The following is a 71,879-nucleotide window of genomic DNA, read 5'->3' as shown; positions in this document are numbered from 1 at the left end:
TCTCCTGTGGAAGGACAGATCAGCAGTGGCCTGCTGCAGGGGCTCTGGGTACAGCAGACCTGGGTATGGCATAAGCCCTCTTGGAGGAGGTCACCATTAACCCCAGGATAGAACCACCAGAACTTACACAGGACCGAGGAAACAGACTCTTGGAGGGCATAAACAAACCTTGTGTGCACCAGGACCCAGGAGAAAGGAGCAATGATCCCGCAAGAAACTATCCCAGACATACCCATGAGTGTCCAGAAGTCTCCAGTGGAGGCATGGGTCGGCAACGGCCTGCTTCAGGGTCAGAGGCACTGGGTGTTGCAGTTGTGCCTGGGACCTTTTGAAGGAGGTTGCCATTATCTTCATTACCTCCACCATAGTTTGGCTTCAGGTCAAGCAACAGGGAGGGAACACAGCCGTGCCCATCAACAGAAAATTGCATTAAAGATTTACTGAGCATGGCCCCGCCCATCAGAACAAGACCCAGTTTCCCCTTCAGTCAGTCTCTCCCATCAGGAAGCTTTCATAAGCCTCTTATCCTTATCCATAGGAGGGCAGACAATATGAAAACCACAATCTCAGAAAACTATCCAAACTGATCACATGGACTACAGCCTTGTCTAGCTCAATGAAACTATCAGCCATGCCATGTGGGGCCACCCAAGACAGACAGGTCATGGTGGAGAGTTCTGACAAAACGTGGTCCAGTGGAGAAGGGAATGGTAAACCATTTCAGTATTCTTGCCTTGAGAACCCCATGAACCGTGTGAAAAGGCAAAAAGGTGTGACACTGAAAGATGAACTCCTCAGGTCGGTAGGTGCCCAATATGCTACTGGAGATCAGTGGAGAAATAACTCCAGAAAGAATGAAGAGACAGAGCCAAAGCAAAAACAACACCCAGTTGTGGATGTGACTGGTGATCGAAAGAAAGTCTGATGCTATAAAGAGCAATATTGCGTAGGAACCTGGAATGTTAGGTCCATGAATCAAGGCAAATTGGAAGTGGTCAAACAGGAGATGGCAAGAGTGAACATCGACATTTTAGGAATCAGTGAACTAAAATGGACTGGAATGGGTGAATTTAACTCAGATGACCATTATATCTACCACTGTGGGCAAGAATCCCTTAGAATAAATGGAGTAGCCATCATAATCAACAAAAGAGTCCAAAATGCAGTACTTGGATGCAATGTAAAAAATGACAGAATGATCTCTGTTCACTTCCAAGGCAAACCATTCATTATCACAGTAATCCAAGTCTACATGTGCTGACCAGTAATGTTGAAGAACCTGAAGTTGAACTGTTTTACAAAGACCTACAAGACCTTCTAGAACTAACACCCCAAAAAGATGTCCTTTTCATTATAGGGGACTGGAATACAAAAGTGGGAAGTCAAGAGCTACATGGAGTAACAGGCAAATTTGGCTCTGGAGTATAAAATGAAGCAGATCAAAGGATAACAAAGTTTTGCCAAGAGAATGCACTGGACGTAGCAAACACCCTCTTCCAACAACACAAAAGAAGACTCTACATATGGACATCACCAGATGGTAAATACTGAAATCAGATTGATTCTCTTCTTTGCAGCCAAAAATGGAGATGCTCTAAAACAGTCAGCAAAAACAAGACTGGAAGATGACTGTGGCACACATCATGAACTCCTTATTGCCAAATTCAGACTTAAATTGAAGAAAGTAGGGAAAACCACTAGACCATTCAGGTATGACCTAAATCAAATCCCTTATGATTATACAGTGGAAGTGACAAATAGATTCAAGGGATTAGATCTGGTAGACAGACTACCTGAAGAACTATGGACAGAGGTTCATGACATTGTACAGGAGGCAGTGATCAAGACCATCCCCAAGAAAAAGAAATGCAAAAAGGCAAAATGGTTGTCTGAGGAGGCCTTACAAATAGCTGTGAAAAGAAGAGAAGCTAAAGGCAAAGGAGAAAAGGAGAGATATACCTATTTGAATGCAGAGTTGCAAAGAATAGCAAGGAGAAATAAGAAAGCCTTCCTCAGTGATCAATGCAAAGAAATAGAGGAAAATAATAGAATGAGAAAGACTAGAGATCTCTTCAAGAAAATTAGAGATACCAAGGGAACATTTCATGCAAAGATGGGCACAATAAAGGACAGAAATGGTATGGACCTAACAGAACCAGAAGATATTAAGAAGAGGTGGCAAGAATACACAGAAGAACTATACAAAAAAAGATCTTCATGACCCAGATAACCACGATCATTCACCTAGAGCCAGACATCCTGGGATGCGAAGTCAAGTGGGCCTTAGGAAGCATCACTACGAATAAAGCTAGTGGAGGTGATGGAATTCCAGTTGAGCTATTTCAAATCCTAAAAGACGATACTGTGAAAGTGCTACACGCAATATGCCAGCAAATTTGGAAAACTCAGCAGTGGCCACAATACTGGAAAAGGTCAGTTTTCATTCCAATCCCAAGGAAAAGCAATGCCAAAGAATATTCAAACTACTGCACAACTGCACTCATTTCACACGCTAGCAAAGTAATGCCCCAAATTCTCCAATCCAGGCTTCAATAGTACATGAATCATGAATTTCCAGATGTTCAAGCTGGATTTAGAAAAGGCAGAGGAACCAGAAGTCAAATTGCCAGCATCTGCTGTATCATCGAAAAAGCAAGAGAGTTACAGAAAAACATCTATTTCTGCTTTAGCGACTATGCCAAAGCCTTTGACTGTATGGATCACAACAAACTGTGGAAAATTCTTCAAGAGATGGGAATATCAGACCACCTGACCTGCTTCCTGAGAAATCTGTATGCAGGCCAAGAAGCAACAGTTAGAACTGGACATGGACCAACAGACTGGTTCCAAATAGGGAAAGGAGTACATCAAGCCTGTATGTTGTCACCCTTCTTATTTAACTTATATGCAGAGTACGTCATGTGAGATGCCAGGCTGGATGAAGCAAAAGCTGGAATCAAGATTGCCAGGAGAAATATCAATAACCTCAGAGATGCAGATGTCACCACCCTTATGACAGAAAGCAAAGAACAGCTAAAGAGCCTCTTGGTGAAAGTGAAAGAGGAGAGTGAAAAAGTTGGCTTAAAACTCAACATTCAGAAAATTAAGATCACAGCATCCAGTCCTATCACTTCATGGCAAATAGATGGGGAAACAATGGAAACAGTGAGAGACTTTCCTTTTTTGGGCTTGAAAATGACTGCAGACGGTGACTGCAGCCATGAAATTAAAAGATGCTTGCTCCTTGGAAGAAAAGCTATGACCAACCTAGACAGCATGCTAAAAAGCAGAGACATTACTTTAACCACAAAGGTCTGTGTAGTCAAAGCTATGGTTTTTCCAGTAGTCATGTATGGATGTGAGAGTTGGACTATAAAGAAAGCTGAGTACTGAAGAATTGATGCTTTTGAACTGTGGTGTTGAAGAAGAAGACTCTTGAGAGTACCTTAGACAGCAAGGAGATCCACCCAGTCAATCCTAAAGGAAATCAGTCCTGAATATTCATTGGAAGAACTGATGCTGAAGCTGAAACTCCAATACTTTGGCCACCTGATGTGAAGAACTGACTCACTGGAAAAGACCCTGATGCTGGGAAAGATTGAAGGTGGGAGGAGAAGGGGACAACAGAGGATGAGATTGTTGGATGGCATTACTGATACAATGGACATGAGTTTGGGTAGGCTCCAGGAGTTGGTGATGGACAGAGAAACCTGGCATGTTGTAGTCCTTGGGGTCACAAAGAGTCGGACACGACTGAGCGACTGAACTGAACTGAGCTCGTGTCAAGGGGATATCATCAAAAGATTTAAAGCAGGGATATGACATGATCAAATTTTATGTGGGACAAGAAATGAGGCAGAGGCTAGAAGCTGAGATGGCAATCTAGATAAGAAAGGATCAGAGCCTGGGTTAAGGTGGGGATAGACTCAAGGCTAGTGAGAAATTAGAACCAGCAATACCCAGGTCAATTACAAATAGAAAGTGAAATAGAAGAAGGAATCAAAGAAAATATCAAAATTTCTGGCTCTGGCTTCTTGCCAGTGCCATTCATGGTATTGAGAATATAAGAGGAGTGCTAGCTCAGTGGAATGGGGGCTGGGGAAAAAACTGAGCTCAGTTGTGGACACGTTGACTGGAAAGGCTCTATGGATCAATCAGATGGAGATAGTTCAAAGGCAAGGGGACGAGCAGTTTAATGATGTGAGGTGAGCAGTGGACTAGTATTCAAGATTATCCAGAGAGAAAGAAGTTCTCAAAATGAGAGTATGCATTTGCCTATGTCTGTGAAAGAGAATTGGAAGCAGGCTGCACAGTAGGTGCCTTTTTTTTGTAAATTCTATTTTGGCCATGTTGAGTCTGAGTTGCAGCAGGAGGGAACTTTTGTTGCAATGCACCTCTCTAACTGTGGCACACAGGCTTCAGAGCACTCGAGTTCGGTTCCCCACCCCCCACCATGTGGGATCTTAGTTTCCTGACCAGGGACGAAACCTGGGACCCTTGCATTGGAGGGCAGATTCTTAACCACTGAACTACCAGGGAAGTCTCAAGTAGGTATCTATTTTAATATTAATTCTATGCATACTCATTCACATTTTTTGCTTTAATTTTTAAAATTTTTATTAATTAATTAATTTATTTTTGTACCATGCCAGCATGTGAGAACCCTCCCAGGGATCAAACCTGTGCCCTTGCAGTAGAAGCACAGATTGTTAAGCACTGGACCACCAGGGAAGTCCCAACCTTCTTGTTGTCTTTTTTTAATAAATAAATCTATAGAGTTCAGTGCTCTGGAGGTTTTAGTCTGCTAAATTAAGAACATAATTGCTTTCTTCGGGGACATGGCAAACATCAAGAGCTAAATTGAGAATGGGGATGTCTATTAGTATTTCAACAAAAGTTGATGTCATTATTATAAACATTAGTGTCCAAGTTAATGATGGAGAAATGATGGACCTTAAAAGTGTATATCCCTGGCTCTTCATTTTTCTTTCTTTTCTATTCAGGTTGGGGAAAATATTTTCCTAGAATTTTCACTCACATAGGTATTCAGAGACCCGAGGAACTGTAGAGGATCTAGACTCTTTCTCTCTCTCTCTCTCTTTTTCGGATGCAGTGTCCTAACCACTGGACCATCAGGGAATTCCCTCCAGTCTCTTAGAACTGCCACTTGCTGATAAGTTCACATGCTGTAAAGATAAGACACAGCACTAGGGTGAAGAAATTCTCTTGACGTATCAAGACTCTGAAGAATGCATCTCATGGTCTCCTGGGTTTAAGCTGTATCTCAGAAATTAGTGGCATGCAAATTATTTGACTTGCCTGTTTGCATAAGATGTCCTTGCCACGCTTCAGGGCATACCAGGCACAATCATACCATAATTACAGGGGAGCTCTGGGGACTGGCTTCAATTAACCAAGCTGCTTCTCAGTTATCATTATATTATCCATATTTATAGCATTTGACATTTCCACAGTGCTCTTTAATCATATTGCATGTGGGTTGCCTTAATCTAAATCTTTCAGCATACTTGGGATACTGGCTGTTCCTGTTCTCTGGATCTTCCAGATGGAGAAACTAGGCAAGGACCAGTATCCAGGGATAGAACCAGAGAGCTACAGTCTCAGGTCTTCTGAGCAAGCCAGTGGTGGTTATGCATTTATTCTAAAATTCAAAGGCCTGCTGCTTATCAAAGGATAAGGTTGGGTAGGTCAGTGGGATCATAAGACACTGAACTAAAGGCAAAGACACTGTCTTTATTTATTTTTAAAATATTGACTTCTATATATTTATTTGATTGTGGCGGGTCTTTGTTGCTGCAGACTGGCTTTCTCTAGTTGGGGCAAGCAGGGGCTATGCTCTAGTTTCAGTGCACAGACTTCTTATTGCTGTGGCATTTCTTGTAGCAGAGTGTGGGCTCTAGGTGTGTAGGCTTCAGTAGTTGTAGTACATGGGCTCGGTATGTGGTTCAGAGGCTCTAGAATACAGGCTCAGTAGTTGTGGCACACGGGCTTCCTTGCTCTGTGGCATGTAGGATTTTCCCAGACCAGGGATCTAACTGGTGTCCCTTGCATTCCAAGGCAGATTCTTAACCACTGGACGACCAGGGAAGCCCAAAGACACAGTCTTTAGTCCAAAGGTCTGAGGACTGGGCTTGTCTAGAGCAATGCAATCTCTGAAGCACACTAAGAGTGTCCTAGTAACCACTGTTCTATCAAGACAAGAGTTGGAGGGTTTCTGCTGCTGCTGCTGCTGCTGCTGCTGTGTCACTTCAGTCGTGTCTGACTCTGTGCGACCCCATAGACAGCAGCCCACCAGGCTCCTCCATCCCTGGGATTCTCCAGGCAAGAACACTGGAGTGGGTTGCCATTTCCTTCTCCAATGCATGAAAGTGAAAAGTGAAAGTGAAGTCACTCAGTCGTGTCCGACTCTTAGTGACCCCATGGATTGCAGCCTACCAGGCTCCTCCGTCCATGGGATTTTCCAGGCAAGAGCACTGGAGTGGGGTGCCATTACCTTCTCCGTCTGCTACTGCTAAGCTGAGTTAACTCTAACTTCGTTGGGTCTAACGGTTCTCTTCTTGGTTGGACAGTGGAGCTTGGGCAGGGCAGAGAGGGTTGTCTGAAACAGAGATACCAAATATAGGACCCCACCTTTTTCTGCCAGCTGATTCCTCCCACAGCTTGAGCCTGGATTCTAACTGCAGAGATTCTGACAAAGTATTATATCTGTTTATGAATGGATAATATTACCACTCTGATCTGCATGCAGCAGCCCCATAGAAAACATTAACGCTACTCACAGCACACAGTTGTCACATGGAGTTTGATATGCATACTTTTGCATGTAGATCTATCATTGTCTTTGGCCAGTTTCCTCCAGATCCATCTAGAAATGACTTCCTTCTTTTATTCCACATCAGATTCACAAAGAAGACAACAACTCCTCTCAACTCGCCAACATTTCTCTCTTTCACTGTAAATCACAAATCTCACATCTAAGTTTATAGATATAGAAATCATTTGATTACAGGGATGAATTTGTTAGAAAGATTTTTTTGCACTGAATATGAAACCAAATGAATGTTAAATTGTGTGATATTTCCCCCCGACTTAATTAACATTATGCTTAGGTTTTGCTTTCTCTCACTAGATGAGTAATTTTAAAGAAGAATAACCTGTCTGAGATTCCTTCCTAAAGCTCAGTGTTTGATCAGGCACTGCAGGCTCATTTTGTAAATGCTATTACTCAGTCAAGTGGTTTTTTTTTCAGTGAATGGCTTTCCCAGAACTTTAACCAGGTCCTCACTCAACCTGGAGTCACACGTTGTCACACATTCCAAGGCCATGTTCCAAACCTCAGCATTCTTTATTTTCTTTATTTTTCATTGGAGGATAATCACTTTACAATGTTGTGCTGGTTTCTGCTGTACAACAATGTGAACCATCTATAAGTATACATATAGCCCCTCCCTCCTGAGTCTCCATCCCACCCCCAGCTTTCCTTATTAACCCACTGAATCCTTTGGAGGGAGATAACCACCAGCAAAACTTACTGACCAGCTGAAGAACTCCTTCAACCCACCTACTCATGACCTCACACTCTTCACGTAAATACATTTCCTCTCTCATTTACAACCAATCTTGTAGGTGAAATATCCTTGGTCAAGCCTGGTCCTCTCTTTGTGTTCTTGATTCTCTTCTTCACTCAACCTCCTTTTCCAGTAGTCATGTACGGATGTGAGAGCTGGACCATTAAGAAGGCTGAGCGCCGAAGATTTGATGCTTTCCAACTGTGGTGTTGAAGAAGACTCTTGAGAGTCCCTTGGACTGCAAGGAAATCAAACCAGGCAATCCTAAAGGAAATCAGTGCTGAATACTCATTGGAAGGACTGTTGCTGAAGCTGAAGCTCCAAAACTTTGGCCACCTGATGTGAAGAACTGACTCACTGGAAAAGACCCTGCTGCTGGGAAAGATTGAAGGTAGGAGAAGAAGGGGACAACAGTGGATGAGATGGTTGGATGGCATCACTGACTTGATGGACATGAGTTTGAGCAGGCTCTGGGAAATAGTGGAGGACAGGGAAGCCTAGGGTGCTGCAGTTCATGGGGTCACAAAGAGTTGGGACACAACTGAGCAACTGAACAACAAAGACCACATCACAGACCAACTTCTCTTTCTGTCCAATTTGATGTCCTTCACAGCTTTTGACTCCAAGCGCTCTCCCTGACAAACTTCCCACATGTGAACCTCAACTCACAATTGCTTCCCAGGCAACAAAACCTGCAACAAGTCCTTAGGTCCTGGCTAGCATGGAGGTAGGGCTTTATGAATGTGAATTCTCTCCCTCCAGATGCTGATTGACTTCCTGGGTTGCAACTTCAACTACCTGTCCCTATACATTCAGGATATTTTCTCTTGCTCAAAAGTCACCTTCCTGGGGACTTCCCTAGCAGCCTGGTGACTAAGACTCTGTGTTTTCACTGCTGAGGGCCTGGGTTCAATTCTTGGTTGGGAAACTAAGATTCCACAAGCAGTGTGGTAAGACCAAAAAAAAAAAAAAAAAAAAAGCCACCTCCTCCCTGAAGTCTTTCCTGATTGCCTGCTTCATGGGGGTGGAGTTTGATTGCTTCCCTGTTGCTTCACAGCATTTTCTATTTGCTCTATTAGCACTTGCCTGACTGGGCTGGCACAGAACAGGAACTGAATGGATGCTGAGTGACTAAGCGAGTCCTGCCTGCCTGTCCAGCAGGACATTCCTGTTGTCAGAAACCAGGGCCACCCACTTGGAGCCCATCCCAGATTAGAGAATGTGTATCATTTATGGTTTCCAGGTCCTGCCTCCACTTTGTTTATTATGTCTCTCTGAATCCATTTATCTAAAGACTACCAAGTTCCAGTTTTGTCAGAAGCCAAAGTGTGGAAGGAGTACAGGTAAGATGGTTCTTTGGGACACTAGTCTACCACCCTCTTGGTCTGTTGGTTTTCAAAATAAAGTTGCTACTCCTTGCCCCTACAACTCATCTCTCGATTTAGTAGCCTTTCAGGTGGCAAGCTTCATGAGCTTGCGCTCGGTAACAAAAACAGTTTTTAAAGTGATTAGATCTTGATATCCCAGCTCTTTACTGATCTACATGGCACATAGTAGAGGCTTGATATTTTGCTAAACATTTGCTCTAACCAGGAAAGTGAAAGTGAAAGTGAAAGTGTTAGTCATTCAGTAAGTAGTGTCTGACTCTTTGCAACCCCATGGACTGTAGCCTGCCAGGCTCCTCTGTCCATGGAATTCTCCAGGCAAGGTCACTGGAGTGGGTAGCCATTCCCTTCTCTAGGGGATCTTACCAACCCAGGGATCGAACCTGGATCTTCTGCATTTCAGGAAGATTCTTTACTGTCTGACCAGGAAACGGGGTTAGCAAGTGGGCACAGCAGAGACAATACATATGATGAGGGTTGCGTATTAACGTTTCAATGAGAACATTATTGACATGACTCACTGTCCATAAGGCCAAGGTCAGGGGAGTTCTCAGTGGTTAGGACTCTGCACTTCCACTGCCAGGGGCCTAGGTTCAATCCCTGGTTGGGGAACTAAGATCCCTCAAGCTGCGCAGTGCAGCCAAAAGAAAGAAAAAGAAAGAAAGGACCAAGGTCAGGACAAGCATTCTAGGCTGTCCAATCAAAGAAGGAGTGGGTAACAAGAGAATTTGCAAGAGGTTCAATGAGAAGAAAGGAGAGAAGTGACGGAATAGGAAATTGTAATAAGAAAAAGGAATTGTAACTTCCAGGGAATGACACAGTCCCATATAACAAGGTCCAGGTAGTGATAACATTTGTGTATAGTTCAGTGGAGAAGAAATGAAAACATCAGGAGGTGTGAGGCAACAGAGAAAGTCAGGCTCTTCACCTGGTGGGGCCTCACTGAGAGAAATGACTGCCTCATTTTTAGGGAAAGGAAGGTAGAGAAGGGAGGAGAAGGAGAAGGTAAGCACACTGGAAAAAACAAAAAACAAAACAAAACACTCCGAGCAGAAAAGCACATTCCTGCACTAAGCAGGTACCAACATTGTGAAAGCCCAGGCAGCCGGATACTGTAGACTCCAAGAGAGAAGGATGGTCCTTGAGGGTGGGGTGTGGGCTATTTTGTTAATCTTTGCATTTCCTGCAGAAACCACCACGTTTCTGGCACATAGTAAGTCTTGGTAGAGCTTTGCTCAACTCAATTATAGTAAAATTACTTTGTCCTCATGTGAATGAGAAATTATCCTTGGGAAGTTAATTTTTGAAGAATCTCCAAGTATCCAGAAGAACATCTTCATTTCTCTAAAATACTTTCGTTCCCTTTTTTTTTTTTTTTTTTTGGTTTGGTTGATAATAACTTACTCATTTTAAATTATAAAATAATACACACCTAGAACTTAAAGAATATACACAGAAACAACCAACCAAACCCAAACCCCCAAAATCTCATTCATCAGTGATTTTTTTTCCCTGGGTTTAAACTTTTAAAGTACATTTATTGATACATGTTGTACATATTTTGTGCTGTTTTCACTAGACATATTCTGGATATTTTCCTATGATAACAAATATGGCTCTTTCATCTCAGTTTTAAGGGCACATATTGGTCTATTGTCTGGATGTGCTATCATTTTCTTTCTTAGATTCTGATGTTTTAATTTTTTGTTTTGCCTTGTTTGCCATTACAAACTATACTGTTACAAACATCCTAGTATTTAAAATCTATGTGCAAAATGGATTATTTCCTTAGGCTAAATTTCAACTTGAATTACTTGATTACAAGTTTGACATATTTTAAGTCTCCTGACATATATTGTGAAGTTTCTTTCCAGAAGGTTGTCCCAATTAATATTTCCACCAGAAAGTTGTATCTGAGAGTGCTTACTTTTCTAAATCATGTCCAACAGAGCCCTAGTGGTTTTTATTCCATTTTTTCAAAAAATTTGGGTCAGTGCAAGAAAGTTAAAAATAAATTTTTAAAATTTGCTTTTAAAACTGAGCCTAAACTTTTTCTCACATACCTATTGGTTATTTGTACTCCTTTTTGTAAAATGCTTGTTTAAATATTTTATCTATTTTCCCCATTGGGGTGTTTTGTCTTTTTCTTTTTAAATGAATTGATGGCAAATAATTTGGCCTAGATTGTTTTTCAAAATCCTAAAAACTAAAAAAAAAATATACATTTTTTATTATGGAAAAGTTCTAATATATACAAAAGTAGAGACAATTGCATATGAAACCCCCATGTACTCATCAACTCAAGCCCCAGATTCAATAATTATCAAGTCCTTATTAGTCAATCTTGTTTCCTTTTTTTTTTTGGCAGCAAGTCAACATCATCTCATTTCATATATAAATTAATTTCAGTATATAGAAGATTGAAAATTACATGGTCAGATCACTAACTTTTTCCTATGTGGTTTCTGCCTTTGGTATTTTGCTCAAAGATATATAAATCTTCATCTATATTTTCCAATTGTCTTTTGGTTTCCTTTTTAAAAAATCTTTTATTTTTTTATCTATCAGAATTGAACTTTATCTTTTTTTAAATATTTAGCTAATTGCTAAATAAGTTAGTATAATCCTACCAATTTAAAACATCAAATTTATTACACATGAAATATCCACAGACAGCGAGATCTGTCTGGTCTTATGCCAGTATTACTGTTTTTTGGAGTATGTCCTTAACATTCATTATTGTAAATTCCCTGGAATAACACTATAGATCAATCACTCATGGACAGTTTTCATGTGCAGCTATCTGAAATTAAAAAAAAAAAAAAAAACCTTAAAATTGAAGCCATATTGTTCGTTATCACCATAAAACTAAATTTGCAAGCTCAGCATATAAAAGGCTGTCCCTTCTCACTTCCTATTTTTAAAAAAGTCACTTCTATAACTTATAACGTTTGCACATGAAACAAGCATTTAGAGATTATTAGAAATGGAATTCCAGTAACCAGTTAAGTCTGTTTAGAGTTCCTATTATGTGCTAGGACATAAGGTTTTATGCAATTGTGCAGGGGAAACAAGTTCTTATCTTCAAGCAGCTCATCAAGTCCAAATTCTGAGATAGATTTTGGGGACTCTGGCCCTCCCATTAAGAACCTGTGAATAGGAGAAGACTAGTAAGAAATGCAGGTCTGAGGACATAATCATCCATGCGAAGAATGGAACTGTGAAAGCACCTATCTGTGGGTGGTTGGTGTTTGATTTCTCTCAATCCTTATTTCTCTGGTGCTTTCTCAGCATTTCATGGGTCTCTGAGCTCTCCCCAGCTGGGGCTTCAGTGGCCTCATTTACAACACTCTTGATAAGAGCCCTTAGCCTGAGAGGTTCTGGGAAAAAGATATTTCACCTCCAAAAGCGTTCAGTTGAATGGCAGGCCCTTACCCTAATGAGCACTGGCTCAGATTTCCCAGAATGGCCTCAAATGTTATCTATACTATCTTCAAAATTATCGGCTTGATTTTCTTCACTTTTCCAAAGGATTTGTTTAATAGATATCTCCTCAAAAATCTACCCCATCTCTAGTCATACTTTAAAAATTTTTTTAAATGAAGGAAAAAGCAGCCATAACTATTTCACTGTTATCAACAAAATATTCTTTGACTTTATTGAGAAAGCAGTTAAGAACAATGTTTGGATCTTTCTTTTCTGTTTCCTGAATCAGATTCCTAATTATTGCATTAGGCTACAGGTAACAAAATACTCAACTATTAACAGTTACATAAAGTGACTTATTGTTCTCATAGAACAAGAAGCCCAGGGACTTCCCTGGTGGTCCAGTGGTTAAGACTTCAGCCTTCCAAAGCAGGAGGCGCAGGTTTAGCCCCTGGTTGGGGAACTAAGATCCCATATGCCTTGTGGCCAAAAACCCAAAATACAAAAGAGAAGCAATATTGTAACAAATTCAATAAAGACTTAAAGTAAAAAGCCCAGGTGAAGGCAAAGCTGGGCAGTTGTTCAGCAATGTCATGAGGGGCCTAGAGTTTTCTCTTTCTTCTCTACCATCTTCAACTATGAAATTCACTCTCATTGTGGCAAGGTGGCTCTCATAGCTCTAGTAATAATAATGCCTGCAACCCAAGCGGGAATTAAGGGACAGGAAAAGAGAAACATGCCAGATAAGTTTGGTTCTGTTAAGTCTTTCTAGAAGCTCCGAAAAACACTTCACTTAGAGACTATAGGCCAGAACTGTGTCCTGTGGCCATCTTCACAGCTGGGGAGGCCAGGTGACTATGTGTCTTAACTGGGAGCATTGTTGCCCAGAACTAACCCGATCTCTGTTACCAATAGTAAGAAAGATGGGGAGAATGCCACAATTCCTTAGCCAGCAGACATGTGTAGTCTATTCCTAGGGGGATGCTGGCATGGACTTGGGCTTCTTTTTGTCTTTCTCAAAGCCTGTACTCTGACAATACTGTCTGAAAGAGGAGGAATAACCTTGGTCTCTTGATGCATTCACTAAATGACTCACTCATTATTTAATTGATCAATTTAATTAAAATTTACTGAGCATCTTCTTTAAACGAGGCATAGAGGAAACAGTGACCAAAACAGACATCATCCTAGCCTTCACAGAGCATTCAGTCCTAAATTTAAAGAAAAAAATAAAATAAAACAGGGCTGTCTCTCTCTATATATATATATGTTCCCCACCCCCACCTCTAATTTGGTCATGTGGCTCAGCTTGTGGGATCTAGTTCCCTGACCAGGGATTGAACCTGGGCCCTGCAGTGAAAGTGTCAAATCCTAACTACTGGACCACCAGGGAATTCCCAGGGGTCAATGTATTTCTGATCTCTCTTTACCTTCCACTGAAACAACCATATTGTTTTGAAGCATAAATATCCTCTGATGGTCAGTGAAAAATGCTGACACAAGTGGGGTGATCTTGAGCAACTCAGAATCAGGCAGACTGATCTGGAAGAAAAATTCAATGTGCAAAAAGCCAATATTAAATAGTAGAGACCAGTGCATTTAACTACTTGGAACCCTGTTCAGTTTACTGACCCAGAATGGCTTAGCAGGATGCATAGTTATTCTGTGTAGTAAATCGTTCAGTGAGCTTGTTGAGGGCAGAAGGAGCTGTCTTAGCCACCTGCATTCCACAGATTGACTCAGTGACCAACTCATGGTAAGTACCTAGTAAATATGTCTGCTGACACAGACTCAAAGTTTTACCTTTCTCTACTAAAATGCAGGAAGAGCCAAACAGACATTCTTTTTTTTTTCAAACAGACATTCTTTAAGATCAAAGTGATCAGTTAGTAATCCCTGACCTTTGAAAATAGATTTGCAAATATATAGGGCAAATTTATTCTTCCTGGGCTGCATGTTGAAGTTTTGCAACCAGTATGCCAAGGCAGGCTGCTAACTTTGTCGTGGGTGTGAGAGGTGTGGCAGAGATATTAAACTCTCCCTCCTGGGGAGGGGCATTGTGTTGAGGGGCTCCATAAATTTGACTATGACTAGAAGAGGCATGAGGTGAGAGAGTTTGGGGGAACTCTATTCTACAGCATACACAAAAACTTTGGTTTGGGGTAAAACTTCAAGTGTGAATAACTTAAAAATAGACTTCAAATACATAGTCTGAACAGTCTTCATCAACCAGATTTTCTTTAGCTAACTTTTTGGATAGCTCAAAAACATCTAAAATCACTTTTGTGAAGACAGTCTTTTGAAGCCAGGTCCAAAAGGTTACTGGAATCAGTATGGGCAAACTCATGTAAAAGAGGGTCTCAATTTAATATTCCCACAAACCTGAACCAACATACTGTCCAGGGAAATAAATACTCTTTGAATCCACCTCTGTGTAATCTTCTAAGAGAATGAAAATAAAAACCAGGCTTTTATTTACTTATATATTTATTGTTATTACACTGCATGATGCTCACTCCACAAATCCTTTAGGAATATAAACAAATATTTTTCTTTTTGGCTGCAAGTAGGATCTTAGTTCCCCAACCAAGGATTGAACCTGCACCCCTGCATTGGAAGCACAGAGCCTTAACCACTGGACCACCAGGAAAATCCTCCAAATTCTATTCTCATCTTGAAAAGATTAGAGAGTGACACACTTGGCTAATCATCTTACCTTCCCACAGAAATATCACCATTGAATCAGGATTCAAAACCATTTCCTTAGCTTTTGGGGTTTTGTTCTTTTTTTTTTTTTTTTATAATTCACAGGGAAAAGTGTTCTGAATCTTCTGCCAATACTCTAGTTAAATTGTAAGGTGTCTGAAAGCAGGGACTGTCTTCTCTTTATAGCTTCAACACAAAAGTTCTAACATCTTAGGTACTGTGAGCATAGGAAACATTACATCAATAGATGCTGGATGCCAACAGTATTTTTGTATTCAGTAGCAAGTTATACAGCTTTTTAAAAAGGGAAATCTAACCTCCAGAAGATAAAAATTTGGTTTTGGGGGCTTCCCTGGGATCGCAGAGTCCGAACAAGACTGAGCGACAACAACTGGTGGTCCAGTGGTTAAGATTCCATGATTACAATGCAGGGGGTGCAGGTCCCATCCCTGGTTGGGGCAGTAAATACCACATGCTTCAGCTAGCCAAATAAATTAGAAGAAAGAAAGAAAGAAAGAAAAAAAAAAAAAAAAGGTTTTGGGTGAAAGATCACCAAGTGTGAATAACTTTAAAATAGACTTCAAATATTTAATCAGAACAAGCTTTGCTAACCAAGTTTTCTTTAGCCAATTTTTCAGATAGTTTCAACAACATTTAAAACTTATTTTATGAACAAATAATCTTTTCAAACCTGGTCCGAAAGGTTACTGCAATCAAGATGGGCAAATTCATTTAGATGAAGGTGCTCAAAAATAACACCTTCCACAAAAGCCAAGAGGAAAGTTTAAATTCTCCTGGACATCTGTGAGTTAACACAAGAGACCCAGAGTGGTTATGCTGCCAATTTCCTTGTCTCTGGCTGCCCTGCTGGCAATCAAGAAGGGTATCTACTGTCAATTCCTGAAAGGGAATTCAGCTGCCAAATCAGAAGGAAAAAGGAAGTGGTGGAAGGCTCTGTGAAATTGGCACCAGAGGCTACTCAGTTTCAAGACACTGAGAGTAATATTTGGAAAAAAAAATATATCACTAAAAGGTGAGTGCCAAGATTACAATGGATTTAAATCATCGTAAAATCTCTCCTGATTAAAAATCCTGGATTCCAGAAACAAGTCTAGAGGAACTAGGGCTGTAAAGGACATCTAGTTACCACCAGAAAATCTACTGCCCTTGGGACGAGAAAGGACAGTGGCAACGTAGTATATTACTAAATATATAGAGTGGTCCTGTTATAATAGCTGACTATTATGGACACAGGGGTTTACTGAAGGCCCAGTCATGCTCCTAGGAAAGTAATACTGTAGTTTAGTTGGTAAGTTGTGTCTGACTCTTTGTGAGCCTATGGGCTGGGGCCCACCAGGGTCCTCTGTCCATGAGATTCTCCAGGCAAGAATACAGGAGTGGGGTACCATTTCCTACTCCAGTGTATCTTCCCCACCCAGGGATCGAACCTGGTTCTCCTGCATTGGGAGGCGAATCTTTTACCACTGAGCCACCAGGGAAGCTCAATACTGTAGTTACACAGGCAGAAACAACCTCCTGTAACAGGGAGATGCAGCGATCCATCGGCGCTCTATCCCACACCACCAGTTCCCTGATGGTCCTGAGACTTTGGGAAGAGCCAGTTCAGAAAGCACCAATGGACACAAAGAGCCAAGAATTTCAGGTTCATTTCAAGTCTCTTTCATTCGTTAATTGTTCAATAAATTCCCCAAAATCTCCACGCATGAGAAAACTTGGATTTGGGGAAGGGAATTCCAGGGAGAGGGGAAAGAGAGGAAGAGTCCGATCCGGGAGTATACCTGCTCCCCTTCCATTGTCCCCACCCGCCACCGTCTCCCGATCGGCCCACGTGCCCCCATGCCTAACCAGGAGCGCTCCGCTGCTCCGGGCCTCTGCGCTCCCGGAGAGGCCCTGTCGGCCTCCGGTCTTGCTTCCCAGGGGGGCAAAGGTGCTCGCGTCCCCTCCCGGAACCCCTCTGGGGATCTGCCCACTTGCCCCTGCATACAGACCCTGCTCCGGGTGCCTGGGCGTCCCGGGGAGGAGGACGCGCTTCCCAGGCCAAAGCAGGTGCCCGCGCCCCCGCGCGCGGAGTCGGGGTAGGCGGCGGGGCAGCCCCGCCCAGACGCCGGCCCGGCCCGGGTCCCGGCAGGGGCGCCAGCCCGCTGTAACCCGGAAGAGGCGGCGGCGGCGACGGGCGTGCGGGAGCCGGGGGGCGGGGGCAGGGGTGGGGGCGGTGCGCTCCAGCCGGCATGGCCGCCGCCGCCGGCTTTGTGTGCCGCGCGCGGGCCCCGGACGCCCGCGCCTCTCCCGGCCCGCGGGGCCGCCGCTGACCCGCCAGGGCTCCCAGCGCCGCGCCCGCCGGGCCGGCCCCGCCTCCCCCCCTGCGCTTCCCCGCCCCCTCCTCCAGCCGCCGGGCGGGCGGGCCGCAGCCGCCCTCCGCTCGCCCGCTCCTCGCCGCGCGCCCGCCCGCCCTCGCTCCCCTGCCGGCCTGCCTGCCTGCCTGCCTGCCTGCCTGCCGTGCCGGCGGCAGCGGCGGCGCGCTCCAGCCGCCCCGATGCCCGAACCAGGCCCCAGGATGAACGGCTTCTCGCTGGGCGAGCTGTGCTGGCTCTTCTGCTGCCCGCCCTGCCCGAGCCGCATCGCCGCCAAGCTGGCCTTCCTGCCGCCCGAGCCCACCTACACGGTGCTGGCGCCGGAGCAGCGCGGCCCCGGCGCGCCCGCTCCGGCCTCGGCCGCTTCCACCTCCTCCGCCTCCGCCGCGGCCCAGCCGGCGCCGCAGCAGCAGCCCGAGGAGGGGGGCGCCGGGCCCGGCGCGTGCAGCTTGCACCTGAGCGAGCGCGCCGACTGGCAGTACTCGCAGCGCGAGCTGGACGCCGTCGAGGTCTTCTTCTCGCGCACCGCCCGGGACAACCGGCTAGGCTGCATGTTCGTGCGCTGCGCGCCCTCCAGCCGCTACACGCTGCTTTTCTCGCACGGTAACGCGGTGGACCTGGGCCAGATGTGCAGCTTCTACATCGGCCTGGGCTCGCGCATCAACTGCAACATCTTCTCCTACGACTACTCCGGCTACGGCGTCAGCTCCGGCAAGCCCTCCGAGAAGAACCTCTACGCCGACATCGACGCCGCGTGGCAGGCGCTGCGCACCCGGTGAGCCCGGCGAGGGTCGCCAGGCCTGGCCGGCCGCTGCGAGGGGGCCGGGCTGGCATCCCCTGGGGGCCTCTGGGGCGGCCTGAGGGGAGAGGGACCCTCCTTCGGGGTTGTGGGCGAGCAGAAATTTCCTCCCCCCACGCACACACACACCCCGCTCCGCGGCCGTCCTGGCTTCTCTTTTCTTTTCCATCCCTGGCTTTCTTTCACCCCCTTCAAGAACCCCGCCAGCCCTCTGGTTCCTGGAGAGTTCAGATTCGCAGGGTTTTGCCTGCTTTGGCACGCCTGGGTTCCCCCGATCTCCCCAGCTGGGTCTTTTGTGGTTCTGGGCACCACAAGTGGCAGTGTGGGCATGCTTAAATACGGGGCAGAGACAACTTGGTTCGCGTTGAGTTTGTGTGAATCGGCGGCCAGAGGCTGGAGGGCCTCAGGGTGAAGTGACCTTGGGCCCGGCGCATGAGCTCAAACCTCTTGTTTCCTTCCTTGTAAAGTCAGGGGGCGCGGCGGGACGGCTTCCAAAATACGTTCCGGTTGTAAAGTGCTCAGCGGGGCCACGTCTGGGCTGCCTTGGAGGGAGGTGGAAGATCGGGTGGTGTGAAGTTGGACTTCTGGGGCTGAGTAGCTGGCACGGCGGTCAGGAAGTTTAGCTGGTGGTGGTGGGCCTGGGATCTTTATCAGAAACTTAGTTAAAACAAACAAACAAACAACAACAACCCCCCCCCCAAAAAAAAAAAAAACCCAGGAGGAGTTCGAATCTTGTGCTTAAAGGGCTTGCGGAATCTCTTGACCTTGAATTAGCATTCACAGAAGGACTAGGAAGTGTCCTCAGTAGTAGGAAGTGTCCCTCAGTAGGGAGTCTTTTATGTGCAAGGCACAAACTAGGGGCTTGGTTTTGGGGCTTGATATGGTAAGACCAGCAAACCAAACTTGAATTTTAGTCTCTAGTCACCCAGAAGTCTGGTAAGTGGGCAAGTCACGTCCACCTGTTTGTGCTCCAGTCTAGGTGTCTGTGGCTTCACCCCAGCCACCTGGTAGCAGGATGGTGAAAACACCTGAGGTCATGTCTTCTCTGACATCAGATTGCTTCAGATGAAAGAGCCCCCAGAATAGGTATAATTGGCACTGTTACGCTACTGACAGGTGTAGTCTTTATCTAAAATGTGTTTGCCTGGCACTTGCAGGCTGCCAACATTAGTGATTTTTGTCCTCATTCCTGTTCATGCATATGTTCATAAATTATTCTCTGCCTTTCTGGGAAAATGGCCTATCCATCAGGGAAATACTTATTCACATTCTTCTCCTGAAGTCTTGAAGGACTTCATTTGGATGAAGCTTTTTGAAAGTGGTTTAGGCTGAGGTTGTACAATTCTTGAGACCTCCATGGACTGTAGCCCACCAGGCACCTCTCTCCATGGGAGTCTCCAGGCAAGAATACTAGAGTGGGTTCTTCTCCAGGGGATCTTCCTGATCCAGGGATTACGTCTTTGTCTCCTGCATTGACAGGTGGATTCTTTACTGCTGAGCCACCAGGGAAGCCCCTGAGTCAGAATCTACAAGTAGTTAAAAAAGTCACCTGTTTCAATAAAGAGTTTCAAATACATGTTTGTCACACATGATTGATTGCTAGTAGCTGCTGTTGGTCAAGGTATTAAAATTAAGGGTTGGCATTAGATCTTAAAGTGAAACATAATCCCACTTTGAGTAGGTTATTTGGTGAAATTTCTGTAGAACACTGTTCCTATATGTAAGTGTCTAGATTAGAATGAAATCTTTTTTCAGACGTGAGGCAAATCCTTTGCCCTGAATATGCAGGTGTGTCTGTGTTACAACATACATGAGACATAATTATTTCCCAGAGACGTGTGTCATATGTAATTTAATTATGGGCGTGACTTTGGGTAAGGTTAAGTTTTGAATTGTGTGATGGGGTGGTGCTGGTGGTAAAGAACCTGCCTGCCAGTGCAGGAGACATAAGAGATGTAGGTTCAATCCCTGTGTCAGGAACATCCTCTGGAGGAGGGCATGGTAACCTACTCCAGTGTTCTTGCCTGGAGAATCCCATGGACAGAGGAGCCAGGTGGGCTGTGGTCCATAGGGTCCTAAAGAATCGAACACAACTGAAGTAATTTAGCACACACAGACACACAGCACATAGCTGAGCACATAGATCACCTTTGCCCGGAACTGATTTAGTTTTATGCCAAAACTCACATCAAGGTTGATTTGCTCACCTGTTAAATAGGTTAGAACTTAAAGGCTAAATGACAATCTTAGGATTTAAAGAAACCTTAGACACCTTGTGCTTTTCAAACTTTTTTGATTGTGACCCCACAAGAAGGAACATATTTTATGTTTTACATCTACATCAAGCACACATACACATTGGTGTCTAAATATCTGAAGCAAATGTCTCGCAAAGCAGTAGTTTTGCCTGTGAGCACTGCACATGTAGACTATATTCTGTTTTCTTTTTCTGTTTTTAAGAAGAAGAAAAAGAATGTAGGCTGGGAAGGACTAAGTTAATTTACCTTCTCATTTATGGACACTGTCCTTATGCACCCTCATTTGACAGAGGCTCAGGGAAGACCAGAAAGGTCTCTTGATTGCTAGTTAAGGACTGTTTCCACATTACCATGCAGTCTGATTTATCAGATTTCTCTAGAGGTGCGTATATGTGTCTCAGTTATTCTAATAGGCTAGGAGTTACTTGACTCTGAAGCTAAGTAATCCCTGAACAGCCTTTCCCCTTGGTCTGCTGTCTGTAGATTTCTGTTCTACTTTGCCTCGAAGATGCCCTCTTCTCCACCCATTTATGACTGTTCAGGTCAAGGCCCCGGCAGCAGTACCTCCCACCGCATGTACCCATTGTTCTGTGGCTGATTAGCTCAGATCCCCTTTTCTTTCTTAAAATGTTATTTATTATTTCATTTTTGGCTGGCTGGGTCTTCGTTGCTATGTGGACTTTTCTCTAGTTGCGGTGCACAGGCTTCTCATTGTGATGGCTTCTCTTGTTGCAGCTCCCAGGCTCGGTAGTTGTGGCACATGGGCTTAGTTGCTCCACGTCCTGTGGGATCTTCCTGGATCAGAGATTGAACCAGTGTCTCCTGCACTGGCAGGCAGATTCTTCGTCAATGGGCCAGCAGGGAAGCCCCTCAGGTCCCCTTTTCTACCCCCAGTCTTCTCTTTTCTGATCTCCTGATGAACCAGGCTACTCAGAACTCTGATTGGAAAGCCAGCCCCATCCTAAATCATTTCCATCTCTGACTTAGGTTGTTCTCCCAGGAGGACTGTAAGGTGATCGTGTCAGTGCTATGTAGCACCCCCCCCCCCCCGCCCCCTGCCCTGAATTACCCTGCCTAGTATTTGCCCTCCCTCTGGTGCTCACCTGGCCTCTTGTGTGGGCCCTTTTCCTGTGCCTCTAGTTCTCCATCCCGACTGCATCCTGATTGGGTTTGTGAGCCCTTGGTGCTCCTGTGTAGGTACTCTTGCTCCTTCACCTGCACTAATCGCTCTGTGTTGCTGTTCTTGTTGTTTAACTGCATCTCACTAAATTGAAAGTTCCCTGAGGGCAAGGACTTCCTGTTTTCTGTATTCCCAACAACAGGCAAAGTGCCTTAAGATAATAGGAACTCATTAAATATTTGTTTAGTGGTTTGCACATATGGGCACCCCATAAATAAATAGATTCAAATTTTCCCAATTTTCTTAAAATGACTTGCATCTATTTTACCTCTAGGATCTGGTATCCATGGGCATAACCATAAGCAAAGAAAGGGGTTACAATGTATTGGCTCAAGGTCTGATCCACTTTGTATCCACTATCTCTCATGCTTGCAACCTTGAAGCATCTCTGTTGAACAGCAGAGTAACAGTAACCCTTTTGTATTTCTCTGCATCCTTTCTCCATGCTGATTGGCCAAAATGTTATCTTGGGTTTTTCAAGATGTTATGGAAAAATCTGAACAAACTTTTTGGTCACCCTCTCTGCATGCTCTAGCGATGGTTCCAGTCCTTGATGGAGGACTTCAAACACAATCATTGCCTAGTGTTTCCATAGGTAAAGGTAGCACATCCCCTAAGTAAGTAGGCAAGTCATCTAAAGTAAGGGTTTGGGGAGGAAGTAAACTTGAAGGCAAGAAAGGTGGGTCATTGCTAGTTGGCCAAGAGGTGATTATTTTAAGCATTTGAAAAATGACTGAAAAGTGTGTAGAAGAGAGGTTGGATTTGAAAGGAGGGTATAGACTGAACTTAGAAGAAAGAAGCTGATGTCTTGTAAGGTTCGACTGCTATAGCAAAGTACCATGGAGTGAGTGGCTTAAAAGCAACACAAATTTATCAGTGCTGGAAGCTGAAAGTCTGAGATCAGGTGTCAGCATGGTCAGGCTCTGGCAAGAACCCTTTTTCTGGTTGCCAGCTTCTCATTGTGTCCTCACAAGGTGGAAGAGGCAAGGGAGTTTTCTTGGGCTGATTTGTAAGGACTTCCCTGGGGGCTCAGTGGTGAAGAATCTGCCTGCAATGCAGGAGACCTGGGTTCTATCCCTGCCTAGAGAACGGAATGGCAACCAACTCTAGTATTCTTGCTTGGAGAATTCCATTGACAGAGGAGCCTGGCAGACTACAGTCCATGGGGACCCAAAGAGTCAGACACGACTGAGCAACTAACGCTTTTACTTTTCGTAAGGGCACTGATCCCATTCATATGGGTTTCACCCTCACGACCTAGTCACCTTTTGAAAGCCCCACATCCCAAAACATCACCCTGTGGGTTAGGTTTCAACAGATAAATTTTGGGAGTGGGACACGTGCTTACACTCACACACACGTAGACACTATTCAGCCTAGGGGCAGTTGGTATTGGAACAGTGAGAGAGACCGTGAAGAATCTAAGAATGGTGGAGGCCTTGAAGTTTGGGACATGTTTTACATTTGGGTTACTGATGCCCTTTACAAGCATGCTGTGTAGCCAGGCAATTGAGGGAGTGAATTGGAGTCATTTAGAAATATCTGTAGAAAGGACACTATGAAAATAAGTGTAACCTTATTGGAGGGCAGTGTTGTAATTTCGACTGGGGGGGAAGAGGAGTGATTAATTTGTGCAGGAAAAGCTGCCTGTTGGTTAAGGTGGGATTAAGTAGGTGGATTAAGCCTCCTCAACACACGTGTTTTTGGATGTGAACAGCTTTAGGCTGCAGAATTGAGGTTTGTGATTCAAGAGGGAGTGAATCAAAATCAAGCTGATTTGAAGGTGTAAACCCAAACAAGCAAATAACTCAGAGGATGAGGTGTAAGTAAGGCGGGGAGAATTTTAGCTGAAATATTTTCATCTAGAGGAACAGGAAAGTAAGGGCATTTGTGAGTCAATTTGTTGTTAGTGTTTGCCATCACCATCTACAGAAGTTGTTTTATGCAAAAACTGTGGAGGAGAGAGGCATTTGGTAATATTGTCAGAGAAAGCAAATGCTGAGAGAGGAAGATAGATAAGAATTTTCAAGGAATTGCCTGGTGGTCCAGTGGTTAGGACTCTGTGCTTTCACTGCAGGGGCCCAGGTTTCACCCCTGGTCAGGGAACTAAGATGTCACAAGCAGAGATGCTGGGAGAAAAAAAGAACTTACAGTGTCTAGGTACAAAGTGTTAGTTGCTCAGTTGTGTCCTGCTCTTTGCAACCCCTTGGTACTGTAGCCCACCAGGCTCCACTGTCCATGGAATTCTCCAGGCAAGAATACTGGAGTGGGCTGCCATTCCCTTCTCCAGGGGATCTTCCTGACCCAGGGATCCAACTTGGGGCTCCTGTGTTGCAGGTAGATTCTTTATGGTCTAAGCTGTGACCAGTTACAAGACTATTTCCCTTCACTCATTCCTTCTTTCAACTAATGAGCCATTAACCGTCAAACACACATACATTGATACTGTGCTTGTACTGGTCACTAAGATAGTTTCTCTTGCGTATTGTTAATGTGAAACTTTCTTTTTAGTGTGTGAGATGGATTAGATTTTAGAGACACTTTAAATGTGTAGCCATGTGTTGCTCTTTTATAACTCTTGCCTTTGTGATTTAAAGGATCCATAATTGGAAAACCTCTGTCTTGGGAAGACTGTAATGGATACCCTCAGGTAGTGGGATCTTGAAAAGCACCTTCTGTTGGTTGTGGATGATGTTTACATTTATGAGTCAGGATGGATTTCTCCTGGGAAGAGCCAAACAGTGACTAGTTTCCCAAGCTGGTTCAAGTTAATGACCTAACTTCTTTGTTCTCAGTTTTCTCAGAGGGAATTCTATGGTACGATGAAAGGAAGAATGCTTGTGTTTCTACCTTAGTTTCACTGATTAGGGACAAAGTAAACAGAATGTTCTGTGAATGGTGTGACATGTGAATGCACAATGATGTTCCTAGAATGGAAATAGAATAGCAGCTTGACATTCAAGCTCGTCAGTGTGCAAATATCCCATTAAGAAGAATGTAACTCTTAAGAACAGACCTGTTGAAACTGACAGGTGCGGTGTGTTTCGGTGGTTTGCTATGGCTCGGCTCCACTCCCCTCCTCCAGTGCTCTTTGACTTACCTGGTTCTTCATTCAGCCCTCCCCGATCTGTCATTGCTGGGTTTCTCTATAGCACAACCAGATTCTAAGCTGTCGCCCTTATCCCACTAAACTTCACTTTCCCATGGTTCTTTTTTCTTTTTTCTAAATTTTCGAAAATATTTATTTCTTTGACTGTGCTGAGTTTTGGCTGTGGCATGCAGGATCTTTGTTGCAACCTGTGGGATCTTAGTTCCCTGATCGAACCCAGGCCTCCTGTATTGGGAACTCAAGAGTCTTAGCCAGTGGCCACCAGGGAAGTCCCCTTGATGGTTCTATTTTTCGAGGGGTCTTACTTTCCTCTAGTAAACTAAGTACCAAAGTGTCTGACAAGTGTTTTCAGTTTCTGTGTTAATGGTCAATTACTTCTTAATAGGCTTCCTCTTCTGAGCATACTTGTATTTATTTAGGGCAATATTGGAGGCTCAATCTTATCTAAAATTCAGTCTGAAAACTACTGGTACAATGGAATATTGATGGAATGCCTTCCCTGCACCCCCTCTTTTTTCCCTTTGAAGTCATTTGAGTGATACTATCCTGAAGTCACTTAGAGCAAATCCTTAACATCACTCCCAACCTTCTGCTACTGCCTGCCTTTCTATCCATCTCTCCAAATTAATAACTACTCTACTCATATGAGGGCTTCCCAGGTAACTCAGTGGTAAAGAATCTGCCTGCAGTGCAGGAGACCCAGGTTCAATCCCTGGGCCAGGAAGATCCTCTGGAGAAGGAAATGTCAACCCACTCCAGTATTCTTGCCTGGGAAATCCTATGGACAGAGGAGCCTGGCAGGCTATACTCCATGGGGTCTCGAAGGAGTCAGACACAACTTAGCAACTAAACAACAGCAACTACCCGTATTAATAACCCTATGTAAGACTCCAGAATCTGCCTTCAGGGATTGTACTGTTCATGGTGGTGGCAGACTTACTTTCTCTATTGGATTTTGCTTAAGCCAGTGTTGAGGCCATAAGTCTGCTCCACTTTAAGAAGCCTTGGGTACAAGAATCTGAAGTCTCAACACAGCTGTACTTAGGAGATCATTGTTTGTGTATTAGAATGATTTTTTCCACCCTCCAGGATCGCTTTAAATAATAGGCTTGCTGATTCCTAAAAGCTTTAATTTGCAAAAGTGAGATGAACACAAAACCTTTTGAACTAGGGAAATTAGTTCTAATTCCAACAGCCCCTCTAATCCACATTGTCACCTTGCACAGGGAGGCACTCCACACTTCTCAGCTTCACATTGCATTGTTTTCAAAACAAGGGACGCAAATACAGTAAGTTCCCTACATACGAAACTTCAAGCTGGGAACTTTCAAAGATGTGAACATGCATTCCATCAACCTCAGGCATGAATGACCTTGCAGCTTGTCCTCCGTCTCCTGTTGCTGATGACCGTTCAGCTCTGCCGTTTCCCACCTCCTCTCTCTCACTCGATGCCAGCCCTTGTGTGCAGCTGTTGTCCTCTACTCCTGTACTTCTCAAGGTATTGTACTGTAACATTTAAATGTTTTATTTTTTGTTTTTGGGTGTGTCATTTATGTGAAGAGTATCATAAACCTATGACAGTACAGTACTGTATAACCAATTGTGTTGGTTGGGTACCTAGGCTAACTTTGTTGGACTTATGAATGCTTTCCAGGAATGGAACTTGTTCGTATGTAGGGGACGTACGGTACGTGTCTTCTGAGGTGCCTTCTTTAAGTAAGGCTGTGTTTTGTGATTTTTAAGGGAGAGTATCTAATGTTTCTTAATTTGCTTCTCTTGACTACACTGAGAACGGTGTCTTTGCAGGAATCTCAAGCCTGGCTGCATCTCGGCAGCCCTGGGTAGATATTTTTCTTGTGTGTGTGTCTAGACATATGCATGTATGTGTGTCTGTGTGTATACATGTATAAGTGAACATGAATTCACATGTGTGTGCATATGTGTTTGCTGGCATGCAGCCTTGGTTGAGTTGCACTTGCCTAGAGACTATAGTTAAGGATTGGACTCTTTCGACCCCGTGGACTCTAGTCCCCCAGGATCCTCTGTCCCTGAGATTTCCCAGGCAAGAATACTGGATGGATTGCAACTCCCTTCTTGAGATCTTATCGACCCAGGGATCGAACCTGGGTCTCCTGCGTTGCAGGCAGATTCTTGCTGTCCCAGCCACCAGGGAAGCCCTCCAATTGGTTAAGACTTGAAGAAAAGTGAATGCTAGGGAAGATTGTTTTAATACACTTATATAGTTGGTTTTAGTCAAAGGTCTTTGGTGACCAGGAACCCACTTGTGTGGACCATGTGAGGGCACACAGCCATGCTCATATTTGCAGGATTCCTGAGCCTCATGGGGACTGAAGCTGGGGGCTCGGAAGCCATCAAGACCCTGGATTCTCACCCTCTCAGCTTCTTCTTTCTGAGCTGGTGTCTCCATCTCCTCTCTGCATGCCTGCTCCCTCTTTCTACAACAGACCTCTTCATGCTTCTTATCTCTGCACATCACCTCAGCCTCCCAACCCAGCTGTGCTTATTACCTTCCCTCTCCACACTCATCTGCCCAGGAGCTAGTCTCCCTCTGGCTTCTAGACCCCTCGTTCCCATGCCTGACTCCCCTGTTGTACCCCAGGATGGTAAAGCTGGGGCTGAGGCTGTGTGAGTGGACAGGGCTCCTCCCTTGGGGATGAGGTGGGGCCATGGCCAGGACCATTAGCTGGCACTTCTGGGCCTCAGTGAGTCCTGCTGCAGGTGGAGAGTGTTGTGCGGGGCAGTCTCCACTCTCCACTCAGCCCCTGTGTGCCCCATTGTGCATCCGACCAGAGCACGGGCCTTGAAGAACAGATCATAATTAATAGACCTTAAACCAGGTCAGTGGAGCAGTGACGTGGTTGCCTCGTGACCAGCCTGTGGCTCCCTCTCTGAGCCTGGAAATGGAAAATTATGGACCGATAGGACTCTCCTCTCTAGTCACCTCTCTTCTGTCTGCCCTGCAACTGGGGCTGCTGTGGCAAGTTGGTCTGTGGTGTGGGGACAGAATTCTGCACTGCCGATGTAGTACCCAGAGGCAGTGGGTGAAGGAGAAGGGAGAAGAGGGGGAGCTCCCAAACTCTGCAGGGTCCCACAGACTCCTGTGTCTCAGGATCAGAAGAAATGCCCAGCTGGGAATGATGGAATGACTTAGTCCTTCATTTAGATGATTTATAGCCAAGGCTGATTTCTGGCTCTTCTGTCAGAGTGGTTCAGGCAAGGTTGTCTCAAGGGGAAGCTGAAGAGAGGGATGTGATTGCACACCTTTGCTTTGTCTGACGTCCTTAATAATTCTGGGCAAGGATTTTGGAGTCAAACAGGTGTAAGATCAGGATCCGCATGGGCCATTTATTAACTGCTTGACTTCGGGCAAGTTTCCTAACCTTTTTGAACCTCAGTTAAATTTTACCAGGGTGCAGAATTGACCACTTCACTTCCTGTCTCTTCAGCATCAGGATTATTTGAGGCTGATTATTTTAACAAATTGCAGACTCAGGAGAAGCTTTGGAAAACCCAAGTAGATGTTGTTGTTGTTCAGTTGCTCAGTCCTGCCTGACTCTTTGCGACCCCATGGACTGCAACATGCCAGGCTTCCCTGTTCTTCACCATCTCCCAGAGTTTGCTCAAACTGTGCGCTGAGTCGGTGATGCCATCCAACCATCTCATCCTCTGTCTCCCCCTTCTTTCTTCAATCTTTCCCAGCATCAGAGACATTTCCATGTATAAGGGAAATCTCCATTTGTAAGGGTGTCTTCCAGGCTGCTCCTGGAAGTGGGAGGGAGATGACCTTCATCATGAATGCAGAGCTCTCTTCAGTGCAGAAGGTGATAACTTAAATCTGCATTACAACCTCACCTTTGTTTTCTCTGCTTTTCCTGTGACCTCCCAGAGAGTATCCTACTACCCTCTTCTTTTGCTTTAGCTGAAGAAGGCATTTAAGGTGAGGGCTTCCACCGTTTCAGAGTTACTCAGTTTTCCTGGGTCTTTCCCAGATACACGTGTCATTAAACTTGTTTGCTTTTCTCCTGTTAATCTTTTGTCAGTTAATTACTAGACCAGCTAAAGAGCCTAGAAAGGAAGAAGAGAAAATTTCCCTGTGCCTACAATGATAACAGTAATAATAATAACAATGACCTTATGTCACATGCTCTAGCTGTGTTTTCCACATGGTCAGAGCACAGCAGACAGGGTGTTTTTGTTGCTAAAGACTCAATGAACGTGAGTTTGAGCAAATTCCTGGAGATAGCAAAGGACAGGGAAGCTTGGTTTGCTACAGTTGTTGGGGTTGCAAAGAGTCAGACACGACTGAGTGACTGAACAGCAACAAGATCACTGAGCACATTCCTCACCAGGTGCTCAGATTGTACTGTAGACCACATGCTTCGCTGAGTCGTGTCCGACTCTTTGGGACCCCATGGAGTGGAGTACGTGGATCGCCATTTCCTTCTCCAGGGATCTTCCCCACCCAGGGATCGAACTTGCATCTCTGTGTCTCCTGCATTGCAGACGTATTCTTTACCACTGAGACACCAAGGGAGCCCAGACCGGACCCTTAGATCAGCTGTTAAGGAAATTGCTCCTTCCCCCATCTCCAGAGATATTAAATAATACCCCGGTCAAGGGAGCTTGGTGGGTGTAGCTATAAAAGAACTGTAAAGGAGTTAGTTTTATTTGTGACAAAGGAGAAGGAGCCTCTCTGAATTTCTTCCTCTGGGCTCAAGGGCCCTATGTATCGTGCTCTGGCTTTGGAGAGTGGTGTGTGTTAGTATTTTAAATCAGATAGCACTTCATCTACTGAGGTGTTTATATCCCTAAAGGAGAGCTTAGAGAGAGAGGAAACCTTCCCTGTAATCCAATACCTCGCAATTACTTTGCCAGCCCTTCCTCTGCTCTCTTCCCTCACCCTGCTGGTTCCCGGCTTAGCTCTCAGTATCAGAACTTGTGTTCTGGGTGAAACAAGATATTTCCTCTCTCTCCAGCACTCAGGACATTCTGGCTGCTCTTTATTGCTGGGACAACCTTCGATAGATTGTTGTTGTTCAGTCACTAAGTTATGTCCTACTCTGTGACCCCATGAACTGTAGCATGCCTGGCTTCCCTGTCTTTCACCATCTACCGAAGTTTGCTCAAACTCATGTCCGTTGAGTCAGTGATGCCATTCAATCATCTTGTCCTCTGCGTCCCCTTCTCCTCCTCCTCTCAATCTTTTCCAGCATCAGGGTCTTTTCCAGTGGGTCAGCACTTCACATCAGGGGACCAAAGTATTGGAGCTTCGGCTTCAGCATCAGCCTTCCAATGAATATTCAGGGTTGATTTCCTAGGATTGACTGGTTGGATCTCCTTGCTGTCCAAGGGACTCTCAAGAGTCTTCTCCAACACCATAATTCAAAAGCATCAATTTTTTGGTACTCAGTCTTCTTTGTGGTCCAAGTCTCACATCCATACATGACTACTGGAAAAACCATAGCTTTAACTATACAGACCTTTGTTGGCAAAGTGACGTCTCTGCTTTTTAATATGTTGTCTAGGTATTGATATATAGAGTTATCTTTATTTCCAAAAGTTGGTCTGAATGCAGTTGGGGAACTGAATGCACACATTTCCTTCTGAAATATGAATGCTTCCATGATGCCTTGTACCAGAGATCTCATATTGAGTTTTCAAGGCTCCGTGAAGTGGAGCTCATTGATAACTTCCACAATATTGATTTTCTTCAGAGTGTTAAAACTATGGCACCATGGTGAAACTGGAAACCTGTTTCCAGAAAGCCTAGGTCATTCACGTTCAGTGTTCAGACTAACAGTTAACTGTTGCGTGTCGTTGATTTGCTGGGTCACTGAGAAGAGCTCTATACTTGTTAACCAAGCACTGCTTAAGTCCTCAGATGGAAAAGGAACACAGAGAACCTCCAATGCTGATTATTAGTTTGTTCCTTTAGTTTATATTTTTATATCTAAAAAAAATTTCTTTTTTGGCCATGCTGCTTGGCATCTGGGATCTTAGTTCCCTGACTTGGGATCCAGCTATAGTCTCTTGCATTCGAAGTGCAGAGTCTTAACCACTGGACCACCAGAGAAATCCTCAGTATACATTTTTAAATGGGCAGTTACATTGGAGGAAAATTGCAGAGCAAGCCTTATTCAGAGTATATTCACAAAGAGGGAGTTTGCAGACGGTAATTATAACTGCTGGCTAACACCTCCATTATTATGGTTGGTAATCACATGAGAATTCTAACTTACCCAAAACTGTTCTTAGTGATTCTCATGGACAGAACCAGACCATATGCAGTGATAATTATATTGACTGTGAAGGCCTGTGACACCAGAATAAGATTCTTATACGTTGGTTTAACTAGAACAATTTGATTTATCCCTGTTGTCGTAAATAATGCAAGGATATTTCAGGATCTCTGAATTCTGGAATTCAGAATTTGGTTGAATTTTTGGTTGCTATGTTGTTTAATAATTACTGTTGTCTTAACATTCATACCATTTACGTATATATATATATATAAAGCCATTCATGTGTTAATCATGTCTAAACATTTTCTATAACAAGGCCACAAAAAATAATTTTTAAATGAACCTGGAGTCATATTTAATTGGGATATGTTAGTTTTTTCCAACTAAAAACATCAAGAAAATTCTAGAGAGGTATGTTAAGAACATATGAAGCTAGAATATAATTGCAAAAGAGAAGTAAGATAGTTTGAGCTGTCATCTAACTGCAGAGGGTTCCATCTCTGTCTCCTTCCCTAAAGTCCTGGCGTTCCGGCTGCTTCAGGTCTGCACCTGCCAGGCAGTCCTGCGGGACCTCCGACTCATCATATTATAATGACAGCTCTTCAGGGCTCTGACCTCAGTATACTTTGTTTACCTAGCTCCAAGTTGCAAAGTCCCCACTGGTTCCTTCCTCCTCATCTGTTCATCACCCACAACTATCTATTCTTTTTTCTCTTGCTGTCTTGCCCCTGCAGTACTTTAGATATGTGATGATGGGAGCTTGGACCAGAGGGGTAACAGCAGAGGTGGAGGGACAAGCTCAGATGTGGATGTTTCTTTAAAGGTAGAAGCAGCAGTATATGCTGGTGCCTAGTGAGCAAGGGGGTACGTGGCTGATGCCACTGGAACAATAGGAAACTTAGAGTTGCAGTTGATTAAGGTTGGGTGTAAGTAAGTGGTTCAGGATTGGGAGGAAGGGGAGGTCAGGAGTCTAGCATTGGATCCAGTGAGTCTGAGGTGCCTATCAGACTTCTTTTTTAAAAAATAATTTTTGTTTATATATTTTCGCTTTTGGCTGTGCTGGGTCTTTGTTGCTGTGTGGGCTTTTCCCTAGTTGTGGTGAGCAGGGGCTGCTCTCTAGGTGTTGTGCACCGACTTCTCTTGTTATGGAGCAGAGGCTCTAGGATGCGTGCGCTCAGTAGTTGCGGCTCCCAGGCTCTAGAGCACAGGCTCAGTAGTTGTGGCACACAGGCTTAGTTCCTCATGGCATGTGGGATCTTCCCTGATCTGGAATGGAGCATGTGTCTCCTGCATTGGCAGAAAGATTCTTTACCACTGAGCCACCGGGGAAGCCCCGCACATCAGACTTCTCAGTGGAGATGAAGAGCAGACAGTAGGGTGTAAGTCCAGTTCAGGAATGAAGTCTGGACTACAGATAAATTTGGGAATCATCCCTTCAAAGAGGGAGAGCAGTTAAACCAAAAACAAACTTGGGAGAATTGGCATTGTCCCTGGGGTAGCCCTGCCTCTGCCCACCTCCTTGCCAAGGTCACCCCATAACAGCCTGTTTAGTCCTTTCATCTGGTTTTGCCAGGCCCCTGAACAGACCCAGCACGGGAGGGTCAGATGTTCTGGTGGATGTCTAGTCTCCCTGGGAGACGTGGTCTTCTGTGATGGCTCAGATGGTAAAGAATCTTCCCACAGTGCAGGGGGCGTGGGTTTGATCCCACGATCATGGGGTCGCAGAAGAGTCCAACATGACTGACCAGCTAACAGTCTCCCCAGGAGACATCACCGTGGCGTCAAGCTGTATGTGTTCTGCTTGTTTGAGTTGTGGCTTTTTGGTCACCTTCTGTCCCTGGGGAGTGATCACTGATCTTGCCTGCCATCTCTTCTGAGGACCTGGGAGAGCAGCTTGATGGCTCCGAGCTTGCCGAGCACCCCTAGCAGCCTGCAGAAGACTCGGTCTGCTCCTGTGTCTGTGGTCCTAGGGGGCCCATCATTACCGTCTGCTTCCTGGCTTCTGCTGGACCATCTTCTGAAAACCCTGATGCTGACTCAGATGGACCCAACCGAGTTTACACATCTAGTGTAAAATGTGAGAGTATCATAGTCACTTTAGCAGGATTAAGTATGGTGAAGATGACAGTTTTAATTTGCATAATCCCACTGCAGATCTATTTCCATTTATTTTCTCTCTGAACTGAAAATGGAACAAGAGTTTCTTTTCTTTTTTTTTCCATTTATTTTTTTATTAGTTGGAGGCTAATTACTTTACAATATTGTAGTGGTTTTTGTCATATATTGACATGAATCAGCCATGGATTTACATGTATTCCCCATCCCGATCCCCCCTCCCACCTCCCTCTCTACCCGATCCCTCTGGGTCTTCCCAGTGCACCAGGCCCGAGCACTTGTCTCATGCATCCAACCTGGGCTGCTGATCTGTTTCACCCTAGATAATATACATGTTTTGATGCTGTTCTCTCTAAACATCCCACCCTTGCCTTCTCCCACAGAGTCCAAAAGTCTGTTCTGTACATCTGTGTCTCTTTTTCTGTTTTGCATATAGGGTTATTGTTACCATCTTTTTAAATTCCATATATATGTGTTAGTATACTGTAATGGTCTTTATCTTTCTGGCTTACTTCACTCTGTATAATGGGCTCCAGTTTCATCCATCTCATTAGAACTGATTCAAATGAATTCTTTTTAATGGCTGAGTAATATTCCATGGTGTATATATACCACAGCTTCCTTATCCATTCGTCTGCTGATGGGCCTCTAGATTGCTTCCATGTCCTTGCTATTATAAACAGTGCTGCGATGAACATTGGGGTGCACGTGTCTCTTTCAGATCTGGTTTCCTCGGTGTGTATGCCCAGAAGTGGGATTGCTGGGTCATATGGCAGTTCTATTTCCAGTTTTTTAAGAAATCTCCACACTATTCTCCATTCTTTTCTTTTTTAAAATAAATATTTATTTGTTTATTTGGTTGTGTTGGTTCTTAGTTGTGGAGCTCAGGTTTCAGGGCGTGTGGGCTCGGTAGTTTCAGTACTCTGGCTTAGTTGCCACATGGCGTGTGGGATCTTAGTTCCCTGACCAGGGATCAAACCTGTGTCCCCTGCGTTGGGAGGCAGATTCTCAATCACTGGTCCACCAGGGAAGTCCTCGAGACAAAAGTTTCTTGGGGACATTTATAGACATTTTTAACTTCTAAATTCCATCCTTGTATTGTTTTTGAGTCATTCTCCCATCCTCCCTTTGACTAAAGGATTGCAAAGCTAATTAATTCACACCCCAGACAGCTGGAATCTAAATCTTTGAGGACTTGTCTCTTCCATGAGCACCTCTTTTCTGAAAAGTGCTGCTTGGAATAAAAGACTGTATGTTTATGGGAGAAAAACATGTCTTGACTTTTCTGTGTCTTTATCTGGTATGCCCTTGTCGGGCCAGCACAGGCTGTTCAGAATCCACCCCACCCCACTCCCACTGACTGGTCTCCTCTGCACAACCTTGCCAACCAGGCAGCCAGCCCTCTCTCTGCTCCCAGAACTCTGATTATATGTCTGTTCTAGTCTCACACCTGGTCTTTGGTTTGTTCTGTCTGACTCCCGCAAGAATGTAATCTCCTTGGGACTTCCCTGGCAGTCCAGTGGCTAGGACTCCACAGTAACAATGCAGGGAGCATGGGTTCCATCCCTGGTCTGGGAAATAAGATCCTGTAAGATGTGGCAAAAAAAAAAAAAAAAAGAAAGAAAGGAGGGACGGAAGGGAGGGAGGGAGAAAGGAAGAAAGAAAAGAATGCAATCTTCTTGAGGACACGGCCAGACTGACTCTTTTGCTTGTACAGAGACCCCAGTAAAACACCCCTTGTATTGTACCAAAGACCATTGAGTGTCATCAAAGCAGTGAGGAGAATGACTGGGTGCAGGAGGGGGTGACGGGTGGGTGGTGTTTTTACTGAGGCCTCTTCCTTTGCAGGTTTAAGACTCAGAGCCTTCATCTCCTTGCTTGCCCCACCAGTTATCTGTGGCCGCCCCAGCTTTCTCTGGAGGAGGGCATGGCAACCCACCCCAGCATTCTTGTCTGGAGAATCCCACGGACAGAGGAACCTGCTGGGCTTCAGTCCTTGCGGTCGCAGAGAGTCAGACACGACTGAGCGACTAACACATACAGCTTCCTGTTGAGGTCTCTCTCCTGAATGGGGTGTGAGTGTTCACCCCAGCCCAGGGGGGAGAGAGGGGCAATTCGGACCCTGGGGACTGAGGTCCTCCCCACAGCCCACCGTCCCCTCCTTCACATGACTGGCCCTACTTCTGGAAGACAGAGCTGCCTGCAGAAGCCACCCCAAGAAGGGTGACAGGAATACTTCGAGGCGACAGGGGGACGTTTGTCTTTCCTGTTGTTGATGGGCCAGGAGTGGATGCAAGTCTACCTGCTGTCAAACTGCATGCCCCCAGTCCTCCATACAGGTACTGATGACGAGCTCATGTTTTTAAAAGACTTGGAGAAGGTGGTTGTGGCTGCTATTGTTGAGGAATATTTATCTTTTTCATCTCAGCCGACAATTAAGAGAAAGCAGAATGGGAGAAAAATGTCCATCCAGTTCCACTGACTGCCTTCCTGTTGTCTTCATTTTCCTAGGTCCTTGAGACTTCTACTCCAGCTAATTTTTTTCCCCCTTGCCATTTTTTTTTAAACTTTATTATGATTGTTGTTGTTCAGTCACCAAGTCGTGTGTGTCTCTTTGCGACCCCGTGGACTGCACCATTCCAGGCTTCCCTGTCCTTCACTGTCTCATGGAATTTGCTCAGATTCATGTCCATTGAGTCAGTGATGCCATCCAACCATCTCATCCTCTTCTGCCCTCTTCTCCTATTGCCTTCAGTCTTTCTCAGCATCAGAGTCTTTTCCAATGAGTGGGCTCTTGGTATCAAGTGGCCAAAGTATTGGAGCTTCCACATCAGTCCTTCCAATGATTTCCTTTAGGATTGACTAAATCAATTTGATCTCCTTGCAGTCCAAGGGACTCTCAGGAGTCTTCTCTATTATGATATACAAGGCAAATAAAATATTAAATGCCATGTCTTTCTCACCCACCTTCAACCGCTATCAACATTCTGCCATTCTTATAGCATCTGTATACTTCAACCCACGTTCCATCCTTACTCTTTTGTTATTATTTTATAATAGGTCTCTCTTTTTTTTTTAAAAGGAAAGATCTGCATCTTTGAAATGCACAAATCTTAGCTGTCTGCCTCCCAGTAACATCTTATTGCTGTCTGCATCAGCCTGTGATGAGCTAGCTGCAGACACGAGCTTTTCCTGGTATGCTCTGGTATTGTACTATCTTTGGAGCATGGATTGCCATGTGAGAATAAATTTAAGTAAGATATTAAATAGACTTAATACCAAATATTTATCAAAGGAAAGGTTTTGTGCTCTAGATTAATATGGTTACTTAATATTTTGGGATTTCTTTTCTCAGAATTGTAGGATCTGAGCATAATGAGAAATTAACATTTTTAGAAATGACAGTCCTTGGGCAAACTGAGTGTCTGATGTGTGTCAGGTGTTTGGCTAGACACTTGGTACAGTCTTGCATTGTTACCAGATCTTCTGCTTCTGCAGTACCAGAAAATCTTCAGTTGGCATTTAAAAGATGACTGAATTCCCCCAGAGAAGTGACCTGCTCCTCCCTCCCTCCCCCTCTCCCAACATAGACTTCAGTGCTTTTGTCTAACAGAATTCTGAAGACCAAAAAAAAAAAAGAAGCCTCCTGAACTTTTGGAAATCAAATGAAAGAAAGAATAGAAATGATCCTTTCCTGTTGAGATGTCCACTCAGGTTCTTTTCAGCACTTGGATTGGATGGTCCTCACTAATTTGCTTTTGTTGCTAAAGTGAAGGTGGCTGAGGATGAGGAAGCAGAACCCTTGATAACTCTCGGGGAGCTCCATGGTGCAGAGCCAGGACAGTGCAGCCAGACAGCCTGGGTTTGAAACCTGCCTGTGCATTCCTTCTGTGACTTGGTCTCCTTTTCTGTAAAATGAAGAAATGATGGTTGTATCTGCAGTCATGTTTGTCATGAGTAGTAAATCAGTAAATGTAAAGTGCTTGTATGTATGTTTGTTCATATGGATTTTTAAAACTCTGAAAAGAAAGAGGGAAAGAAAAGGAAAAAGTTTATATCAATAGTAGATATCTTTTATTTTAAAGATTTGAAAAATAGCTTACTGTATTTCTACAAGGTTTTGTAATCTCCAAAGTACTATCACAGACACTGTCTTTGTTCCTGAGAATAGTTCTATGAGAAAGGCAGGAGAGACACTGTTAATCACTACTTGATACAAAGACAGAAGGAAGTGGAGGAGGAGAAAACGACTTACATCACCCGATGTGGCTGTTAAGTAGCAAGTGCTCGGTTTCAGTATATTTCTTTTGACTTTAAAAATGTTCCAAGGGTTCCCTCTTCAATTTGTTGCCATTAGGAATTACTTCCACGGTTGTTTTCTAATGATTTTGTCAGCTGTGTGCAAATATTCCAGCAACATAGTCTTCTCATGTTTGATGCCACCCCCCTTTTAAAGATATATATATATTTTTTTGCCTTGTTTTTTATTTTATTTTATTTTTTCCATTTATTTTTATTAGTTGGAGGCTAATTACTTTACAATATTGTAGTGGTTTTTGCCATACATTGACATGAATCAGCCATGGATTTATATGTGTTTCCCATCCCGATCCCCCCCACCGCCTCCCTCCGCTAAAGATATATATTTTTTAATGTGACCATTTTTTTTTAAGTCATTATTGAATTTGTTACAGTAGTGCTTCTGTTTTATGTTTTGTTTTCCTGTCTGCAGTGTATGTGGGATCTTTGATCCCTGACCAGGTATCAAACTGCACCCCTTGCATTGGAAAGAGAAGTCTTAACCACTGGACTGCCTGGGAAGTTCTACCCCCGCCTCCTTCCCTTTTTAAAGCACTATTGAGCTTTCTTTCTCATTCTTCTCTTTAATTTCATTCCCAAAATTGGTTTTAAGGAGCCATTATGACCTATTTTAAATAATAGAATAGTGTTTTATTCCCTATCGATTTAAAGTTGAACCAGTTTTTCCAATGGAATGGCAGAACTTCTCTTTTTAGATGGAAAGTGAAAATCCTTAAAAACCCATCTGAGATTTATGGACCTGGCCTGGAGGGATAACTACAGAGTGGGATTCTTACCTTCAGGAGCTTGAATTATCATTGCAGATGCTGTCCTGGAGTCACGTCCCCTGCTCTCCCCCAAGGATATAGGCTGTTTATCACAACCAGCTACTCAAGAGCCTACTACTTGGCAGTTTTTAATAAGGGTTTACTGACTTAAGCCCAGACTGGATCTGGACAAGCTTCTGTCTCAACAATCACGGGACAAGTATTAGTAAGATAAGTCCTCTGACCCTATTGGAAATCTCTCTGCTTTATGAGTTGTTATCAGGCTCTAGGTCCCTTGTAATTTCTTGGAAATGAGAGGGTCTCTGACCCTAGGAGAGGCTCTTGCAGTAGAAGAGTTATATCCACAGCGTTATAGATTTCTTGGCAGAATGGATCCCTGGTGTAAGACAGCATTCATAATGAAAATCATTTTCAATCCTTTCCTTCTCCCATGCCACTAAAATTTAGTCCTCTTAAATTATGACCAGAGATATTAAACAGCATGATCATTTCTCTGGTTAGCTGTGCTGTGTTCTATAAGTCCATTGTGTGTGTGTGTGTGTCTGTGTGTGTTAGTTGCTCAAGTTGTGTCCAACTTTCTGTGACCCCATGGACTGTAGCCCGCCAAGCTCCTCTGTCCATGGGATTCTCCAGGCAAGAATATTGAAGTGAGTTGCCATTGCCTTCTCAGGGAAGGGAATCTTCCTGACCCAGGGATCAAACCCGGGTCTCTTCCATGGCAGGCAGATTCTTCATAATCTGAGCCACCAGGTAGACCGTTAGGGTGTACAGTCAGATAGATGATCCTTGGAGGGGACAAGAGAACTGGAGTGATCTGGTGTATCCCTAATGCCAGTTCATGGTGTAAGAAGACACTTTGACTTGTTCAAAGCAAAATAAAGAAAAGGCAATGCAGGTTTCCGGAAGCTGGATATATTTAAAGATCCAATATTCTGAGATTTTTGCCACTCTTGCTTTTGTTGTTAAAATCTTTAAAATTACAGTTAAGCCCCCTGTATATATGAATGAGTTCTGTTTCAAGAGCGCATTTCTAAGTCCAATTTGCTTGTAAGTCCAACAAAGTTAGCTTAGGTACCCAAGTAACACAATTAGCTATGTAGTATTGTACTATAATGGATTTATAATACATTCACATGTTTGAAAGTTTGCAACTTGAAGGTTCCTATGTAGGGGACTTACTATATTTTATTTGGCAACCTAAACCATTTCCCTATTTTTTTGGCATAGGGAAGGAAGGGGCATTTGGGCTCATGTCTAAAATCTAGAAATCCAGGAGCTACTCAATTGTCTAACTCATACTTCCTTTAGGAAATTATTTTAATTTCTAACATCAAGTGCAAAATTTGATTCATCATAAAGTTCTTAGTACACTTTTATGATCTGCTATCAATTAATTCATCTGTTTAATGTTTGTTTTAGTACTAAGTATCCCAAAGCTTTGCCTTAAAGGGTAAAAGCCAGGGGAATGACAGTATTTACTTCTAACCATCTGGTCCCTGTCTTGCTGCCCACCTAGGCGTCCCCTCCCCCCACTCCTGCCACCAGCAACCTCCAATTCCCAGGTAGCCAACAATCTAAATCCCAAATTTATCTTTGCCAGTAATCCCTATTTTTATGTTTGAATGAATACCTGAATCAATATTTGCATATCAACAGTGGAATCCTTCCAGGAAGAAAAGCTTTTCTTCTGTTAAGCTCTGCTCTTTTTTACTTTTCTCCCCTTGGTCCCAATTCATTCATTCATTCATTCATTCTTTAATGCATTTTTATTGTGGTAAAAGTCACATAATATAAAACATACTGTTGTAACTGTATTTACCTATACAGTGGCACTAAATACATTCACATTGTTGTGTAACTTTCACCATCATCCATCTCCCAAGGTTTTCACTTTTCTAAACTGAAACTCTGACCCCATTAAACACTAATTCCCCATCTTCCCTCCCATCTCACTCCCATCCCCACCCCCTGGCATTCCACCAATGTACCTTCTGACTGAATTTGACCATTCTTGGTACCTCATATAAGTGGAATCAAACAGTATTTGTTTTCACCTACTGTATACTGGAATGCATTTTTAAGGTTCCTTAATATATGTCCTACAAACAGATTATCCCTTCTTCCCCGGCCCTGTGCTATACAGTATATTCTCATTAGTTATCTGTTTTATACATCAGTAGTGTACACATGTTGATCCCAATCTCTCCATTCATCCTACCCCCTCCTTGCCTCCCCTCATTGTCCATACGTTTGTTCTCTATGTCTGTGTCTCTATTTCTTCTTCACAAATAGGTGCATCTCTACCATTTTTCTAAATTCCACATAAAAGCATTAATATGCAATATTTGCTTTTTTTTTTCTGACCTACTTCACTCTGCATGACAGACTCTAGGACCATCCATGACTCCTCCATCTTCCCTCCCTCACTCCTTCTTTCCTTCTTTTTCTTTATATTTTAATTTTTTTTGGCTGCATGGCGTGCAGGATCCTAGTTCCCTGACCAGGGCTTGAACCTGTGTCCCCTGCATTGGAAATGTGGAGTCTTAACTACTGGACTACCAGAGAAGTCCTTTGGTCCCAGTTCTTGTTTGTCTTTCCACCCATCATCTGTCAGATACTTGGGCACCACTATCAGGTAAGCTCCAGGGGGGCAGTGATGGCATCTCCTTCAGCTCTGAATCGCCTGCAGCACCTAACACAGGTAGAGTCTCTGTCAGTGTCAGCTGAGTTAATTCTTCTTGTACTTGCTCTGCTCTTTAGCAGGCTAAGTATCCCCAGTTCCTTGGAGCATGCTCTCTGTTTTGCTGGTTCCGGATTCCTCACCATCTGGGTCATCCTTTCTGAATGCATTCCTGTTTAGTGACTTTTGAGACAGGCCTCGAGTTACAAGAACAGTCCATTAGATGTGGTTTGACGGGAGGGAAGTACACTGGTACTGTCCCTCCCAGGACCAGACTCATTGGGTGATACAATCTTAACTATGCACAGGCAGCCCACTGTTCATACATGTGCTCCTCTGAAAATATTGGATTAAGCTCAGTGATGGTCTGTGTTACATGGAAGTTTTCATTCTTTGAAAGTTAGTTTTTAATAATTATATTCCCCAATTATATCTCAGTTTCCAGATAGTTTTTAAAATGACATTTATTTCTAGCTTTTCAGGTATGCTCTTTAAGTGTCCTTTTTTCCTTTATAGTTGAACATACACTCTTAGTCAGAGGCCAGTGGGCATTTGATGGATGCAAAAAAAAAAAAAAAAAAAAAATCCAAGCTTTTGTCCATCAGATACTTTTCATCCTTGCCTCAACCATATTAAGTTTTTGATACTTCATGCTTATTAATGTTAGCTCTTTTCATTTGTTCCATTTTCCACTCATTTGATGAAATATAAGCAAAACACACTTAAGCAAAGGTTGAAAATCCTTATTTGGTAGCTGACCCCCCTTTTCCCTCAGAGCAATTAAGTTGAATCCAAGTAGGAAGCCCCACCTTCTTCCCTTGTCTGGGTTCCTGAAGAGCTTAAGATGCCCTGGAATAGAGTCCCTAAATGCTTGTAATGGAATATCCAGCTGATTTCAACAATGGTGCTGAGTACGGTTGCTGCTGTCCTTAATGGACCACCATCTGGTAGCATCACCCTCTAGGATACAGATGTCTATGTGGGTGATCTGGCAGGAAGGTGGCTTAGATAGGAAAGTGACAGTGGTCCTGAGAGCCTTTAGAAGCATTCTCCACAGGGACTTCCCTGGCCCTACTGGCTAAGGCTCCACTTTCCAATGCAGGGGGCACAGGTTCAACCCCTGGTTGGGGAACTGAGATCCCCCGGGTGCACTGTGTGTGTGTGTGTGTCCTGTCTGACTCTTTGCAACCCTGTGGACTGTAGCCCACCAGGCTCCTCTGTTCCTGGGGTTCTCCAGACAAGAATACTGGAGTGGGTTGCCATTTCCTCCTCCAATGCTTTGTGGTATGGCCAAAATTTTAAAAATAAGTTGTCTCCACAGCCCCCTCAGAACTTTTGCCTCATTTCAATCTTTTGATCAAATTTAAGACCCTTCCCTCAATTTTTTTTTCCCACCTCACATGCAAACCAGATCAGGTGTCTAGTTTGTAGCTTCTTTTCCTTAAACCACCTTTGAAGATTTAAAAAATACTTATATTCTTTTTCTTCCTGTAAGTGTAAGCCCCATGCTTTACCCCTCAGTATCTCCTTGCCATTGACCTTGTTAATATTCAGTCTTGATTTTTAGATCCAGTTCTTAAATGTGATGGCTGCAAATTAGCATCCAGTGGCTCGGAGGATGGCGGCACAGGTCCAGTGCAGTGTCGTCATTGTGCTTCAACCAGAAATGCGGCTGATTTGGAAAGGGCAGAGTGAGGTATAGGAGGGATGGAATACCTTTGAGAACCAGTATGAATAATGTCTGTGTTTCATCTCTTCAAACCACACTCCTCATTTATTTTAAAGAAAATGCCAGTGGGGTGCTCGTGGAGAGGATACCGCAGTAAATAACGTAGGATATCTCATCAGGCATCCAACTATGCCAACATGCTGGGGAGAAAACTTAGTAATGCATGACCCTAGTGGCGGATGACATTTTAATGACAGAATTTAATATTTTTATTCAAATAAAGTGCATACAATAATAAATCAAGAGATTATAACAGAAAGTGATAGTAACCCCTCTTCTTCCTTACCCCCAGCACCCTGGAGTAATTCTAGATAGTATTTATTGACTTTCTGTGGATAAACATGGGAATTTTTTTTTAAATTATCCAGTCCTGATGACTTTTTATTTTAAAATTTTTATTTATTATTTGTTTATTTTTGGTTGTGCTGGGTCTTAGTTGCTGCTCAGGCTTTTGTCTAGTTGTGGCAAGTGGAAGCTACTCTCTAGTTGCAGTGCATAGGCTTCTCATTACAGTGACTTCTTTTGTTGTGAAGCATGGGCCCTAGGCATGCGAGCTTCAGTAGTTGCAGCTCCCAGGTTCTAGAGCACAGGCTTGATCGTTGTAGCTCATGGCATGTGGCATCTTCCCAGATTGGGGATCAAACTGCTGTCTCCTGCATTGACAGGCGAATTCTTTACCAGTGAGCCCAAGGAGAAGCCCCTAATGACTTCTTGCTATTTTTAGTGTCTGATAGTTACTTTTGTTTCTTCATGGGCCATGTTCATGATTTTAAATTCATAAATTTAAAGTTTATGTCCAGCTCCATCCACTTTAGTCAGTGTCTGAACTCCATTCACCTTCCTCTACCCTCAATTTCCACTTGCTGTCAGTTCGACAGGAAGGCCTGCCAGTTCCTGCAGTCTCAAGGTTGTCCATTGTCATGGTTCTCTCTGAATATGCTTCTGTTATGCCAGTCTCTTGGATTTTATTTTTTCTTTTGTTGCTCATGGTCTCCCTCTCTTTGTCTAGTTTGGTGTCCTGGGAGGTCTCTTCAATTTTATTCTCTAACCTATGAGTTAAACTTTCTAGTTTAATGATCACTTTTTTTTCTCTTTGACTTTCCCTTTTTCATAACATACTGTTTTTGTTTTATGAATCTATTTTCTTAGATTTGTATCTCTCTTTTTTTTTCCTTTTAGTATGTTTTGAAGCCTTAAATACTGGTCCCTTACTTGCCTGTTCCTCTGAGGACACATTTGGGTGTCTTCTTTTTGCTGTGCTATGTGACATATGGGGTCTTAGTTCCCTGACCCAGAATCAAACCTGTGTCCCTTGCAGTGGAAGCATGGAGCCCTAACCACTGGACCATCAGAGAAGTCCCAACAGTTGGGTCTTTTGTGCTGCTTGCGTTCCTTGTATTTTGGTAGTTTAGTTTAGTGGTTAAGAGCTTGGTCTTTGGCTCAAACTCAGGTTGAATCCTGGCTTTAGCCTACCAGTACTGGAGACATGGGTTCAATTCCTGGGTCAAGAAGATGCCCTGGAGGAGGGAATGGCAACCCATTCCACTATTCTTGCCTGGGAAATCCCATGGACAGAGGAGCCTGGCAGCCTACAGTCTACGGTGTAGCAAGAGTCAAATGAAACTGACCATGCATCCGCCAACCCCCTACCCCACCCACACACAGAGTCAAGGGGAGAGAATAGAGAAACACACTTTTACTTTGCCAATTTTTATGACAGTTCTCATTATTAGTCCTTTAAATCTTGTACCAAATAGTGTTTCCTTGTTAGCTTAGTTACATAACCACTGTTATTATGTTTTTATACTCTAGTTTCTTGGAGAAATTGTTGTTGTTCAGTTGCTAAGTTGTGTCCCACTCTTTTCAATCCCGTGGACTGCAAACCGCCTGGCTCCCCTGCTCTTCACTATCCTGGAGTTTGCTCAGACTCATGTCCATTGAGTTATTCTTGGAGAATAACCAGAGTCAAACAGTCAAAGACCTGCAAGGAAGAGGCAAAGAGGTGGAAAGAGAAGTGTCTCACGAGCACCTTAGTCTGTGGGTGAGTTTCATGAAGAGGTGCAGGTAGTATATACAGAGAATGTTCTCTGCAGTTTCTACAAATTAACAAACTGTTGGAATAGAGATCATCTACAGTCTCTTCCCTTAAAAATTTTTTAAATTTGTCTTTTAAGCCATACCATGCAGGATGCAGGATCTAGTTTCCCAAGCAGGAATCAAACCCATGCCCTAAAAAAAAAAAAAAAAAAAAAACAAAAAACCCATGCCCTTTGCACTGGGACCTGGGAGTCTTAACCACTGGACTGCCATGGAAGTCCCTATCTACAGTCTCTTCTTCCTTAGACATTCTGGGAATGATGGGCTCTTGCAGACATGGGTAGGTTACTAGTTCCTGCTCCCAGCTGTCAGCGAGTATGGATACCTGCACGTTCTTAAAGCTCTGAATTCTGTATTCTAGTTTAGCATTATTATAGGTTTTGGTTGTTTTGGTGAGCAATGCATTAATGAAGATTTTATTGTTATTTTGCCTTTCAATAACCTTGTCTATCATTGTGGTTTTGATTTCTCCTTTGATTCAATTCTTGTGTAGAAAACTTTATATGTATATATGAGAATGAATTTTATGTATATAAAATGAATATCATGGACTATTCCTCCTCTCTTGGTTAATTGCTTTGTGAAATGGAATATTTCCTGCCATATCATTTAACAAGGGATTGTTGAGCCGATCAGTCCTAAGGGAATTCAGGAAGGAGGAGTATATCTTCTATCTAACAACCACAATACTGCAGCCACTCCCTATGGAAGAGGGGATCTGAAAACACCAGAAGCTTACCCCAGATAGCTGAGATACATATAAAAGGAATGATTTCTGGAAGCCGAGATACAAGCGCTAAATTCCTTTCCTTGAGATATCTGGTTTTCCTTGAATAGCAATAATCTTTGATGTTCAGATTACCTGCCCTTTGTTATAAGACTTTTCATATAACCTGGCTATCCCACCCCCACCCCTATGCCAGCAATTCTTTCAGGGCTACTTGAGATGCTTCCTCCCAGGCTTGAAGTCCTAAGGATTTCCCACCAGACAAAACCTAAGTCTTAACTTCTAGGTTGTGACTGATTTTTAAGTCGACAGTTTCTATTTCTGTTTTTAAAGTGTAAAATCAAAATATAGCTGACTCATTTGAAAATGTTCTAGTGGATATGATGAATTCTTAAGAAGACTTGCCTTGGCGTCTTCCAGTCCTTGAGGAGCTCAACTTTCTTTTCCCTTTGAGGCAAGAGATTAGAATTGCTTAACGTGGCTTGGTGGTCCCTGCACTTAAACAGGCAGTTGGCCAGTGGAGGGTATGTTGTAGTATCTGGTTCTTTGAGAAATTCTATCTGGTTGTTTGGCAGCTGACTCTTCTCATTTTCCTTGTACCTTTGCTGAAGAATGTCTTCTGTGTTCAGTCAGCCTCTGCCTGGAAGAGTTGAATAGTTTGCATTCTTCTGAGTTACTCCCAATCCTTTAACAGTCCTAGTCCTAATGGAGCATTCTTCTAAAAATTAGAATAGAATCAGTCTCCATAAGTAGAGATAGCTTTCCTGACCAAACTGGGAAGATACTGGGTGAGAAAGGAGGGAGGAAATGGAAGCGCACAGGTAAGAACGGTGGTCTGCAGCATCTGATTCTCAGGTGTGCGCTGTGTGTGGTCTGAGCCTTCCTGCAGGCGTGGAACCAGTGACTGGTCTGGCTCTGCTGATTTCTGCCGCACCAGGAATTCCCGGGCCTCCAGTAAGATCTTGGAGCTTCAGGATTTAAAGATATGAGTGTGGAGTTAGGGGAAGGGCCAGGTGACATGCTTAAATACTTCGGTGAAGGGGTCACTAGGCCTCTTGCACTCCTGACTTCATCCGGCTCTCAGGGTCCTGTGAGACTGTGACCACCCCTCCCTAGCTGTTGTGAGTCTCAGGGCAGAGGGGCTGAGCTCTGGAGGCAGACATCTGACGTGAGGTCAGAGCCAGGCTCCACCACCTGTCAGCTTCGGGCATTTCATGAGTAGCTTCATGCGTGTGTGTTCAGTCTCTCCATTGTTTCTGGCTCTTTGTGACTTCATGGACTGTAGCCCATCAGGCTCCTCTGTCCATGGGATTTCCCAGGCAAGGATACTGCAGAGGGTTGCCATTTCCTCTTCCAGGGTATCTTCCCGACCCAGGGATCAAACTTCTGCATTGGCAGGCAGATTCTTTACCACTATATCATCTGGGAAGCCCATCAGCTTTATGGCCTTTGCTAAAAACCACCAGACTCCCAGAACTGCATATTAAAAGAATTGACAATAGCAGCTTAATGGCACCTTGCAGGTTGTTGTTAGAATTAGAGATAAGGTATTCCACAGATCATCATTGCCTCTGAAGCTGAAACTCTAATACTTTGACCACCTAATGCAAAGACTCTTTGGAAAAGACCCTGATGCTGGGAAAGATTGAAGGCAAAAGGAGAAGAGGGTGACAGAGGATGAGATGATTGGATGGCATCACTGACTCAATGGACATGAATTTGAGCAAACTCCTGGAGATAGTGAAGGACAGGGAAGCCTGGTGTGCTGCAGTCTATGGGGTCTCAAAAGAGCCGGACACGATTTAGTGACTGAACAACAATAATAAAAATCATCCTCAACCTCCTCCTCCTCATCGTTCCTCTTGTCATGGTTCATCCCCGGTCACCCGTCTGTGTGCCAAGTACCTTCACATGGTAAACAACAGCAAGCCCCCCCCCGTGGTTCCTGGATATTGTTTACAGGTCGAAGGGACACCCACCGCCCCTGGGTTAAGCACCTCTAGGCTGGCCTGATCTAGTGTGGTTTGTGACCTGAGCCTGCAGGGCAGAGTGGCAGTGACTGAGGGGTAGGGATGGGGGCAGAGGAGGCTAATAGGGGCCTAATCCCCTTGGAAAATGACGTCAAAGGACCTGAAATGCCCCAGGAAAATGCCTGAAGGCGATGAACACATGGGGCCATGAACAATGTGGTGATTTACTTTGGATTTCTGATCTGTCAAGTGAGGGGAATGAATCAGGCCTGGATCTGCCTCCCCAAATCTTTCAAATCAAGAACTCTTATTCTGATGTTTATTTATTTTTATTTATTTAATTGTCTGCGGCGGGTCTTAGTTGCAACACTCAGGATCTTTACTCATCATTGATGTACATGGGATCTTTAGCTGTGGCATGCGGGATCTAGTTCACTGACCAGGGGTTGAACCCTGGCCCCCTGCATTGAGAGTATGAGGGTCTTAGCCACTGGACCACCAGGGAAGTCTCGCAGGCACTCTCAATTTGGAATAAAGAGAGTGTACATAATCAGACCGTTAGACTATAAGCCCTAGGAGGGCATACGCAGATCTTTCTTTGTTCTTTTACCCTTATCCTTTATCACCATAGATACATAGAAGTCCCACAGTGATTATTTGAGAAATAAATTATCCCCTGCTGTATCTCTATCCTGGGATAGAACCAAGTCAGCATGGATGTATATAACCAGTGGGGAGTGGGAGAGGTGGGGGCCAGCTCAACTGACATATTTCTTATACAATACTTGATTCAAATATTCAGTTTTTGAAAACTTAGAACCTTGCCCATAAATTTTGCTTTGTGCCAGAGAAGTAGCGAGTCTGAAATTATAATAAAAACTTAATATTTTCATGAACATTTTGGCTATACTGTTTCACTTTTTTTTTTTTGACTGGGCCATGTGGCATGTAAGCTCTCAATTCCCCAACCAGGGCTTGAACCTGCACCCCCTACATTCAAAGCGCAGAATCCTAACCACTAGACTACTAGGGAAGTCCCTGTTTCACTTTTGTTTTTTTAATATGAGGAATTCTGATATGTTGTGAAAGATGGTGAAAATAAGCTTCTTTTTGAAGGTAAAAATGCATACAAACAGCTATAGTATTGAAAGCGTTTGTTAATACTTCATAAAAGATTTGTATATTTTGATTTCTTTCCAGTTTTGAATGAAAAAAAAAAATGTTCTTTTGATGAACTTTGCAATTCTGGAGTAAATACTCTCCTTTATCCAAATTGCCTCGACTTAATGGGAACTCGCAAACCATGGGAAATTGTCAACAGGGAGTCAGATGTATTAGAAATAATAATGTAGGAACATTCCAGGACTGAGGAGAGAGATTTGAAAGTTTAATATGTTAAAGTACCCGTTGGCGTCTTGGATGAAATTTTGGAGAGATTGGGACTGTTTGAGGTCCAATGGGCTTAGAGAGAGGACAGGACCCAGCTAGGGAAGCCAGTTTGGAACAGGGGGCTGCTAGAGTGAGGGGTGAGTGCTGAGAATCAGACATCTGGACGTTGTTGATCAGCCTTGCTCAGAGGGTGGAGTACATTTACGATGCTCAGAAAAAAGGAAGAGAAGATGGATCCAGCAGCAGATTCCCAGAGCATTGCCTGAATTAGAAGACTCCTGACTGTGTCTGACAATCCACTCTTGTTTCATTTCCCATCCTTTGGGGTGTATGTCTGGGTGAGTATGTGTGTGTGCGTGGGCACACTCAGTTGTGTCCGACTCTGGGATCCCATGGACTGCAGCCTGACAGGCTGCTCTATCCATGGGATTTCCCAGACAAGAATAGTGAAGTGGGTTGCCATTTCCTTCCCCAGGAGATCTTCCTTACCCAGGGATTGAACCAGCATCTCCGGCATTGCAGGCAGATTCTTTGCTGCTGAGCCATCAGGGAAGCCCATCTTTTATTTTAGCGTATTTTAAAAAATATTTATCTATTTGGCTGTGTCAGATCTTTGTGGTGGCACACAAGATGGCTCAGACTCTTAATGTTTTAGCATCTTAATCCCAGTGTCTGCCAGTGGGTCCTAAAGTCCCATGTTCCACGGAGCACATGGAATCAGCTTCTTCAGGTGATCTGGCCTTCTCTGCCCTCCCTGAGTTCCTATTGGATGGGTGGGGATGGCGGTCACCCTCACGGGCTGCTTACTGCACTGCCTTACATTGGACTTGTCTGGTGGCTCAGATGGTAAAGAATTTGCCTGCAATGTGGGAGACCTGGGTTGGATCTCTGAGTCAGGAAGATTCCCCTGGAGAAGGAAATGGCAACTGACTCCAGTATTCTTGCCTGAAGAATCCCATGAGCAGAGGAGCCAGGCAGGCTACAGACCATAGGATCACAATGAGTCGGACACGACTGAGCGACTTTCACATTCATTCATTCATTACATTAGATGCCCAAGACTGGTTTATGAGGATATCAGAACAGGTTGGAGTGTATGGAACGGAATGTGGTGAGCTGGGTATTTTTGAGTTATTAATGTTATGGTACATGATGTTCTTAGTGGGCCAAATAAAGGCTTCCTGTTTAATGATAAATAAGGCCATGGCATTTGCCTCTGTGTTTATAGGCTGTGTAGTATTTTAATTAAAATGTAATGTTGAAGTTACCTCAAGGCTGTATTTTAGACGGACTGGAAAAGGAAATGAAGGCTCCCGTGTGGGTAAGACCTATGAGTCACATAGACGCTGTCTGGTGTTTGGAGGCTGCAAGGCTGACTCCGCCACCCAGCATCCCAAGTCCTCTGTCCTTGACAGCTTCGGGGGTGATATTTCAGAATGCAGCCAACCTCTCTAACAGCTGCCCTTGGGTACAGATTGGAATTCTGTGCCGGTGTTACTCAGACGAAAGGTGCCACTGAGAAGAGAGGTCTCTGTCTCCATCACCACGTCCCGCACTGGCCTCATCTTCTGATGTCCCTGAGTGAGTCCTTTCATGCCCCCAAGAAAAAGGATGGCAGAACTGGTGGGCTGTGCTAAGGAGTGGTTTTCCTTTGTTTTGCTTTAAAAAAGAGAAAAAAAAAAAATTCAGGCAAGGTGGAGAGATAATGGAAAGGATAAGAAGGTCTTTGTGATTAAGTAAAACAGAGCTGTCACCCCCATCCCACCTTCGTAAGTGCCACTGAGCCTCCCTGAAGCTGCTCTTGGAGATGGCTCATGAGTAGAATGTTCTACCAGACTTGTAAAAGAACACAGTATTAGTGACATGCATATCCTTAGAATCGTCTTCCTTTTAAAAAAAAGTGAACTATATTTACTATTTTATTTTTGTAGTAAAATCTCTCCCGCCCACCTTTTTTTTGGCTGTACCTCGTGGCTTTTGGGATCTTAGGTCCCCAATCAGGGATGGAACCGGGGCCCTGGCAGTAAAAGTACCTAGTCTTAGCCACCGGGTCACCAGAGAATTCCCTGAAATCTCATTTGAACTTCAGGAGAGCTAGCCTTTCTCCCTGGTATGCTCTAATAAGGAAATAATTAGTAGAAGTCAGATTTAAGAGGATTGTTCACTTGTCCCCCTTCTTTTTGTGACCAGATATACGTAACATGAAATGGAGTCTTTGGACCAGTTTTAAGTGGACAGTTCTGGGGCATCGAGTCTGTTCACATTGTTTGGAAATCATCACCACCATCTGTGTCCAGAACTTTCCATTTTCCCAGATGAAAACTCTGTGCCCCTAAAGCAGAATGTTCACATTTTAAAGCATGATTTATTTCAGAAATGCTTAGGTTGGGCATCTGGACATACTGATACCAAATTTTTTACATTTGTGTTGCAAGCTGATGATAAAAGACATGACCGAGCCGTTACACACCACCCTAGCCTGGATAGGTAGGAGCCCATTGAATGCGCCAGACAACTAAAGCCTAGAGCATGACTGAGAATTCTGCCTGATGCTGAACCTGTGCTGGTTTGGCTTTAATTTGTGTGATTGACAATTCTTCCCCAGTTTGTCCATATTCTGGAGCTATAATATACTTCCAGCAGTTATCTTGGTACTTACAATTCAGAGTGAAGTTTTAACCTTTCTCAGAGCTTTTGTTTCCTTGTCTTAGGGTGACCCATCTGTGTGATCTCTGAGGAAAGGGTCTTTCCATCCACCTGTCCTGTAGTTCCAGTTATTTCCATAATCGATGTTGTAAACTTACTATGCTTTTAAGAAGGAGGAAAATGGAGGCGGGGGTGGTGGGAATGGAAGGTTCTGGAAGTCAAATGAAGAGTAGAGGATACAAGGGAAAAAAGGCACAAAGAAGGAATGAAACCTAAAAGAAGGGAATTGAGATGTCATCAAGGAGGGACTCGGGACATCACCGGGTTTGTCCCAAGGAGGATGTTTATTTAACAGACTTCCATTGTGAGTGTACACAAAACATTTAGGGAGCAAACAGTACCAAACCCAAGCTGATGGGAGGGAGAGAACCAGCATTCTGGTTTCAGATTATGTGTCATCTTGTGTCCTGGGGTCACATTCACTCTCCACCCGTGCCACGTCTGGCTGTAGACACATGAAAGCAGCCTAGAGAGGGGACAAAAAGGGAGTCCATGGGGTTTCACTCATCACCTCATTTAATTCTCCCTGTAGACCCAAGGCAAAGTTACACTGCTTTAGAGCCCAGGAAACAGGACTGCTGGTCGCTGGGACTTCCCTGGTGTCCAGTGGCAGGACTCCGCTTCCACTGCAGGGCAGAGGGTTTGATTCCTGGTCAGGGAACTAAAATCCTTCATGCTGCCCTGTAACCCCCCAAAAAATAAATACAAATATTTTTAATTAAAAAAAGATCAGATCACTGATTGTGGCAGAGCAGGGCTCCAGTCCTTGAGTTGTCTAATTCAAAGCCTACTCTTTCCTCTAACCCACTGTGCAAATCTCCACCCTCCGTCCATGCCCCAGACCATCACAGTCATGACTACATGCTCTGAGCTGCTCACAAAAGGCTAATGTTAGCCCAGATTCATGAGAGAATAGTGTAAGCTCCACCCAGGTCAAAACTCCAGGAGACCTATGATCGGGTGCTTGACCAGGTTTGGGACCTCAAACGGTAGCTTCAAGACTCGGCTCACTTGCTCCTTCTCTCAACTTTGCTTTCTTGTTGGTAGCAATTTTTTTTTTTTTTTGGCTCTACTGCAGGGCATGTGGAATCTTAGTTTCCCAGCCAGGAATCAAACCTTCACCCCTTGCAGAGTCTTAACCACTGGACCTCCAGGGAAGTCCTGTAGTGATTTTGAGGAGATTCTTTCTGAGCAGTGGCAAAGATGTGCTTGGCAGAAGAGGGCACAGGCGTCCTGGAAGAACTCCTATTGACTGGTCTTGGTTCCAACTCTGCTTCTCCCAGAAGCAGTCACTCTGGCTAAGGAGGTCCACCTTGGGCTTGTGTTCATACCTGCAGCTCCAGGGTCAGGAGAGAGATGCTCTGAAGATCCAGCAGATCAGAAAAGCCCTCTGTTGGCTGTGGGTGACCATCCATGAATGTCTACTGGACATCTCGGCAGTTGCGAGTCCCTGTGAGGCAGGGCAGACACTGACCATGCCTTGTGTGCTGTGGCTGTTGGGAGAACTCACCTTACAGTGAGATAAAATAATTAGAAATTGATTCTTGGGTTTCTAGTTCTAAGAAGTGACTTTGGCCCTCAAAGGGATAATTACGATTTTTTAAAAAATGTATTTCCCTGTCCCAGTGATTTCATGAGCTCTGTCTTTTAATTTCAGCTGTGTTTCTTGGGTATGAAATAGGGAAATCCTTTAAGCCAGAGGTCCCCAACCGTTTTGGCACCAGGAACTGGTTTTTTGGAAGACATTTTTTCCATGGACCAGGGATGGGGGATGGTTTCAGGATGATTCAAGGGCTTTACATTTACATTTATTTCTATTATTATTACGTCAGCTCCACCTCAGATCATCTGGCAATAGATCCCAGAGTTTGGGGACCTCTGCTTTAAGGCTTTACTTTGGTCATGTGTCTGTTTTCAGTCTGTATTTGGTGTGAATGGGAGTGACATATTAAATGCCTTTTTTATCAGGCGGTTGTGACTTACATAAGCCAGCTCATGTAATCCTCTCAAAAACTGTAGGGTAGGTGGCATCTAACCATTTCACAGGTATTTATGCAGCTGTTGTTGGGGGGAGGCCTGGGGGGGAGGGAGGACAGCATTTCTTCTGGCTTTTCCAACGTGTTAGATAATTACAGAATGCCGAAAGAGCCCCAATTATCATTAGAACAATTTCATGCACAATTATACTCAAACAAGTTCAAGCAAATTATTCTATTTTAATTGTAACAGAGCTAAAGAGAGGTGATTTTCGTATTCTTTAGGACTGTTAACTTTTCCTCTGAAACGTAATTTTTGTAAAAAAATTAAGTCATGCCAAGTCTTGTTTATTTTTGCTTTGACACAGAGAAAGAGTATTGTAGGGGAGAGAACAGTCTCTAATGTCACAAAGAATCATGTTGTTTTGGGACTTCTGTGGTGGTCCAGTGGTTAAGACTCTGCACTTCCAAAATTTATCTTTTGGCTTGGCCAAAAGATAGAAAAAGGATTGTTTGGAAGGTGGTTTTAGACCTGGCACAGATAGCCAATCTCTGTGCTATCATTTGGAAGGAAATTTCTAACACCTAGGATAGAATGAAATCCCATTCCCGAGGGTAGATGCTACTTTACAAAATTTGGATAATGCTTGTCTTTTTTTTTTTTTTTTTGGCTGTGCTGGGTCTTCACTGTTACTCAGGCTTTTCTCTAGTTGCGGTGAGTGGGCTTCCCATTGCAGTGGCTTCTCTTGTTGCAGAGCATGGGCTCTAGGGTACCTGGGCTCAGTAGTTGTGGCTCCTGAGTTCTAGAGCATAGACTCAGTAGTTGTGGCACACAGGCTTAGTTGCCCCACCGCATGTGGGGTCTTCCCAGACCAGGGATTGAGCCCATGTCTTCTGCATTGGCAGGCAGATTCTTTACCACTAAGCCACCAGGGAAGCCCCCTTGTTATGTTTTGAAATACCTGAGTACCTGTAAGAACGGCTTGTTGACCAGGCGTGCATCGCCACACCACTGCCTCCTGGTGAGGTAGGATTTGCTGGAATGCCCTCATTCTGTGTGTTGTGTCATTGTCATCACAGTCCATTGAAGAAGAGGACACATTACCTTTTCTTTTACAGATACAAGGTGTGATGCGTCTGGTCCATCTGTCTCCATGGGACCTGGGCCATGTTGTCTCTCCCAGAGCCTCTGCGTGTGGCTGTCTCTGCTCCAGCAGCTGCTGGCCTGGACGGACACCCCAGCCCTCGTCCTTCCAGCTGCTGGGCTTCCCACACCCCGGCAGGAGGCAGCGTGAGGACCACCTATCTGACATTGATCTCAGTCTGATTCATAAAGATTTTCCTTAGAAGGAGCCCTGAGAGTGTGACTCACATGTGCCTTCCTGGGATGCTCCACAGTTACCTGGAACCCACTGTCTTCCCAAGCTGAACATATTATTTTTTAAAATAATTGACTTATTTATTTGGCCATACCAGGTCTTAGTTGAGGTATGCAGGATCTTTTAGTTGCAGGGATCTAGTTCCCCAACCAGGGATTGAACCTGGTCCCCTGCGTTGGGAGTCTTGGCCAGTGGCCCACGAGGGAAGTCCTGAACGTATTTTCTAAAAACCGAAATTCCAACCACCCATGATCTCCTTTTCAGCATCTCTGTGTGTGCCCATTTTCTGTCCCTTAACTACAGAATTATCTTCGTGTCTGTCCCTTCCCCACCACTGCTTGCTGCACAGACACGTGATGTGAGCCACTCAAGACACGTCTCACCCAGCCATTCTTTTCCTTCCAGTGGCACAACTTGTCACGTCTCCATCCTCTGGGGACCGTGTGCACATTCCCCAGATGCTTTCAGAGCGGGTGACAGCTCCTTTGGACGGCCCTGTGGTTTCGGAGGTGAAACCCTCACCCCACCCGGACAGGCTGCCCTCGGTGTTCTTAGGATGTTCCTCTTCCCTTTCTTCCCTTGTGTTTTCAGATTTCCCCTCCTGAGTGACTGGCTTCAAGCTTCTACTTCTGTGCTTCCTGATTTCCTGGCCCCAACTGAACATTCCACTTGCTGTGCTCTGATGAACTTATTGACCGTGATAGTCATGTTGCCTAAACTTAGCTTGGTTTTAGTGTTATTTCTTGGTTTGAACCCCATTTCCTTATTCAGTTCCCCAGAGACTAATAACCCAGGAGCTCCTATTTATCCTCATCACCTTCACTGATGCTTCCGGTGAAGGAGGCTAGTTTAAATGTTGCATTTGGCACACTTTATTTTGTAACCAATGTTGAGAAGGATACCATGAGCTCTGGCTCAGAGTTTTGAAACTTTCACAGTTATCATCATCTTGCTTTTCAATGTCCCTTTTAGCCACATGTCCTTGGTCAGGAAAAAGGAAACAAACCACTGACGTCGCTTACCATTAAAATTTTTAATTGTCTCAAACAGCACCCATGCAGTAGGTACTTACTTTAAACCGTGTTTCTTTGCTTTTGCCACTGGAGTTAAACGACCAGTAGAAATCTGTTTGTGAAGCATCGATATAACATTTAGAAAGCCAAAACCTACGAAGGTGCATTTTATTTATTTATAATTTTTTTAGGTGCATTTTAAAAAAGGAAAAATAAGCATGTCTCAGGGGATGGATGCCTTTTTATATTCCTCATAATTAAAGTATAAATCACACATTTGTGTTTTTTTTAACTTTTTAGTTTGTATTGGAGTATATAGTTGACTAACAATGCTGTGATGTTTCAGATGAACAGCAGAGGGACTCAGCCGTACACATACATGTATCCACTCTCCCCCAGGCTCCCCTCCCATCCAGGCTGCCGCTTAACACTGAGCAGAGTTCGCTGTGCTATACAGTAGGTCCTTGTTGGTTATCAATTAAAAATATAGCAGAAGTCACACATTCGTTAAGCTCTGGCTCCAGAAAGTAAAAGATGGATTTCCCATTTCTGTGGCTGAAGGTGAGTGTTCCCAGGTCATCTGTGTTTTCTCCAGGGCCGTGTTTACCCACCTGCTTCCCTCCCATCCAAACCTTTTACTCTGAGGCTTTGCTCTGAAGTTTATTAGGGCTTTTCGGTATCCTCAGACCTCATCCTTCAATTAACTTTCACATTACCTTTTGTATTTATCTTTGTCTTATGTCTAAAGGTATTTCCACGAGGAGTCCTAGCTCTGAAATATTTAAAATGTTGACCTCAAAGTTGGTGAAACTGTGCCAAGCATGCTTCATCTGAAGATAAATGGAAATGCTCTTCACGCAGGGCAAAGCCAAGGCCCGTTAACTTAAACCGGATGCAGCGTGTCTTAGGGAGGCTCAGCTTGGCCATGTTTGTAGACAGAAAGGCAAGCTTTATGTTAAAGCGAAAACAAACAGATTTTCCCTTATCAGTGAAGGGTACATCCCCACTGGACGCAGTCCCCTTGGTACTCTCAGCCTCCTCCATGAGCATCTCCTGCCTCAACTCCTGCTCCTGCTGCCGTGCCCTCAGGTATGGGGGTCAGGGCAGGGGTTAGGGGGAGGTGTGCTCCTGGGAACGTGTCCTGTATGCTGAGTGGGAACCAGAACTTAACACTTGTGTTGTTGATCTGAGCTCAGCATAGCTGGTGACTGCAAGAAGATGCTAGATGTTTGAAAGAAGCAGGGAGCAAAATTTGTAGTTTTCCAAGGGGTTACCATACCCATGGCATTCCCTGCTGTGGAAAGTAATCATTCAGAGTCATGACTCTCCCCTAGCAAATGGTGGGACACCTTATTCCTTGTGTTGTATTTAAGTAAATCTTAATTCCCTGACCGGGGATCGAACCTGTGGCTCCTGCATTGTTACACACAGAGTCTTCATCGCTGTATCTCCAGGAAAGTCCCTGCACTGCATTTTGAGTTTTCTAGTATGTTTTTCTCAGAACCCATCCTGACTTTGGCCCCATTCACTCTGTGTCATGCAAGTATTTCTGTGAATTTACAGGCGAGCGGCTACTGGAGTTCGTCTCTAACTCTTTACCTCTGTGGGCAATTTCTTCCTCCTTTTTAAACTCAGTGCTCTGTGGTGACCTAAATGAGAGGGAAATCCAAGGAAGAAGGGACATCTGTATATGTGTAGCAAGTTCACTTTGCTGTACAACAGAAACTAACCCAGCAGAGTATTCCAGCTATATTCCAATAAAAACTTTTTAAAACAGGATTGTCAGAATGTCTAGGATTCTGGGCGTTATAACGCTGGGGATTGAAGATCTGATGGACTGTGCTTGAGCTTGGGACTTAATGGAATCAGAATTTTGGCCTGGGTAAAATTTGAGGGATCCAGTCAAAGAAGGGTTAAGGGGCAGCAGAGACGGTAACCAAGAGGAGACTAAGATGCAGAGGCTGGTGTTTATGTGATGCTCAGGCTGAGGATGCTATGAAACTAGGGCCTCTGAATGGTCCTCTGGCAGGCCTGGGGCTCTGATCATCAGCATCAGGACTTCCAGGCTCAGTTATAGCTACAGTGTAAATACAGGTCTCAGCTGTTGAGTCTCTCCACATGCCAAGGGTCAGATCTGAGTGTCAGAGCCTGCTGTGAGTCCCCAGGGCCAGCTGTGGCAGGCCTGGATGCACCCTTGCAGGAGACGATGACATTCTGACTGGAGACTCTGCTGTAAAATGAATGCATGCACTCTCACTGGCTAAGAGTGGCTTTTCCCTAGAGATCCCTGTGCAGACAGTACCTGCTTGCATATTTAAGTCAGGACTGAAGATTTCGTGGGGAGGTCCAGGGAGAGTCTGATAAGAACGTGTGTCTGTCTGACATGCAAATGGAGCTGTGGTTGGCTACAAGCAAATGAAGTGCTTTGTTCACGTGGCTTTGACCCCACCTGACCTTGAATTTCTTGCCTCATCTGCTGTGACATCCTGTGTCCTAATCACTCATCCTAGATTTAGATCTGGCTTTAGCTTGTCCCCCACCCCAAGCATTTATATACATTCCTTGCTTCCCCAGCTCAACTGTAAGCTCCTTGCTCCTACCCAGTGTTTTATGTTCATCTTTCTGTACCCCGAGAGGTTCTGTGCTTAGTCCTTAAAGAGGCGTTCAGCAACTATTATTTTTAATGCACTATTTTTAAAACAATAAATGACATCTTCCAGGTGTAGAAACTAGTCCCCTGCTTGCATAATCACTAAGCTAATTGGTCACTGCGAGAATAAGTTGAGATCTTTAGCTGGATTTCTCATGTGACAGTCCACTCCTTTCTGTAATTTTTCTTTGTCTTCATCCTGACTTTGACTGCTATGTTGGAAGCATTGCCAGCAGAGAGTTAACAGTTGAGGCATGGATTCAGTAAAATCCTTTGGAGAGAAGATGTAAGAGTAGTAGGAAGGCTACGACAGGAGGAGGGGAGCCAGGAAGGGGCCAAACCTGTGGGTGGTGGGGCTGGGGGAGGAACCAAGAGTTGAATGCAGTCGAAGAAGAAAGGCATCATGGGCTTCCATGGTGGTCCAGCGATTCTGTGCTTCCATTGCAGAGGGCACAGGTTCAATCCCTGGTCAGGGAAGATCCCGCATGCTGTAAGTTGTGGCAAAAAGAAAAAAGGAAGGAGGAGAAGAAGGAAAAGAAGGAGGAAAAATTGGATGAGGAGATAGGGAGAAGGAGTTACATCAGGAACTTCTGAGAGCAGCTCACTGGGCCTTGTGGTGGCAGGGGGTAGATTTCAGGGGCTTCGTTGGGGATGAGGATGTGGTGGGGAAGGCGAGATGAGAGTTGGGACTGTCATTTAGAGAAGCACCTGTGAAGATGGGCTCTTTCTTAGATCCAGAGACTTGGAGATGTGTGTGGTGCTGGGATTAAGATTGGTTCTGCATGGGTAGGGATGAAATTTTCAAATTTAGTGGAGGGTAAGGATCCAGTGCTTGGGTGGAAAGTTAGCCGTGGGATGGAAAAGTAGCACCTCTTCCAGACACATGAGGGGGCAAGGGGGAAATAGCAGAAGAAGAGAGCTATTGGGTGTAGGAAGGAGGAACGGCCTCCATGTATCCGGGTCTGGTGTGTTTATAGTTGAGAAATGCGGAAGTTTACTTGTAAAAGCCTGTCTTTGGGGGTTGGACACATGGAAGAAACAAACATTGTTTGTGGACTGTTGTAAGGAATGACTTTTGATGTTTTGCTGTCATGATGCCCAAATAGCAAATTCTAAGTGAAAAAGCAAAAACTCATGCCTGTCTGCGTCATGCCACAGAACTGTCCTGTCCAGTGTGGAAGAGCTTAACATCTGTTTTACTTTAGGATAAAGGCTTTGGACTTGGGGATTGTTGATGTTTTTTTTGGGGGTGGGGGGAATATATATATATATAACTTAATCCTAAGAGCTGTGATCTTCAAATGCCCTGAATTTCACCCAGACTTAGTAACAGATTCCATTTACCATCTCTCTTTTTATCCTTCATCTTTTAATTGAATTTGAGAGCTAAAAGCACTTTAGAATCTGGTTTGACACTTTTTACTCAGTGCCAAACAATGGTTAGTTTGAGGAATCAGCAAACCCACTGGAGTTTTTAAATATGGAAGATTTCTAAAGGAATTTACATTCTTTAAGATTCCCAAGACATTCAGATACTTCTTATTTTGGTACCATTGGTATAGAGGTCATCAATCGTCTACCTTTTTTTTTATAAAAACAACATCTTAGTGGTACCATGAAAAGGACCCACTTCAGTCTCCTTATCTGTAAGAGGCGGATGTTTGACCAGAAACCTCTTAGAGTTTTCCTGAAAACCTTCCATACCTTCAAAGAATTAGCCGCCCCCGAACCCCATCCGTACCTCCCAAGCTTCTCATGCGTTGTCAGACAGTATAATAAACAGGGAAAAGTCTGTAATGTAATACTAACAAATCTGAACATTTCACTAGCACTTTAATTTTCAAGGCCTTTTCAAATACAGACACTGTAAAGAATGCTTGCTGACTCCATGCAAAACGGTATAGCAATTGAGCTTCCTTAATTTATCCATTTTAACAAATCACTACCTAATAATTATAGGAATAATGAATATTTGAAAGAAGAAACATTACCTGGTTCTCACTACCTGAAAATAACCATTATTATCATTTTAATAGATTACTTTCAAGTCCCTTTTCCATATAGATGTTGTTTGAAGGAGTGTAACTGTGACCCTGTTTTTTGTTGGCTGCTTTTTATGGAACATTTGAACATGGGTTTTCCCCACATTAGCTCTTGATGAGATGTAATTTCTAATGGCCTCTTGTTTCCATAGAAGGTTTGTGTTTAGCACAAAATCTATCATGATTCATAACAGTTTCCAGGAGGGCTGTCTCCATAACTGAAATATCTGGTGAGCTTTTAAAAAATATTTACTGTTGTGAAATATAATAGAGTGGTAGCCAGTAATGTTCATAAGATTGTAAATGTTCTGCTTAATGAACTGTAAAAGGAACAGTTGTGACAAGACATAGACTAATAGGGACTTCTTTGGCAGTCCAGTGGTCAAAACTTTATGCTCCCAATGCAGGGGGCCCTGGTTAGATCCTTGGTTGAGAAACTAGGATCCCACATGATGTGCAGCTCAGCCAAAAAAAAAAGAGATACAGACTATATCCAGCGATCCATAAGCCTCCCCTAAACAACATGCTTCTTCCCAGCCATAATCTATTTCCCCCCTCCTCCTGTCCTTAACCACTACCCTGGTTTTTTGGGGCTTCACTTCTTTGCTTTTCTTTCAATTAAGTATCCCTAGGAACCCCTTTGGGGCTTCCCTGATGGCTCAGATGGTCAAGAATCTGCCTGCAGTGCAGGCCGGGAAGATGCCCTAGAGGAGGAAATGGCAGCCCACTCCAATATTCTTGCCTGGAGAATCCCATGGATAGAGGAGCCTAGTGGGCGACAGTCCATGGGGCAGCAAAGAGTCGGACATGACCAAGCAACGTTCACTCGAGCACCCCTTCATGGATCACAGCCTTGCTGTGGCAAAGGGGCTTTTGTAACTCAATGAAGCTGTGAGCCACACAGGGCCACCCAGGATGGACCAGTCACAGTGGAGGGTTCTGACAAAAGGTGCTTCACTCAAGGAGGAAATGGCAGCCATCTGCGGTATTCTTGCCACGAGAACACTGTGACAGTATGAAAAGGCAAAAAGATACGACACTGGAATACGAGCCTCTCGGGTCCAAGGTGTCCAATGTGCTACTGGGGAAAACGGAGGACGACTACTATTAGCTCCAGAAAGAATGAAGTGGCTGGGCCAAAGTGGAACTGATGCCTCAGTTGTGGATGTATCTGGTGGTGAAAGTAAAGCCCAGTGCTGTCAAGAACAGTATTGTATAGGAACCTGGATTGTTAGGTCCATGAGTCAAGGAAATTGGACATAGTCAAACAGGAGATGGCAAGAGTGAATATCGACAGTTTAGGCATCAGTGAATTAAAATGGACAGGGATGGGAGAATTTAATTCAGATGACTATTATATCTCCTCCTGTGGGCAAGAACCCCTTAGAAGAAATGGAGTAGCCCTCATAGTCAACAAGAGTCCAAGCAGTGAAGTTTAATTTGGGTGGGTTTAAGTTTTTTGCACACGGTGTGTTCTGTGTATCTGCTCATTCTGATTGTATCTCATTCATTCTGAACAGGATGTCTTTACCATTCATCAGTGTTGTCCTGTGATGCTCTGTGACACCCCTTGGGGCTGTCTCCAACCACCCACAAATAGTCCAGAAGATATTTCTAATCCATGGTGAATATATCTGGGGGAGGAATTGCTAGGTCCCTGGGAATGTGTCATTATTATATCTTTAGTTTTTCCTTTTTGCAAAGTGCTTCTATCTATCCTCTTATATCCCTATCAGGAAAGAATGAAAGTTCCTGTGGTCACATTTTTGTCAACACTTGGTATTGTCAGCATTTAAATTTTTGTTAGTGTCACACTGTGGTTTTCGTTTGTGAAATCTCATTTCGTTTTTACTAATGAAGTTGAATTACCCTCCCTGCCTTCCTTCCTCCCCTCTCTTCCATTTAGATGTCTTCTGTTATGAAATAATCATCTTGTAGAGTGCTGTTTTTCTGTACTTGATCATTTTTTTCCCCATTGATGTGTTCTTTGTTTTAGTTGTGAGCCCTTTGCTGTTTCTGTGTGTGGCAAATAATTTTTCCCACTTGCCTTTTTACTTTCTTAATGATGCCTTCTGAGGACCAGAAGTTCTCTCTCTCTTTCTTTGGCTGCACAGGGTCTTAGTTGCGGCACAGGGGATCTTAAGTTGGGGCATATGAACTCTTAGTTTCAGCATGTGAGATCCAGTTCCCTGACCAGGGATCAAACCCAGGCCCCCTGCATAGGGAGCACGGAATCTTGGCCACAGACCACCATGGAAATCCCAGAGTCCTTTATCTAATGTAATGCAAGTTGTATTTCCCACTGTTAATGGCTAGTGTTTTCGCATAGTGAGGTTTCCCAGTGAAAACGCTGAGTTGTAAAGTGTTTGTTGTTAAGGCTGTGGGTGTCTATGTGTCAGAAGCAGTATTTGTTGAGGTTGGTGCCAGGTGTGTCCTGATGCCCGTGAGTAGAAATTCTGAAAGCTGAGCATCCTTCAGTGAAAAGTTCGGGCTGCTTTATAAAGACATTTCAAGGAGGTCATGATCTTGGGGAATGGACAGAGTCAGGACACGCAAGAAAAGGCTGTTCGGGTAACTGCACACCCACCTCTGCTCTTTGAGTCTGTGCCCAGTGCTCCTTCGTTCATTCAGTGTAGCCCTCAAGGCCCATGAAACACGGTGTAAAACAATGTCAGGTTACTGAGAAAACAAGTTTTGACTCTAAGAGTAACACTCACTACTATTGATAGGTTATCCTGTATAGTTATCATTCTGCAGATCTGATCAGAGAAGGTAAGGGTTAGTCTGATGCCATTTTAATCTGGAAGTCTTTTACTTTATTTTTTTACTTTTGGCCACACCACATGGCATATGGGATCTAGTTCTCTGACCAGGGATCGAACCCATGCCGTCTGCAGTGAAAGCTCAGAGTCTGGACTGCCAGGGAATTCCTCTTTTACTTTTAACTTTTAATATTAACCATCTCTTACTCCTCTCCCCTTCAATAACTACATTCAGTTTTTATTTTCTTCTTCCTCTTATTGTTGTTTATTATTTAGTTGTTTTTTAATTGATAGCAAAATATCCTGCCCCAGAGCTGGCCATTGTAGAAGGAGCCTACACTTCAAATGTGGGGGTTGCAGGTGTTCTTCTTTCCAGGAGCCTTTTGACACCCTGCAATCCACCCCATGCAGCATCCATTGGCCTTCATGCTTTGGGTTGTCAGAGCCTACCTTAATGAAAATTGTGGAGGGAGAAGACGACCCCTAATCTTAAGTATATTTCCCCTCCAAGGGACTTTGAACTCAGTTAAATCCTACAGAAATGGACCTCCCAGTCCATCAGAGAAGGAACTCAGCAGTGGTTCCAGTGGAGGGAGGTCCTCCCCAGGATAACTTCCCTTCAGTCCATAGCATCTCCCTGGTGGATGGTCTGCTGATGAATGATAACAGAGTCCCTTCCTGACACCTGTCAAGATTTCATCCTCATTGAAGGGATTCGTTTTTTAAATTTGTGGATTTAAGGCAAGAAATCTTGGAGCCATGAGTTCCTTCCTCAAAACCATCCATCAAAACTCTTTCTGCTGACTCTTCTTATAAAAAGACGTATTTATTTCGCTGCATCAGGTCTTGGATGCGGCATGTGTGTTCTTCCTTGCAGTGACCAGGCTTAGTCTTTGCAGCACGGGGCTTAGTCCCTCCTTGGCATGTGGGATCTTAGCTCCCCGACTAGGAATTGAACATGCGTCCCCTGCATTAGAAGGCAGGTTCTTAACCCCTGGACGACTAGGGAAGTCCTGCTGACCCTTTTTTTAATCACTCGTTCTTCCAACTGAAATGAATCCCAGGCAGGAACGCCAGACAAGTCTTGCTTCCTGGGACCCTCTTCTACAAGCACAGTTGTATTAGATGGTGTCAAGTTCGAAGGCCTGGGGCCACACAGAAACTGTTTTTTTGTTTTTAGCTGCACCAGGTCTTAGTTGCAGCATGCGGGATCTAGTTTGAACCCAGGCCCCCTGCAGTGGGAGTGTGAAGTCTTAGCCACTGGACCACCAGGAAAGTCCTAGTTGTAGGAGTTTTGTGAGTTTATGACACTGGTGTTTGGCTTCCTCGCTCTCTCTGCCACATGTCAGCTAATGGCCCGTGCCCTCTGGCTTCTCCAGGTATGGCGTAAGTCCCGAGAACATCATCCTGTATGGTCAGAGCATTGGGACGGTCCCCACGGTAGACCTGGCCTCCAGGTATGAGTGTGCTGCTGTGATTCTCCATTCGCCACTGATGTCTGGATTGCGTGTGGCTTTTCCCGACACCAGGAAAACGTACTGCTTTGACGCCTTCCCCAGGTAAGCTCACTGCTGTACAGTAAGGAAGTACTAAGACGTCCAGTGACCCAACTTCAGATCAGAAGCCGCGGTTAATTGTGGGTAAACCTCTCCTGAATGCAGCCAGCCATCAGCCCCTGTGCTGGGCTCCTCGGGACGGGAGGTGGACGTGGCACATGCACCAAGGACCTAGTCCTCTGGGCCAGACTCATTTGTATAAAAAAAAAAAAACCTGCCAGAAGATGTTTAAGGACCTTGCTTGTCCCAACATCCAGAATTAATTGGTTCAGCTGGATGTACAGGATTCAAAAAAACAAAAAACAAGTGCACACATGTCTTAAAGGAACTTCTAGTACAGTGTTCATTTGTTCACTCAGATGGACATGTGTTGTTGAGTCACAAGAACTAAATCAGAGGTCTAGATACTCACATAGGTCTTCCCTGATAGCTCAGGCTTCCATCCCTGGGTTGAGAAGATTCCCTGGAGAAGGAAATAGCAATCCTTTCCAGTATCCTTGCCTGGGAAGTTCCATGGACAGAGGAGCCTGGTGGGGCTACAGTCCGTGGGGTTGCAAAAGAGTCAGACACGACTTAGCGGCCAAATAACAACAAATACTCATAAAAACTGTAAGCATCCCCAAGTTTGAAATTTCTCTTATGTTTTTGGTCAGACCACTAGGTAAGAGAAAAAGTGAGGTAAGCTATGCCAATGATGGGCGTCAGGGACAGTGTGAGTCCTCCACACAGCCCTAGACACCTCCTGCTGCCCACCTGTGCCTGAAGCCCCCCTCCCCTGCATGAGAGCCCACGGCCAGACCCCTCCTGCCAGCACCCCAGGGGCAGCAGAGCTCCTGCCAGCCTGGCCCCTGCTGTTTTCCAGTCAACGGGTAGCTATATTATACAAGCGAAAGCAGTGGGCACATTGCCTTCTTGAACACCTCTCTTTGGAAACCAGTGCTTTTTTAAAAAAAAAAAATCTAAGCTGAGGAAGGGCTTCACTGGTGACTCAGATGGTAAAGAATCCACCTGCAATGTAGGAGACCTGGGTTCAATCCCTGGGTTGGGAAGATTCCCTGGAGGAGGGCATGGCTTCCCACTCCATGATTCTTGCCTGGAGAATCCGCATGGACAGAGGATCCTGGCGGGCTACAGTTCATGGGGTCGCAAAGAGTCAGACATGACTGAGCAACTAAGCACAAGCTAAGGAAAGTATTTAATAAAGATTACTTGCCCAGGGTACATCCAAAATTCTGACAGCAGGACACCCATGGCCTTGTTATAGAAAACCTCAACAGAAGTATGTACAGTTTTTGGATTTTGATCAACACCTTCATTGCTGTCATTCTGTTATTATTGGGAATGAGGGTGAGGGGAGGATCATTTGGTTGCATAAACATCTGTTCCACAGATGGGCTTGTTTCCCAAGAAGAAACTTTTTCCACACCTTGGGTGAACTCTGTGCAGCCTGTATGAGGTTCAGCTTCATGGGAAAGTTAAGCAAGCTGCAAATTTCCAGTGGCATGGCTGAGAATGCTAAGCAGGAACCCTGTGCATCTCAAATGTGGCCTTATTTGTGCTGAATGGGTAATGAGAGGCCCGTTTATTGAAAGGGAGATATTTAGCGTGTTTGTGGAAAGCCATGCAAGGGGTTACCCTGGCAACAAAACAAATAGGTTTCCCCCTGACTCTTAAATTAGTAGATACCTTAAAATACAACCACAACAACTAATTGCAGCTTATTAATTAATAGGAAACCAGCATGCTCCTCTTACTGGGTTTGAGTGATCTGCCAGGCATGGGCTAATCATTTCATGCTCCTTGTCTTGAAAGACTCGTTTTACAGTGAGGAAACTGAGGCTGAGAAAGTTAAGTGGTTTAAGCAGCTTCATTAAGGTGGGTGAGTGGAAATAGGCAGAAAAGGCCATTCTTCCTGTTCAGTACCATAAAGTATTAAAATGAGAGACTTCAAACCATTAGTAGTCACATGAACTGTCATCACTAGTTGAACTTGAGGAATGTTTCCTTAGGGTATTTGTTGCTACCAAATGCACACTTGTTTCTCTGTCCCTCTCTTGAAAGGAAGGCACTTTCCCATTTCTTTCTTAATACCGAAGAATAGAGATAAGGGACTTGCCTGGTGGTCCAGTGGTTAGAGACTCCAAGCTTCAATCGCTGGTCGGGGAACTGTTATAGGATCACACATACCATAAAACTCGGCCAAATATGCATATATTTATAACTTATATAATATATATATATAGAGAGAGAGATAAGTAATCCTAATCATTGCTTGGTTGGTGGTTTATTCTCTCTTGCAAAAAAGTGAAAGTGTTAGTTGCTCAGTTGTGTCTGACTCTTTGCAACTCCATGGACTGTTTGTAGCCCACCAGGCTCCTCTGTCCTTGGGGTTTTCTATACAAGAATACTGGAGTGGGTTGCCAGTCCCTTCTCCAGGGGATCTTCCCGATCCATGGATCAAACCTGAGTCTCCTGCATTACAGGCAGATTCTTTACTGTCTAAGCCACCAGGGAAGCCCTTATTCTCTCTTACCTCCTTTATATTTAGAATCAAGATGGTGGCATTTAACTTCAAATACACCCTCCAGGCTGTAGAGAGCCCCCTAAATCATGCAGCGTGGAACTGTCAGCAAATAGATTTTTAATGGAATATAATTGGACTTTTGCATTCGGAGAAGAAGTCACTTTAAAAATTAAATATAAGAGGATAATAGATTTCTAAACAAGATTCCTAGTCTGCCAAATTGACTCCTGCCACAGTAGCCCTGATCTTGGCAAATGACATGGCCAGTAAGATCTTGCATTCTTCCTGGACGTTGTGAGGTGGTTGGCAGCTTCATAAGCTGTTACCAAGGCTCCGTGACAGCTGTTTGTAGCTCTTTGGAATGTGTGACGGATGTCAGAGTCCTGTCCTAGCTCCACAGCCCCATGCCTATTCTTTAATAATCTTCTCCAAGTTTCAGGCCCTCCGTGGTTTAACAGAGACAGTCCCTCCTCTTTAACTGTGTCTCCTTGAAGATGAACATTTCATATGTCAAGTGCAGAGCACCTGGTTGCGGTCTATGTTGAATAAATGTTTGTTGATGTTTAGTTGCTCAGGCCTGTCTGACTCTTTGTGATCCCATGGATTGTAGCCCACCAGGCTCCTCTGTCCATGGGATTTCCCAGGTAAGAATACTGGAGTGGGTTGCCATGCCCTTCCCCAGGGAATCTTCCCAAACCAGGGATCGAACCCAAGTCTCCTGCATTGGCAGGTGGATTCTTTACCACTGAGCCACCAGGTAAGCCCTGAATAAATGCTAGTCATGACATAACAAAATGACCCCTATAGGTAGAACCAAATCGATCCTTCTGTAACTTTGGCTAGGATAAGATACAGAAAGTCAGCAGTAAGGGGTCTCTGGTAGGAGGTCAAACTGGACAGAGGGCCACCGTTCTATGTGTTTGTAGGGGAAATGACAGTGACCTCCAGCAGAGAAGTCACCAACGCACCCAGCCTAACAAGCCTTACTAACTTCTCAGTTCCTCTTTGGGAAATGCTTTCAGAGCCTATAGTTTATTCTTTGGAGATCCTCAAATATTCATCCTCTTTGGGTAGATTGGGCTTCCCAGGTGGTGCAGTGGTAAAGAATATCCCTGCCAATTCAGGAGATGCAAGAGGCGTGGGTTCAATACCTGGGTCAGGAAGATCCCCTGGAATAGAAAATGGCAACCCATTCCAGTATTCTTGCCTGAAAGATTCTATGGACTAGAGGACCCTGGCGGGCTAAAGTTCATGGGCTCACTGAATTTTGGGACTTCCCTGGTGGGTAGATTTGATTTTTGTAAACAGAATTCATTCAGGATCCAATCAGGGCATACATTAAATTTCCAAGCTAAATAGTACAGTTTTTATTTAAGGATGAGGTTTTCGTTTATATGAAATGAGGCTTCTGATGACCTTGCTAATCAGTGCTGAAGATGGCTTACACACAGAGAGAGTCCTGAAAACTTGAGTGGCTGCGTGTTCAGTGCCCAGCCTTCAAGAGGCATTCATCCCAGTATGTTAAGTTCTAGCTTGTTTATTTTTTTTAAAAAATCCTCTCTCTGAAATATGAATGTATCAGAAATATTATTTACCGGATGGGTAGTCAGATGACATTTAAGAGTTCTGTTTTTAATAAAATACTTTTACAAAAACACAATGGCTAACAGTATTGTGGTATTCTCAGTTGGATCCTGGAACAGAATTAGGACTTCAGTGGAAAAGTTCATAAAATTCAAATAAAGTCTGGAGTTTAGTAACATACCAATGCTGGTTTTTTGGTTTGGACAAACGGACTACGATCATGTGCATTGTTGGGAAGGGGGTTAGGAGTAGATAGGAGCACTGTGTTATCTTTGTACCTTTCCTGTAAATCAAGAATTATTGTGAAATGCAAAGTTAATTTTTTTAAAAAATGAACTACTAGAAAAGTGAGGAGAAATTCCTCCAGGGCACGTGCCTTGCTTGCCTAGGATGCTGACTCAGTTACATTGAGTGTGAAGTCTGTGATCCTTCTTTTTTCTCCCCCTTTCCTGTCTTGAAGCATTGACAAGATCTCCAAAGTCACCTCTCCTGTGTTGGTCATTCACGGCACAGAGGACGAGGTCATCGACTTCTCCCACGGCCTGGCCATGTACGAGCGCTGTCCCCGGGCCGTGGAGCCGCTCTGGGTCGAAGGGGCCGGGCATAATGACATAGAGCTTTACGCACAATACCTAGAGAGACTAAAACAGTTCATTTCTCACGAACTTCCCAATTCCTGAAGACAACGACTTGATCTTACCTCATTGACTGTGAACACGAGTCCTCCGTTTTACACATGCTTTCCCTGGACAGCGGTCATGGCGTGATCACCACAAGGAAGCACGCAGCTTTTCGGGTATCCTCATCAGAGAGCCAAGGACTTCTCAGTCTTTCGTATCCACAGGTTCTACCAACTCACACATCATGTCAAACCGAACAGTTGTGACTTCCAGCTTCATCGCCTTGCAGGGCGGGAATGAGAGCTGAGTGGGGGAACCACTTTCTTGTTCTGTAAAAAAGGTTGCTCACACCCCTTTCTCCACCTTACCCATCATGTAGGATGCATTAATGCAGGACTCAACCTCTCTCTACCCGTGTTCTCAGTATTTGACCTGCAGCTCTCTTTCAGCCACTGGATTCATGGGTTCAGTCCATTTGTGAAGCTGTGATAGTTTAACTGGAAACAATTGTGATGAAAATTCCTTCGTTCATTTTTATTAACATGCTGATCTTTTCCCCCAAACAAATCAATTAAAGGGTAATTTACTGGAACTATGGTAAATGGCTTCATCAACTGGAACCACATAAATATAACTGGAATATTCTTAAACAAAATGAAACTTTTTTTTTAAGTGTAAATTTATTACTCCTAGCCCACAGAGTTTTAATATTTTGATTGTCTGGTTGGTCTAACAAAGAACCTAGCCAACTTTCCTCCTTGTAGGCTTTTTTAAAAGTACTGTACATATTTGCAATCACATTGTGCATAGATTCCTATTGAGTAATTTTCTTCTGTCAGGCCACAAAAATGAACTGCAGATTCCTTGTTTGTAATGTAAATGATTGAATACATTTTGTTAATATGTTTTTATTCCTATGTTTTGCTATTAAAAAAATTTTATAACATTTCCAAGACAAAAAAAAAAGACAAGTTTATGCTTTGAAAAATTTATGTAATTAAAATTTCACGAAACTAATCTTTTTAGTTTAGGAGTTATTTGGATTTTGACACTGGGGTTGCACCAACAGCATCAGAAATGTAAGATGCTTAAAATTGTTACACTACTTCTGTTGATTGGGGGTTTGGGTTTGAGAGTTCTTTGGTTTTATTAAAAAAGCATTTCTTTTTTTTTTTCCAAATTTAAAAGCCTTAAATGTACTGTAAGCCTCCGATTGTTGTACAGCTGGGTTGCGGGTGACTGCCAGTTTGTGTAGTGTTGCCTGGATGCAACACAGTGGTTGGTCATGGAATAAAGGATGCATGGATCTGAAAGCATGGACTCGTGCCATTTATTCCTTCCTCTCTCCTTCAAAGGAAGCATTTTGTCTGGATTTAAGAAGACCCTTGGGGTACTCTTTTAACCCCCTTCTGATGTCTATGTCAGAAGCTGTCTCTATCTCCTTTATACTTTAATAAAACTTTATTACACAAAAGTTCTGAGCAATCAAGCCTCATCTCTGGCCTCAAATTGAATTCTTCTCTGCAGGCCAAGAATCCTGGCATCTTTTCGAGGTTAAGCAACAACCTTTCTCCTTGGGGGCTCCTCCAGGATTCTTCAGGACAAGATGGGTGCTAACAATTCCAGCCTCACTCCTTTGAACTATATCCTGAAAAACTGGGATAGATTTGATCCCCAGGGCTTAAAGAAGACACACCTGATCTTCCTTTGTGATACTACATGGCCACAGTACCCACTGGAGGATGGCAAATGGTGGCCAGTTGGAGGGTCTTTTAAGTATAATAACTGTTTTACAATTAGGCCAGTTCTTTTAGAAAACAAGGGAAATGGATAGAAGTAGCATATGTGTTGCCCTTTTTCTCTCTGCAAAATATGTCAGACTTATGTCCTAAGGGTATAGATTTGGGTGTGACTCCTTGAGCTCCGTCCTATCCTCCTACTTTGCTAGATGAGATGGAGGACAGGAGACAAGAGATAAAAAAAAAAAGCAGGTTTCTCCAATCTATCCCTGGGATCATATGCGCAGAGCAACCAAAGAGACTGTGGAACAGCCACACAAGTTGTTGTCTCTTCATGAAGCACCCACGGGGAGAAATAATCAGTCTATGAGGGTTAATAAGCCTTTTTCTTATCAAGAAATACAAAGAATCAAGGGGAATCTGGGAGACTATTTAGAGGACCCAGAA

The 71,879-nt window shown here is 44.0% G+C and overlaps 1 protein-coding gene across 1 annotated transcript; it reads left to right on the top strand.

The window, feature by feature from the left end:
* The first annotated feature begins 17,346 nt into the window (after positions 1-17,346).
* Positions 17,347-71,006, top strand: ABHD17C (abhydrolase domain containing 17C, depalmitoylase). Its single transcript, XM_070478231.1, has 3 exons — positions 17,347-18,253; positions 64,789-64,968; positions 69,534-71,006. Exons 1-3 carry the CDS (start codon positions 17,661-17,663, stop codon positions 69,751-69,753), a joined length of 993 nt encoding a protein of 330 aa, XP_070334332.1. The 5' UTR covers positions 17,347-17,660; the 3' UTR covers positions 69,754-71,006.
* The last annotated feature ends 873 nt before the right edge of the window (positions 71,007-71,879 follow it).

The sequence above is a fragment of the Odocoileus virginianus genome, chromosome 16 (genome assembly GCF_023699985.2).
Source record: "Odocoileus virginianus isolate 20LAN1187 ecotype Illinois chromosome 16, Ovbor_1.2, whole genome shotgun sequence".
Taxonomy (NCBI): Eukaryota; Metazoa; Chordata; class Mammalia; order Artiodactyla; family Cervidae; genus Odocoileus; species Odocoileus virginianus.
Note: the sequence above shows the minus strand (reverse complement) of the source record. Positions and strands in the feature narration are given on the sequence as shown.

What these genes read in the sequence shown, in the direction of transcription:
- ABHD17C (XM_070478231.1), top strand. Translation starts at nt 17,661, where the DNA reads ATGCCCGAACCAGGCCCCAGGATGAACGGCTTCTCGCTGGGCGAGCTG. An exon ending in TGGCAGGCGCTGCGCACCCG is followed by an intron (nt 18,254 to 64,788) that starts GTGAGCCCGGCG and finishes TGGCTTCTCCAG; the next exon opens with GTATGGCGTAAGTCCCGAGA. An exon ending in TGCTTTGACGCCTTCCCCAG is followed by an intron (nt 64,969 to 69,533) that starts GTAAGCTCACTG and finishes CCTGTCTTGAAG; the next exon opens with CATTGACAAGATCTCCAAAG.